This window comes from Salvelinus sp. IW2-2015, linkage group LG27, assembly GCF_002910315.2.
Source record: "Salvelinus sp. IW2-2015 linkage group LG27, ASM291031v2, whole genome shotgun sequence".
NCBI lineage: Eukaryota > Metazoa > Chordata > Actinopteri > Salmoniformes > Salmonidae > Salvelinus > Salvelinus sp. IW2-2015.
Window position 1 is genome coordinate 15,010,226 of NC_036867.1, and position 72,089 is coordinate 15,082,314.

Consider the following 72,089-nt stretch of genomic DNA (forward strand, 5'->3'; position numbering starts at 1 on the left):
RTGGTCCCACTTAAAACGAAGTACAACCTGTAAAGGATTTATACAGCATACATAAGGCTTCATAAGCACTACATAAATGCTTAACAAATCATTTATAGGCGTATGTAATACTCTAGAAATGGTGCATAAACATAAACAGTGTGTTATGTAACATTTTGTAATTCACCCTGTATGCAACATTCACAAGGATGATTTGTGAAATGTTTATGTAGTGCTTATGAAGCCTTTATGTATGCTATATAAAGCAAAGGAAAGATTCAGCCATTTGCAATGTTATATTGTTTTTGCGCATCTCTGAGCGATGTCCTATTGATTCACAGGGTTATTTCATGTTTTTATGTGTATCTGAGCTATTGCCGTAAAAGCCGGCAGAAACCCAGCCGGTATGACGTAGCGCTGCGATAAAGCAGCTCTCAATACACTGGAAGTTAGCAGGAATACAACTTTCAGGTCGCGAAAACGTCTATCATACATGTCAGATTTCAATACTGGCCGATGTCATAACGCGGGAGGGTTGTCTCCTCTCGAATTAGCCATTGGTCATATTTTTGCAATATTCCTCCCTTGAGAAGTGTGTAATTTAACAGTGTCTTGCACATTTCTCCTATTTGTCTGCCTCTTCAGTCCAAGGTGCATTGCATGGTGCCGTTGCATGGCCATTGCGAATGTCAGACTCCACTCTGTGAGGCACATTGATCTGCAGGCTGAACATGGTGAAATTGTAGACTCCTAAATTGATAGTGCAGTTTGTGTAAGTGATTTTAAAGCTAATTAGCTACACATGCTGATATTGACTTATTATTGTGTGTAGCTACCTAGCTAGCTAGCGAGCCCATAGAGAGTGCAATGCATTGCGGTTTTTGTGGTCGACTTGAGCTGCAACGGATTTTCACAAGTTGCTACCAACCTTATTATAACGACAAAATAAAAAGTTTGTTCGCAAAAAATGATTGTTCCCACATACTGTATGTGTTATTTAACACTGTAAATTATAGGAATTAGGGGGTTTGGGTGGATTTATCCTTTAATAAGTTGCCATTTGTTTTAAATGGTACCCTATATCCCATAACCKACACACAGAAAGAGACACACACGCATGCACACATGCACACATAATTAGATGAAAGAGCAAACCTTTCAGAGACTCAGACTGGCAGTTTTGCATAAGTAAGAGAGCTGTCCATGTGTTTTGTAAGGGCTCTGGGCGTATGTTGAGGTGAAGACTGTTCTCCAGATGACACTGAAGAGAACAGTCTGACACCTGCAGTGGTTGGGCCCTCCAGGGACAGAGTTGAGAAACAGTACCTGATTGTTCCCATGGGTTAAACTTAAGTAACATATGCTGTATCCCAAATGGCACTCTATTCCTTATATAGTGCACTACTTTGGACCGGAGCCTGTCAAAAGTAGTGCACTAGGGAATAAGGGTGCCATTTGGGATGCAGACTGGTGGGTGCCCCCCGATATCTGAGAGAAGGCTGCAAATGAGTAAAGATACAGTATGTAGACTAACCAAGGGAAAGAACGTAAATGAGTTGATCTTTGTGCAGATGTTCTTCAGATCTCATTCATTGGTCCACCTGCCCCAGACTCAGAAAGAGAACTGTCATATCAGCGTCATCAGTCAGTGAACGAACCAACTGAACATCATTATGTTGGGTGAGAATAGTAACCTGCTGAGCCCAATAAGAACCCAATGAATGAAACACACAGGGGTGCCACATCCAGTGAGCGGTAATTATGGAGTAGTGCCAGTGCTATGAAACTATTGTACCTCCAGGAGTATCTCTATACTGGTGCATTGGCAGCCATCCCAGGTAGAGAGAGAACTAATGAGCAGGCCTTTGGATGGGGGCCATGTTTTGACAGTGAGGGATGGGGACCGCCATGCAGCAGCTGTGGGTTTCTGTCACAGGATGGATAAGTGAGGGGGGGGGGGTCGGTAAGGGGTTCAACGGGGCCACAGAGCCTTGTCAGAGGGTGAACGGCTTCCTGCTGGTGGGCTAGCAGGGAGATTTCCGACCATGTACTGAGAAGTAGAAGCCTATAGGCAGGATGTCCTGAGGTACCGGAAGCATGGATGTCTATGTGTGTGTTTCATTCACACTTAATCTAGTGGTAGCATGTAGCCCCACAAAGAGTATTGTTTTACATAGAAAAACATGGAATAGTTCAAAGAGAGGACTGAAGGACTACATAAAACAAATGTCATTTAAAAAGGATAAATTGCCACTAAAAAAGCTAAAACTGTAAAATCTTCTCCTGACTGATAGAAGTCCTTGACCTCATATGTTCTTTGACCAACCTCCCCATGCAACCTCTCTTGGAATGTGTCTCTCGGTGAGTCAGCGTACCCTGTACTGTCCACTTCCCCGTCTACGTCTGAGACCCCGGAGGGTCAGCTCTCTGGGCAGGGAGGACAGGAGGGCGGGCAGGGTGGCAGCTGTGGTGGTCCCAGGCCCAGAGCCATGGAGTTATTTCCAGGCAGCCAGGGCCCCGTAATGAGATACATACTTGTGTGTACCGCCGGAACACAGAGAAGCCCTTCTTGTACCCTGTGGCTCTGCAGGCTCTTCAGCCCTCCCCTCGCCATGGGCTAACAAAACCAACCATTCACAGCCATAGAGACCAGTATTCACTGTCACACTGCAGCACATGATCCACACCCACCCGCCGACTGCCTAAACAGCCCTATTTACGTATGTGGTGACAAATAAAACAGACATTTAATCTCAGAGGGCCCTCAGGAACAAACAATGACAATCAACTTTTTATTCAATTTGGATCATAACCTTTTCATGAGTGAGTTTCAAATATCTCTAACGGTTGCCCCAGAGCAAGTTTTTTAATGCGCGTGATGTCAGAATGCACTCACTGTTCCAAAATGTGTTACGCAACAGGACAGTTAACCCATGCTGCCCTCAAACCAAGGCACGATGCTTGCTAATTATCTATAGGCTATGTTTCAACTTGTCCATTTAAAATTATTTTCTAACAAGTTTTCTTTTCTAACAACAGTTTGAATTCAGGTGTGTTCCGCCTCCTCATTAATTCACATAGAAGTAGCCCATTTCACTGTTGCGGACAATTTATGTTTGAGGCTTTACTGAGCCGGACAACCTTCTCTCTTTGATGAGAGCCTAAGCACAAACTTTTTCCTCCCTGGCACATTTTCTGTCTGGCGCCCGCATTGCCTTCATTACTAATAATAACTTTGGACATGTGTGTGTTCCTATCAAAGTAAGTGCCTTATTAGGTTATCATTATAATTTCTGGATATCGTTTTTGTTGGTTCTACTGTAACACACTGTATGTACAGTATGTATGGACTGCCAGGTCGCAGTTGTAAATGAGAACTTGTTCTCAACTAGCCTACCTGGTTAAATTAAGGTGAAATAAAATTTTKAAACAAAATCGAGCATAATGCATTTACTGTTTTATTGACGTTTTCAAGTACTTGTGACAAATCATGCATTCCGATTCTTGCATAGATTGTAATGGACACATATGATGTGTTTAAAATACTTTTTTGAAGGTTATACTGATTATGATGACTTAATGCTAAGCTAATTGCCAGCTATGTGTGGCACCATGTTTGTTGACAATATGTTTCTGTGAAAAAACAGTGTGGCCATCTCAAACGCTGATTGTTGCATCAGTCGTAACTGGACGTTCTAAATAAGTGTTCTAATCACACCGGTTTGAGCATACACTACACAGACCACTGTAGAATGATCACACCCATGTGTTCGTAGTGTCAAAGGGATAAAAAGCTTTACTGAGCTTTTTGGGAAACCTAATGTGGTTATTTCCCCAGAGTCATTCGACAGGAAGTGACTCATCAGATGTTTAATTATCCAATTATCTGATTGGGTAGACAAAGACAGGATATGAGGTCCCATTTACACCTCCCTTTAAGATCTGAACATCCCACACTTTTCTGAACAGAAAGGATACACCCGGTAAACCTTGTTGGTGTGTGTGTCCAATTTGTTTGAGTGCAGCGGCTCCTCTTTGGATAAACCTATCATTTGTGGATGCACATGATTCTACACTGCTCCTCCAATCAAAAGGCAGCATTATTAAATGAGAGACGGCGCAACACGCTGCAAATTATAAACCTTTACCCGATTGTGGTTCCTCTGAGAAAGAAAGAGGTTGAGGATTCAGTTGTTCTGGGGCTAAAGTCACAAGGAATTCTGTTTCTCAGATCTCTCTCTCTCTTTGACAATGACACCACAGCTATGTCAGAAACACGCAGAAAGAATCGGAGGTAGGACTGAGCTCTGCACACACTGGTCGGCTCCACAGTGTCTCAGACTTCCAAAGTCTAATTACAACTATCCCTAAGACATCTCAATTCACAATGGATAAGTGAATCAACAATTTTGGAATGACGGCAGCCATTATTAGATCAAAAGTGCTGCGTCATCTAGCAAAATGTTGGTATCGCGAATCTGTCCACGTGTCAACACATAAAACAAAGGGACCAAAATACTGTATATTGTTGACATATTTATGGTTTTAACAATTGTGTCACTGCTGCCCTACATTTGAAATCAAATCACCATATTGTAAATAGAGCAGACGCTTGGTATCAATCATTGGTTTCAAAATGCATTTAACATTGTATACTCATTGATGTTACATTAATATAAACTGCAAAGTTATGTCCAGGAAGAACCAAATCACTGTGTCCTTACTAATGGTTGCATTTTGGGTACTGTAGTTCAGGGCATTCCTTTTTATCACCCGATACTCATTACAAAGTTAATGAAGTTGAGCATGCTGAGRATCGGTGCCAACTGCAAAGACCAAAATGGACCGAGTTGTTTTTTACAAGTTCACCAATGTGCTTTTCAGCCTGCCATAACACGCTGGAAGCTAAACGGTTTTATGTTCAGCTGCCGAGTAAAAGCCTCCGATGGATAAACCTCAAACAGTTTGATCATTAATAATTCTGATTATCAACTCGCTCTGCTTTCCATTTGCAATTCAAATAACCCGTGTACAAAGACAGTGAGCACAAAAGGAGGCTGAAGAAGGTAGAGCTGGAAGGGGGGGGGGGGGAGGGGGGGTGGCACAGAGAGAGGGATCCTCCACCACCCCTTCCCAATTAACATCCAAAATGCTGACACCCCTCCAGAGTTCTCCGAGCACCCAGTCCACATGGGAGCCGAGCTCAACCAAAACTCAGCACAAATGGCTCCCAAATACTCTCATGTGCATAACAGATCATGTGTGGTATTTGTGTGTACATTTGTGCACATTTTGTACACATATATATTTTCATCAGAAAAGGGAAACATGACATTATAGGCACTACCCCCCCCCCCCCCCCCCCCCACCCACCCACCCAGTGTGCATTAGCATGTCTATATGGGCTATTGCCAAAACTATAGTTGGTGTTATCAAGAATGAAGCTGACAATTTGCTTTAAAAAACGATCCATGTATCTTTCTCAGAATAAGAGATAAAGTCAAGTCTGAAGTAGGACACTAATATATCAACCAGTTTGAGATCAACTCTCTATCCTATCACATGTTCTACACAAGTATGCTCAAATACTGATGGTTTTTCTATGGTTGAACATATTGCTCTTTGAAAACTTGACTGAAGGCAGAAGAGGAAACCGTCTCTATTTTAAGAGCAGGTAGCTGCATTCTGCGAAAGCGTATGTGATGTGTTGACAACATTATAACTAGAAATACCAGTGTGGTGATAACCCTGAAGATGTCAACACATATATATCCATCCACAACTTCATGTCTCTCTACCAGTCAAAACTGAGCGGATTTTACATGAAGGTTCTATGTAGCAAAGCTTAACCACAATAGAAGCAGATAGTCTTTGTAGTCATCATGACATTTCTTGAAATGTTTGCTCCTTCCAAGTATTACAACACAAGGCTATAATTTGCCATTCAAAATGTGGTTCTTTGAAGGCACCTTTTTCTTGCATTCCAATATTATTAACAACATAACTGAACCTTCAAAAGAAGACAGAAAGTCTGTCTTTTACTGACTCCAGAATTCAACGGTTACGTTTGAACGCCGACTTGAGTGATGTTGGTTTGCTTAACTAACATTCCCACGTCCTGGATATCTTGTCTCTGTAGACATCCGCGTTGCCTCCCACAATGTTTAAATGCTCCGGCTTAACAGCATCTGTACGTAATAGAATGTCAGTTTGGCATAGAGGAACTACATCACTTCCTACAGCACTACTACAGTCCACTTGAATAAAATATATTGAACAAAAATATAAACTCAACATGCAACAATTTCAAAGAATTGACTGAGTTACAGTTCATATATGGAAATCAGTCAGTTTAAATTAATTAAATGGGTGACATGTCTGGTGAGTATGCAGGCCATAGAAAAACGGGGACATTTTCAGATTCCAGGAATTGTGTACAGATCCTTGCAACATAGGGCCATGCATTATCATGCTGAAACGTGAGATGATGGCAGCGGATGAATGACCTTACAATGGCGTTCAGGATCTCGTCACAATATCTCTGTGCATTCAAATTGCCATTGATAAAATGCAATTGTGTTCGCTGTCCGTAGCTTAAGCCTGCCCATACCACAACCCCACCACACCATGGGGCACTCTGTTTCACAATGTTGACATCAGCAAACCGCTCGCACGCAAGACACCATACACGTGGTCTGCAGTTGTGAGGCCAGCTGGACATCCTGACAAATTCTCTAAAACAATGTTGGAGGCGGCTTATGGTAGCGAAATTAACATTAAATTCTCTGGCAACAGCTCTSGTGGACATTCCTGCAGTCAGCATGTTTTGTGTGACAGAACAGCCCATTTTAGAGTGGCCTTTTATTGTCCCCAGCACAAGGTGCACCGGTGTAATGATCATGATGTTTAATCAGTTTCTTGATATGGCACACCTGTCAGGTGGATGGATTATCTTGGCAAAAGAGAAATGCTCACTAACAGGGATGTAAACAAATGTGTGCACAAAACTTGAGAGAACATTTCTGGGATGTTTTATTTCAGCTCATGAAACCAACACTTTACATGTTGCGTTTATATTTTTGTTCAGTGTACAAAATAGTATAGTAACTAGCAAGATGGAGATCACAGAGGTTATTTTTAATGAGTGCATACCGAAAGTGACTAGTTTGCATCAACTACCTTTACTACAGTAAAACCACTGCAAAGGTTTTGCCTGCAAACTTTGGTTTCGAATCACAATGATCTGGCATATCTGCCTCGTGATTTGTTGGGAGAGTTGTCTGTCTGAAGAGGACCCACCCCGGAATACATTTTTTTACCCCTTTATCAAAGTTGCCAAAAGACTCTATCATTGAAACCAGACCATAGTCACTGTTGCTTAGGGTCAGGTTTTCGAGAGTACTTGACAACTGCCTCGGTCCTGGGGAGGGAACACAAGGACAAAACTCCATGGGCAAACAAGCAAGTGTGATCTCCAGCGGCTTCATTCGTACGTTTATCCTGACAACCCTTTCACAATACAAATAAATACAATGACAGAAAACCTATGTTTTCTGTCTTTCTAACCATTTTCCCTTTCTCCTGACTAGGCATCTGTATAAACATTGAGGCATTGAGGAAATTGTCATGCCCACATGAAGAGCTCATTCATGGGTATGAGAGCACCTTGGTCAGCCTCTTCCAAGTCAGGGCTGAGGGTAGCCTCATCAATGAATCATCCAGCCAATAGCTGTCTTTGTTTTAATGTATAGATGGAGAGGTCGTGAGATACACACCAGGACATTGGTGGCTGTGCTAGCTAGTAGCTAGCACGGTTTGAAACATGTTTCTTGACACTATCATCTTTTATTACAGAAACTCATCAAATGGAAACTGAGTTGAGGGGGAAAAAAATAGTTGGCTTAAGTGTTGATGCATATCAGAGCTGTCAGTAGATCTGACAGGGTGATTGACCAGGGGGAATCCCTGGGGCCAGGGGGAATCCCTGGGCTGTAGCTCATGGCCCTTAATATACATACACAGTGGATGAACTCCCCCTAACAATGAGTCAACCTCCACAAATGCAACTTTTTTTTATATTTAATATATAATATTTGTCTCAATACACAGAACATTTCCATCATTCTCCCCCCTGTGTATTGTGATTAATAACAAGTCTGACGTTTTCTTTGAAATAAAAAATGCCTTGTTTGTATCAGTTTTGTTTCACACATTTCCACCGGCAAGGTCTTTTCTTTTCACTCCAGATTATAACAACATTGGTGTTCAGATCCTTTGGTGACAAGGAAACAACCAGGCAGACTGATTTTGAAAACAAGCATTTATGGTCACTTCCACCTCACCTGGGTGTTTTTTAAATTCATTTTTTTATTAACCCATCCACCACCAGCCCTTTTCGGAGGACATATCTTTTTTGTTTTTACAGATTTTCTGCTACATATACATACATTTTACATACACATTTTACATACATGCTTTTTTTTTTTATATACAGTAATCACAATAATACATTACTGAACTCAAGCTCTTTAATCCCACCCCCTAGCCACTCTCAGCCCATCCCACCTATCACCATAGACCACCCTCGTTAGGTTTCCATGTGCCATATATTTTTATATTGTGCTGTGATGTTTCACATACATTTTCTAATCCCATAGTATCCACAGATTGTGAGCTAACGATTACAACCTTTCCTACGAGTATTATTATATTATTGATTGATTGACTATGGCTTTCCAAATCGCCCATCACTGCTATTTGTAAGGTTCATTTTAAATGAATGTTGGGATGTTTTAACCATTCCTGAACCTTTGGCCAGAAACAAGCTACATAGGGGCAATAACAGAATAAATGATCTAGTGATTCTGTCTCTTCGCAGCAAAATGAGATTATTGTATGCCCCATATATATAGTATGCTGTTTGCATAATAATTTCAATTGAAAAACTCTTTGTATGTTCATATTCCATGTGCCATGGAATCAGTACGTCGAAAATCACTTCCCTTTTGTTTTACAACCTGTTTGGCGCAGCTGTCAACATGTTTATCGCCAAATGAAACTGGTATATTTTTCTATTTATGCCCATCCTTTTCAGCCAATTTGTATCTTTAATATTTGGCAGACAAAAAATGTTCCTACCTTCTCCCTCTTCCACTTGACTCCTCCATTTTTGTGGTAATGCTGCAGTTAGTTGTAAGTTTGGATCTTTTCTGGAGGATAAATCTGAAATTGTAACCAGCTTTGTATGGCTTGTTAAAGAAAGGCCGATACTTTAAACAAAATTACATTTTGTTTAAAAGGAAAGGAGAAGTTGTAATCTGAATAAATGCACAAATAAAAAATTTGAACAAAGGATGAACCTTTCTTAATAATCTACTGGAGAACCATTTTGGGTTTAAGTATAACTTATGTACGGGTGAAGCTTTTAGTGAGATGTTTAATGCTTTAATATTTAACAATAACACCTGGGTGTTAAACATCCTGAAACATGCCAAATTGACCCCATTATCAGCTTACAGGAAAACCTTTGATTGGTGACATTGACGGGCCAACTGATAAAACCAAAGATCTGAAAAAGCCTTGGAAAGGTCAAGGGTCCATTAAAAGTCTAAAATAGAGGGCTGTGTAGTAAAATAGAGGGCTGTGTAGTYAAATAGAGGGCTGTGTTGATCAAACCATACTGTCATTTGGACATTCTCACTTGAGTAGGAAATGGCAGCAGTTCAACAGGCAACGCTAGTCAGTTGATGAAAAGTGACTCACTGAAAGCACAGTGACGTGCTGGAAGTGGGGAGGTATACAGTGCTGAATGCCTCCTGCCTGCTCACTAAGTGTAACTTAACAGTATAGTGTGTGTGTGAGCAATGCTAACATTTCTAAAGCTCAGTTATCGTAGCCTTGTGAGCCTCGAAGCCAAGAAGACCAAATGTCTGATTAAAGACCACCGTTTGAATTTACATTGGAACTTTTACTATGTTTTACCATTGCAAGTGTTATTCTAAGGAACCTTCCTAACCCAAACAAAGTGATGGGTTTAAATGAAATAAAAGAGCCAGGCTGAGAATGGAGGCCAGTGATCCATGCTTCCTGGAGAGTGAGTTCCCACATGTGGGCGGATCAGCGAGGTCGGAGGGAGCGAGTATCAGCCTGCATTAGGGTTTGAATCGGGAGCGGGCATACCTCACACACACACGCACGCACACACACCACACCACACACACACACACACACACACACACACACACCACACACACACACACACACACACACACACACACACACACACACACACACACACACACACACACACACACACACACACACAGGACACCTAAAACGGGCAATGGCTGCACGATTTACACATAAAATTGGAATAGGTTGCATGGCATGGCATACACACATTGATATTAATAGTGTATCATGCAAACAGCAGCCAAGCCAGCTACAACCTGATCCATAAAATAAAGAGATTAAATGAGGGACGTTCTGAGCGGCCAATTTAATTGAGGATTAGCTGATAAGGACACAAAATGCTTAATAGGTATGTTCTATTTATATCACTGTACAGGGTCCTCACTATCCTCACTGTCCTCACTGCAGGGTGAAGACTCATCTATCTATTGTTGGTGAAGAATCAGTGATGGTAGAGACTGGTAAACGCCTGATTTGTACCTTCTGTAAGTACACAATGCAAGAACGCATTTCGCTAAGCAAAATGACGACCCTGCCAAGTAGTGTCACGTTACAAATTGTGTTGCTGCACACGTATGCTACATTTTGTTTAGCGTAGTGCATACTTGCATTGCGTATGTGTGTAAGGTATAAATTAGGCGTAAGACAATTTGATTAAGTGAGCCATAAGTACTGTGATTAATTATACACTACTGTACTATTTATCACACTTTTACGACACTGAGTGGATAAAACATTAGGAACACCTTCCTAATATTGAGTTGCACCCCTTTTGATCTCAGAACAGCCTCAATTGGGCATGGACATGATCTCAGAACAGCCTCATCAGGGCATGGACATGATCTCAGAACAGCCTCATCAGGGCATGGACATGATCTCAGAACAGCCTCATCAGGGCATGGACATGATCTCAGAACAGCCTCATCAGGGCATGGACATGATCTCAGAACARCCTCAACAAGGTGTCGAAATCGTTCCACAGGGATGCTGGCCCATGTTGTCTCCTATGTTTCCCACAGTTGTGTCAAGTTAGCTGGATGTCCTTTGGATGGTGGACCATTCTTGATACACACAGGAAACTATTGAGCATGAAAACCCCAGGAGCATTGCAGTTGACACACTCAAACCGGCGCCTGGCACCTACTACCATACCCCGTTCAAAGGCACTTAAATCTTTTGTCTTGCCCATTCACCCGCTGAATGGCACACACACACACACAATCCATGTCTCAGTTGTCTCAAGGCTTAAAAATCATACTTCTTTAACCTGTTTCCTCCCCTTCATCAACATTGATTTGAAGTGGTATTAACAAGTGACATCAATAAGGGATCATTCTTTTCACCTGGATTCACCTGGTCAGTCAGTCTATGTCATGGCAGCACTACCTGTCTCTCCCATCAAGAATTACCCCATGGATCTTAACTAATGCACATGGTTACATCGAGAAGAGGAAAAATGGGAGGATTTTAATGTTCCTTTAACAATGTTTAATGATCATAATTGTCTTCCACTAATGCAATTGTACATTGTCGGTTTTCTGCAAGACCAAGGCCAATACCTTGACATTACCCACAGTGTTTTAACCGCTCTGCTCTCATTGGGTAAACATCAGTTTGTTTAGATTCAAATGACTAAGATGTTGCAAGAAAAAAACTCTGCTCCCAGAAAGTTAGGGCACCTTAACTGTAAACCGATACCGCGGCTTACATTTATACGTTTGTGAAACTACAAAGGAATGAGTAATGTGGTTTAACAGAAGCGTAATTGGTACAACGTGTCAACATAGAATCATTATGAAGACATTGTCCACTCAGAATGTGATTTCTCAAGAATTCATAAGCCAACTGTTGATAGAGGAAAAAAGTATAATTTTATGCGTTAGCAATGAAAGAGAGCATWCATTAAAACAACCTACACTACATGGTGCTCGTCGAACATCTCATTACAAAATCAAGGGCTTTAATATGGAGTTGGTCCCCCTTTTGCTGCTATAACAGCCTCCACTCTTCTGGGAAGGCTTTCCAGTAGATGTTGGAACATTTCTGTGGAGACTTGCTTTCTTTCAGCCACAAGAGCATTAGTGAGGTCGGGCACTGATGTTGGGCGATTAGGCCTGGCTCGCAGTCAGCATTCCAGTTCATTCCAAAGGTGTTCGACGGAGTTGAGGTTGGGGTTCTGTGCAGGCCAGTTAAGTTGTTACACACCGATGTCGACCAACCATTTCTATATATGGACCTCGCTTTGTGCACGAGGGCATTGTCATGGTGAAACAGGAAAGGGCCTTCCCTAAATTGTTGCCACAAAGTTGAAAGCACAGAATTGTCCAGAATGACATTGTATGCTGTAGCCTTAAGATTTCCCTTCACTGGAACTAAGGGGCCTAGTCCGAACCATGAAAAACAGCCCCAGACCATTATTCCTCCTCCACCAAACTTTACAGTTGACACTATGCATTGGGGCAGGGAGTGTTCTCCTGGCATCCGCCAAACCCAGATTTGTCTGTCGGACTGCTAGATGGTGAAGCATGATTCATCACTCCAGAGAACACGTTTCCACTGGCGGCGAGCTTTACATAACTCCAGCTGACGCTTGGCATTACGCATGGTGATCTTAGGCTTGTGTGCAGCTGCTCGGCCAATGAAAGCCATTTCATAAAGTTCCCGACAAAAGTTATTGTGCTGACGTTGCTTCCAGAGGCAGTTCGAATCTCGGTAGTGAGTGTTGAAACCGAGGACAGACTACTTTTACGCGCTACGTGCTTCAGCACTCAGCGGCCCCGTTCTGAGAGCTTGTGTGGCCTACCACTTTGCAGCTGAGCCGTTGTTGATCCTAGACTTTCCACTTCACAATAACAGCACTTACAGTTGACTCGGGCAGCTCTAGCAGGGCAGACATTTTACGAACTGACGTGTTGGGAAGGTGGCATCCTATGACGGTGCCACATTGAGCTCTTCAATCACTGAGCTCTTCAGTATGGCCATTCTACTGCCAATGTACAGTATGTCTATGGAGATTCCATGGCTGTGTGCTCGATTTTATACACCTGTCAGCAATGGGTGTGGCTGAAATAGCCAAATCAACTAATTTGAAGTGGTATCCACATACTTGTGTATCTATTTCCCACTCTTTGTTTTCTAATTATAATTGTACAGAGAAACCATGTTAACAGTTATAGCAAGGCATTTTAACAGTTATATCAAGGCACAAGGTGAGACCCAGATGCAGACACAGGAGGCAGATGGTTGAAGTCTTACAGTGTTTATTAATCCAAAGGGGTAGGCAAGAGAATGGTCGTAGACAGGCAAAAAGGTCAAAACCAGATCAGAGTCCAATAGGTACCGAAGGGCAGGCAGGCAGAATCAAGGTCAGGGCAGGCAGAATGATCACGCAGGCAGGAAAGTAGTCCAGAGTCAGGCAGGGGTCAGAACTGGGAAGACTAGAAAAAGAGAATAGAAAAAGAGTACGGGAAAAACACACTGGTTGACTTGACTAACATACAAGACAAACTGGCACAGAGAGACAGGAAACACAGGGATAAATACACTGGGGAAAATAAGCGACACCTGCAGGAGGTGGAGACAATCACAGGAACAGGTGAAACAGATCAGGGCGTGAGAAGTTATGCACGGTGTCATTACAAAAGTGCCATTATAAGCCCAATTAAACAAATCCCAGGCTGTTGGTAAGCACTGCAGCTCTTCTCCATGTTCTATGTCATGGTCTGACCAAGTGCAATTTGTGAATGAACTCTCTTCCATTTATGGTGTGTAAGTTCTAGTCCTCAGGCTATGAGGAACTGAACTCAGAGGTTTTGGTTTCCGCTTTAGGAAGTGTTTTAGCTTAGCAAATGTCTCAGATGGTGGTGAATGACAAGTAGTGTAACTTCTCTTATCAATACAAAATACTGTATACAGTGTGCTGCTCAATGAATTTCAATGGAATATCAACAATAATATATATTTAAAACAATTGGGGGGGGGGGGGGTTGAAATCTCAGATAAATATTTGATCTTGAATTACAAGGTTGCCATTCAATCTGGGATCCATATCACTTGTAGTGAAACCTTTGGATTGTTGCCCGAGACATTGACTAGTACTTATACTGTACTCAAAGTTTAGCAGTCGAGTCCCTCACAACCCTCAACTTCAATAGACAGATAATGTAAGAATTAGACTGAGAAAATTGTTTTGATGTTTCAGACACGTTTCAGACACATTAATACAATTTCTCTCCATACAACACATCATGTCTCTATTTTGGGAAAATGTGGAGCTTTTTTGAGGAAGCCAACATTTATTACAGAAGCAGTTTAGTAGATTCTACTGATTGATAGTGAAACTAGCCACATAGTGAGAAGCTATGCTGTCGATGAAGCATTCTCATTGTAGACCCACATTTGAATTCGACTGAAAGAAGTGCTGAATGTGAAATAAGTCATGCTGAGGCTGAGGATGTCCTAATATGGACACGGTACCTTTAGGAGTGGCTTCACAACAGAATACTGGGTCACGGTCAAGAGGTATTACGACCAGTGGTTGAAGTGTCTGACCTCAGGTGTGGACTGGTCAGCGGAGCCGACGACAAAAAAAAAGGACTGGCGCTAGGGAGGTGTGAATGAGACTGCATGTTTCACACCTCCCAGTGTAAATGCAAACAATGCTGKTGCTGCCCAGCGAGGAGAAAGGGATTTAGCCAGTGGCAGATTGCTCAATGGGAGCGCAGACCGCTGGCGCTGGTGAACAAACAGWGGGCCACATCAAAAGGCAGTGAGCGTGATCAGAGAGAGAGGCAGACAGCCCAGCCTTTTCCTGCCTGGGCGATAAAGCTTTATTTAATCCATAATGTCACTATTGCTGATAAAGAGCTGAATTTAAAACACTACATGGTCATACATTGAGAGATTGATTGTTGGCAAGAAAGTTTTGTTCTTTCATCCTCCCCGAAAGAGGTATTGACCTAACATCAAAGAGTGGACTATCACTTAGCTGGATTAAAACTCCTCACAACTCTTATGTGACTTCTAATTGGTGCTTTTTTTTGTGAAGAGAGGGTTTACACTGCGTAACATCTACTTTTACAGTACATTTTGTCATTGTTAACTACCATTTTTATGAACATTTACATTGTTGTACATATAATCACCACTTAATGCATACATATTAAACTTCTGGTCTGAATACCAATGTTTTACATAAAGTTCCCTTGTGTACCTGTTTACTAACACAGTTCTATTATTGTAGTAACATGTTGTTACACAGTTATTAAGTGATTCAAATAAAATGACATTGAAATGAACAGCAGGATATCTTGTGGTTTGGGCTGTTTACGTTCTTTCTCACCTGCTGCACTCAATTTCCCCACTGTGAGGGAAAACATAGGGAGTTCTCATAGGGGAGTTCTCTGTAAGTTAACAACCTTTTCCTTTAACGTTGTGTTGCCGGGGTGAGTAACAGACATGACCCTGATTTGACCCATGTAACTCAAATAGTGACAATGACCCTGCCCTGTAGGCCTTGCTTTAATGGCTGAAATCAAGATAACCAAGACATTATCACATGTATTGAAATTCAGTCAGCTTCCACTACGGCTAAGTTACAGATAATGTAGGAATATACTCTACATGTATTTGTGAATAGTGTGAACACTAATATGCTTCACAGTGTGAAACTGTTGTTATCAAATGTATGGATATTCAGTCACATGCCACTGCAGATCATGAACAGCTAATGTATGGTAATGTATGAGTATAGAAACAGTGTTAACACAAATATGCCTTTCAGTGTGAGAGCTGATCCCCTCTCCTCTTTTGCTGTCGTAATTAGCTCCCTATACTGCACGTGTATGTTAAGCCAACCCATCGAAACAGGTTAGGCAACAATAGAACATGATTCCATTCACAGAGATTGTGAAGTCATGGGAAGGAAAAGTGAGAACTGTAAAGATAGAACTCCTATTCGGCTTTGGTTTGTACCACAAACATGTAGACATAGACAAAATGTTATTGGAAAAAGTACTTATATCTTCACTTTCAGTTGACATAAAGATCCTTCCAGTAAGAGCTCAAATGAATCCGTGCCATAGGGAGGTGATTTCTCAATCACTAATCGTCAGAATCTCCCTCGATGAGTCCTAAACTCATCAAATAGACTGTGTGGGTAGAATATCTTCAGCTGCTATACAGTACAGGTTACAGTAACACCTTAATAAGACCAAGAGCAGCAATGCCGCAACACAGCATGCACAAACCATCTTGTGGCATGTGAATTATGGTGTGTGGATAAGTTGTGTATGCAGTATGTCAGTGTAGGTTTGAGTCCTGTGTGTGGCAAGGCATCTGCCTGTGTGGAATGTGAGAATGTGTGTGTGTGTGTTCAATTGGCTGTGGCCACCTCCGATGATACGGGACTTTGGTGGGAAAGTCAGTCATCCTTTTCCATACTTGGTGTCAGGTTGTCCAGGGTCCCATCGTCAGTGTGTGGGCATCCCAGTTCATTCATTACCTAGATCCTGTACCTCTAGATGCTATCACCACACCAGCACAGTGTTTCTGAGTGGGAGGAAATGGATGACAGGACATTCCAGTCCCCCTGTGGAGGGAAGGAGTGGGAGGATGGAGTTGACAGCGGGTTTCATTTTAATGAGATCTCTGTTTGTTTAACTCTCTCACTTTCTTTCGGATCCAATTGAACTTAAAAGTTAAGAGAGTGAGAGAGAGAGCACAATGAAACAAAATGAGGTGTCTAATCTAGACATCTTCTGTGGTCCTGTGGCTTCCTGTACAAAGGCAACATCTATTGTTGGGGAATGTACAGTACCTTAGTGAAAGTTATATAATGGAGATTAAGGAGTGGGTGGGGTGGAATTAAAATAATCCATTTTGTGAGTCATTTTTGAATCATGTTTGAACAAGCTAGTGTCTGCAATGTAATCTGTAAATGACTGGTATAAAAATCCCTGTAACTGTATAGAAAGATGTTGTTTAACTCTCGTGTTTTAAGAGAATGTGCACAGGTGAGGGTATGTTTTGTATGTGTTGTATGTTAGTGTGACACCTTTGTATGTAAGTGCATGTGGTCTATCAAGTCTATCTACACTCTTAGAAAAAAGGGTTCCAAAAGTGTTCTTCGGGTGTCCCAATAGGAGAACCCTTTTTGGTTCCAGGTAGAACCCTTTTTGTTTCCATGTAGACTCTTCTGTGAAAAGAGTTCTACATGGAATCCAAAAGGGTTCTATTCTACCTGGAACCAAAAAAGTATTATTCAAAGGGTTCTCCTATGGGGACATCCGAAGAACCCTTTCAGGTTCTAGATAGCACCTTTTTTTCTAAGAGTGTAGAAGGTAGTTACACAGAAAATCCAGGTTCAGTGTCAGTGTTTGGTTTAGTGTAAAGAATGAACGCTGACTGCCTGTAAGAAACAAACAGTCAAATGAACTTCTGCCAAAGTGAGAGATTTATTCAGACTTTCTGATTGACAAAGACGGATTAGTACAGATGGATGGAACGTGACAGCTACTGACACTGGCCAGTCACAGGAGTACAAAGCATTCAGGACACAGGCAATAAAAAGTGGAAAATACAGGCAATAAAAAGTGGAAAATACAGGCAATAAAAAGTGGAAAATACAGGCAGCAGGAGCATGGCCTCAACATATTTCAGCCTAGACCAGGGTTTCCCAAGCTCAGTCCTCTGGACACCAAAGGGTGCACGTTTTGTTTTTTACACTACCACGACACAGTTGATTCAAATAATCAACTAATCATCAAGCTTTGAATCAGCTGTGTAGTGTTAGGGGAAAACCCAAAACATGCAAGAAGACTGAGCTTGGGAAACGCTGGCCTATACTGTACCATTGTCAGTCAAACACAGACAAACAGATACACAGAGATACATACACAGACATGCAGGCACACACACACACAGAGACAGAGATGCGTGCACGTGCACGCACACACACGTACGTACATGTACATACATGGGACTGACCTCAGTCCCCATAAAACAATACATTGCACAACTTATCATATCCTCTTTTACATCCCAGTGTTCCGTTCCACTGAGAACTGACTTGTGTTTAATTATGTTAAGCGTAATAGATGTGAATATGACATCATTTAATAGACCCAATGGGTTTTGCAGGCCTGCCTGTTAGGGAATTATACATGTTTTATGTAGTAGTGCATGGTCTATTGCTTCCCCTTTCCCCAAGACTATGATAATGAAGCACTTTCTGTATAGTACACACATATGCACACCCCAGTTCGCTTCGGTAGGTGAGACTTTGTATATGGACTGTCCCTTTCACTAGAATAAGGTTGTGGTAAGTGGATTTGGTAGTACATGATATTTGTGACATTAGGTACTTCCCGGTCACAGTACAGTTCACAGTGTACCGTTTCAGGGTGGGTCTTCAACATCAGCATGACTAAGAAAAGAGGAAGTGAGCAGTATGTAACAACACAAAGCTACTTATTTCTTTCATGTATTTTATTTCAATTCTGACCCTCATAAAACCCCTGGGCCTGAATTCATAAAGTGTCACTGTGTGGAAGTGCTGATATAGGATCAGGTCCCCCTTGTCCATGTGATCGTATTTATTATGATCTAAAAGGAACAACGGATCCTAGATCAGCAATCATACACTGAGACGCTTTATGAATACGAGCCCCGGTTAGAAAGCCAATAAGCAACGGGTTGTAAACTGAGTGGCGAGAGAGGAAGGAAAGGTGATGACCACTGTTTAAATATTCCCTAGGGACGTCCCTCAAACCCTGTCTAGACCTGGGGTCAGGTTCCTGACGAGGTGTGAAGTGAAATCACCTCTGATAATGTGTTAATGAGGGGATTTGTGGTACGTATGTGAGAGTGTGTCTGTATTAATGTCTGAGTTCTTTTAGTTGACTTTATTCATAGGTACACTCTCTAGGGCTGGTTTCCTATCATACAGCAGACTATTGACACAATATAAGGGACAGACATGACAACATAAAATCACGTATTGACCATAAACAAATCCCTTTTCACCTTTTCATAACTTCCATCCAGGTGACTTGATTTTCATGATAAATCTGCTGATCCTGGTTGATTGACAGCTGAGTAGAGCAGAGCGAGAAGGGTCTTCAACAGTCTTCCTGCAAACACAGAGAAAAATTAACTCATCAAAGGCAATAAAGCAAGAGTGAAAGTATTACCCTCCTTACTTATATGAGTGTGCATGCTAAAGCTGCTCTCAATCTAAGGTTAACCGTTTACCAGAAGAACTGTCTGGGTGTTTCATGCTTGGCCCTAGTTTCATATTGATTTATGAATCACTCCTCGGCTGTGTTTAGGGTGTGTTTACARGCGCAGCCCATATCTGATATTTTTGACAAATCACATCAGATATTTTCACATCAGATCTTTTTCAGATCTAAATGGTCAAAATACCAATTAGTGAAAAAATATCAGACTTGGGCAGCCTGTCTAAACCAACAGTGCTTGACTTGGGCACGAGTTCCAGCACCTACATTTTAGGTGCAGGACTACCGGCACCTAAAATGTTCTCTGCTTGAGCTCCTGTTCTTCTTATAGAACATTATCAAAAGTATTGTGGAGCTGTTGCACCTAAATATAAACAATACTGGCACCCAAAATGAGTACCGACACCTATTTCATTCCAAGTCAAGCACTGTAAACCAATGACTGTTTATATGAATGGACAAAGCCATTGACCACGTGACACCATTCATTCCTATGTCACTAGCGCATTGAAGCCAAATTAGGTCGGTTAAGACGGGGTCTCATGGAGACATATCATGCACAGTTTGAGCTACTCCAGGAAGTGACATTGCAGCCTAGCTCAGTGCTGCCCCCTCTCATTAGGTAACTCAAGTTGAAGGCCGACCGGGGTACTGCAGGCTGCCATTAGCAACTTAATTATCCTTATAACTTAATTTGTGGGCAATTTTAAAATAATCAGTTCAAGGACATACATCTGGTGTAGAATAAATTATTGGTACCATGATTGTCTTCAAAACATTTTTTTTGCTTACACTAAAATTTACTGCGAAGAATGTCATTTTTTAATTCACTATAATGGGGATCCTGTTTTCTGCTAATAATGCCTGCAGTACCGTGGTCATCCTTGAACTTCCATGGCTTCAATGAGAGTGGGCAGATTTGATCCCCTGGTCTAAAAGCAGCCCTCTTAAAGCAGAACTGTGGTTGCGTTAACACAGGCAGCCACATTCTGATCTTTTTTCCACTAATTGGTCTTTTGACCAATCACAGGTGCCAGTACTTTTTCAAAAGACCAATGACTGATATATATCAGTCTAAACACAGCATTAGTGACTTAAAGGCCAAAGGGTGTACACACTTTTAGSGTGCGTCCCAAATGGCACCCCATTTCCTTTATACTGCACTACTTTCGATCCATGCAACAGTTCAAACATATTAGCCTTTGACAGGTCTGCACAGTAAAATGCAAATGATTAGCCAGAGCAGCTAGTTCTACAGCTCTGGGTGGTCATAAACTCAGAATGTGCTGCTCCAATGACAAGCGTGTTCTTGCATACATGGGGTTAGGAGAGTTGAGACAAATCAAGGCATTGAGGAGACAAAAAGACAATACAATGTAACGCGCTTTCTGTTCTTTTAAATTGCTTAATTTACGCTACACCTAATGTTGCCTAGCTGAAGGGAACATCACTTTTGGAATGCCTATGAGGAACATGTCATATCTTGACAGCGGTGAGACTCACACCGTTGTTGAGGAACATGTCATATCTTGACAATGGTGAGACTCACACCGTTGGTTCACTATTGTTTGTTCAGGTATTGGGAAACAAGGTTTTCTAACAAATAAAACAATGTTCTTGGTTATTGTTCACCCTCTCAATCATATTTTTCAAGAAATAGGCCAACTCTTTGCAGAATGGAATCCATATCACGCATTCTCTGTGGATGACATCATCAGTCTCAAGGACATCTCTTTATTACCCCATGCTATAATTTTTTTTTGAGGATTATGACACAATATTCTGGGAATGAACTTAAAAAGTACATATGAACATTTAATATCAGGATTCAGTATCCACTTCGTTGTTAGGAACATTTTGCTAATGTTGAGTGCAATATAACAGCACGTCTTTGGTTTCGAGTGGTGGATGTTAATGTGGCTTGATAATGTGGCTTGTTAATGTGGCCGGTACACACGGTGTCTCCCCAGGGTTACGATATACAGTAGTCATATCAAGTAGGCTCAACAAACCCTTCACTCACAGCAAGACTCCCTCCACAAATTGTATTTTCACTCATATTCATTGACTCCATTATTGTCCTGCATGTAGGGCACTTTACGCCTACCCTCAGGGGAGTGACTGCTTGGGCAGCTGTCTGATTGTAAAAATATGGCAGCTACACCTCAGTGTGAGTGTATTTCTGGAGGGTGACAAAGTATTGAAAGGAATGTGTGTGAGTAWGGGGAGTGGTCGTCGTTTTAAAACTGGACCAAACTGGTATTGTGCCCTGTCCCCACTCACGTGATGATTGCACCCTATTTCTGTCAGGGTGGTATCTATGAGTGACCTGGCTAAACTAGCACAGAGGTGAAGTCTCCAGTCACATGTAGATGCAGCAACGAAGCATACGTATTGAGCACGCAACAGGGAAGCGATTGTGCACCCACATACCCTCGCACATAATGTAGTCTGTAGTGTGTTACTTATCACCTACACTGTAGATACTGTACACACAGACTGCACACAGGAAGTATAAAACGTTAAAGAATAACTACACTGCAACTGCTTAATTAATGTTTAAAGCATCAAAGGAGCTTTCCCGCCAAGGTGACAGAGTGCCTTTCCTTTACTATGCCATGCTTCAGTGGSAACAGGGAATCCGATTTTGACTTGGTGGTGTTGATTCAAGCAGGTCACCTGATAACAATGGTGTTAAAAGGCTGCCCTGAGGAGGAAGGCTTTGGCTGCAGCCCACACACTTTTTTTATGGAGCAGAACAGTGAAGTCAAAGGAGCATTTCTACCTCTTCTAGCAGATCACATACTTCTTTTTTACAGCCCACCTATTGGGAAATCTGATTCTTGCTGTACGGATTCATTCTTCACTGATTCAGATAAGCATGCCATGAAGGCGGGCATTGTATCATAAAACTTTCTCACAATTCCAATACTGAGTGACAAATGGCCCTATATRGGAGAGAAAATACATTTCCTGGTCCCACTCTAGTTGTCTCCTCTCAGAGAGTGGGGCGGCCGAGAGAGGATTCACGGTGATCTGCTTTCAACTAGTTCCCTGAAAGCCATGTCAGCCCCCTCGAGTGATCAGTTACTGAAAGCGTCAAACTCCAGCCAGGTGCTTCATATCTCAGCTGAAACATGACACCAACGGAATGTGCAACCGTATCTATGTCCCCGCCCGTCCAGCAGCGCCACACCATCCATCCGTGATCTGGTGCCCGTCAGTCATCGACAACAAGCTCTTTACTCATAAGAGCAGATTAACACCCTGGGGAGGGAGCCCTTCAACTCCCCTCCTCCCTCCCCCTACAGCGGAAATTATCTTCAGGTTATGACTTGGTTGATGACAGCTTAGAGGACCTCACCGACTGAGTAACCACTTTGGTCAACCTGTTAAACCACTATAAAGCAGTTAACATGGAACGACTAAATCAATGCACAGCACACAGGAAGACACTACATTATATATTCACATTTTAGTAATTTAGTAGACACTATTATCCAGTGCAATTTACAGTTAGTGCATTCATCTAACAATAGCTAGGTGGGACAACCACATATTTCAGTTATAGTAAGCACATTTGTCCTTAATAAAGTAGCAAACAGCAAAGTCAGTTCTAGTAGGGGGTAAAAAAGTTAAGTGCGCATGTTAGATTACGGGAGAAGGGCATGCGGATGCTGCGGGATTATTTAAGATACTATTTGAAGAGTTAAGGTTTCAGATGTTTTCGGAAAATGGGCAGGGACTCTGCTGTCCTAGCTTCAGGGGGAAGCTGGTTCCACCATTGCGGTGCCAGGACAGAGAAAAGCTTTGAGTTGGCTGAGCAGTAGCTGCCCTCCTGTAGGGTTGGGATGGCCAAGAAACCAGAGGTGGCAGAACGGAGTACTCGGGTTGGGGTTTAGGGTTTGAGCATAGCCTGAAGGTATGGAGGGGCAGTTCCTCTTGCTGCTCCGTAGGCAAGTACCATTGTCTTGTAATGGATGCGAGCTTCGTCTGGAAGCCAGTGGAGGAGCGMGGTGCCATGGGAGAACTTAGGAAGGTTGAACACCAGGCGGGCTGTGGCGCTCAGGATAAATTGCAGGGATTAGATGGCACAAGCAGGGAGCCCAGCCAACAGCGAGTTGAAGTAGTCCAGATGGGAGATAAAAAGTACCTGGATCAGGACCTGCACCGCTTCCTGTGCAATGTAGGGGCGTACTTTACGGATGTTGTAGCGAATGAAGCTGCGGGAGCGAGTCACTGCTTTGATGTTTGTAGAGAACAGGGTGTTGTCCAGGGTCACGCAAGGTTCTTTGCACTCTGGAAGGGGGGCACTGGAGTTGTCAACCGTGATTGAGAGGTCTTGGAGCTGGCAGGCCTTCCCTGGGAGGAAGAGCAGTTCTGACTTGAGGTGGTGGGCTGACATTCAAGCTGAGATATCTGACAGGCACGCAGGGATGCGTGTCACCACCTGGGTGTTAGAAGGGGGGAAGGAGAAAAGTAGTTGTGTGTCATCTGCATAGCAATGATAGGAGAGATCATGTGAGGATAAGATGGAGCCGAGTGACTGTATAGAGAGAAGAGGGCCTAGAACCGAGCTCTCTGGAAAACCAGTTGTGAGAGTATGTGGTGCAGACATAGAAAGAAAATGGTGTAAAGAAATGAATCGAAGGCAGTCGTCGGGAGGTTGATGTCACCCAGTACAATGAGCGGTGAGTCATCGTCAGTAAATGTGCTTATGAAGGTGTCAAGCGCATTGAGGAACTCTAAGGGCATCTGGCAGGCGATAGATGACAATGCTGAGCTTGAGTGGACAAGTGACAGCATGGAATTCAAATGAGGAAATGGACAGGTGAATGAGGGAGAAAAGAGAAAATCACACTTAGGAGAAATGAGTAGCCCCGTGCCACCACCGCGACATCCAAATGCTCTCAGACTATAAGAGGACAACTAGTCAGATGCAGAGATAGCCGGTGGAGTAGCAGTGTTATCTGGGGTGATCCATGTCTCCGTCAGGGCCAAAAACTCTAGAATGAAGGGCAGCATAGGCTGAGATGAAGTCGGCGTTCTTGACTGCAGAGCGGCAGTTCCAAACGCTGCCGGAGACCAGGAATTCCACATGTTGTGCGCGGAGGGTACATTCAATTAGAAGGGTTGCAGCCAAGGGGTGGGGAACGTCTGTAAAGCCTACAGGGAGAGGAGCGAACAGGTTTAGAAAACACACACATACACTACATGACCAAAAGTCGAACATCTCATTCCAAAATCATGGGCATTAATCTGGAGTTGGTCCCCCCTTTGCTGCTATAACAGCCTCCACTCTTCTGGGAAGGCTTTCCACTAGATGTTGGAACATTGCTGCGGGGACTTGCTTCCAGGCTCTGTGCAGGCCAGTCAAGTTCTTCCACACCGAGCTCAACAAACCATTTCTGTATGGACCACGCTTTGTGTCATGCTGAAAAAGGAAAGGGCTGTCGCAACACTGTTGCCACAAAGTTGGAATCACAGAATCATGTAGAATGTCATTGTATGCTGTAGCGTTAAGATTTCCCTTCAATGGAACTAAGGGGCCTAGCCTGAACCATGAAAAACAACCCCAGACTTTACAGTTGGCACTATGCATTGGGGCAGTTAGCACTCTCCTGGAATCCCCCAAACCCAGATTCGTCCCTTGGACTGACAGATGGTAAAGCTTCACTCCAGCCGACGCTTGGCATTGCGTATATGGCGATCTTAGGTTTGTGTGCGGCTGCTCGGCCACGGAAACCCATTTCATGAAGCTCCTGCAAACAGTTGTGCTGACGTTGCTTCCAGAGGCAGATTGGAACTTGGTAGTGAGTGTTGCAACCGAGGACAGACGATTTTCAGCACTCGGTTGTCCCGTTCTGTGAGCTTGTATGGCCTACCACTTCACAGCTGAGCTTCTAGACGTTTCCACTTCACTTGACAATAACAGCGCTTACAGTTGACCAGGGTAGCTCTATCAGGGCAGAAATTTGACAAACTGGCTTGTTGGAAAGATGGCATTTAACCTATGACGGGGCCACGTTGAAAGTCACTGAGCCTTTCAGTATGGGCCAGTCCACTGCCAATGTTTGTCTATGGAGATTGCATGGCTGTGTGGTCGACTTTATACACCTGTCAGCAACGGGTGTAGCTGAAATAGCCGAATCCACTAATTTGAAGGGGTGTCCACATACTTCTGTCTGTATAGTGCAGTTGACAATGCTACAAAAGAGCAAAATGAGACCATCAGAAAATAACCAGCTATGATACTCAAGTGAGAGGGTGGTGTGGCACCTTCCTCTCTTTCCTTCCTCAAATAACTCGACTGAACGGTCTTAGTTTTGCAGGCGAGACCACCAATGACAGGGGAGACTGAAGTACTAACACTAATTGCTAATTGCCTAGCAGAGGTGAAGAGCACACCTCCCTGTACTAATTGCTGATTGCCTAGGAGAGGAGAAACCACATCACCTCCAATACAGCCACTGATTACCAAAACTAGACCACATATGAGCAATAATATCAGTCAACTTGAGCTAAAGATTGAACAGAATATCCATATTTTTTATGGATGTGATCTGACGTCATATTGACCCCCTGTCCCCCCGGATACCCCAGGAGACCCCCGGAGGCAGCAGGGGAACCTCATCACTTAATGGGCTGTGTGATGTGGCTTTTCCTCTGGAGAGTTGAGGGCCAGGTCTTCCTGAAGAGCTCAGGCCTCATTAGTAGTCTCTATTCTAGGGATTACCCACTGACATGCTGGCCAACAGCTGCTCCAGTACAGCCTGGGGGGAGAGAGAGAGAGGGCCAGGAAAGAGAGCTGGAAGGGGTGAAGGGAGTCGCAAGACCCCCTTATGTGGATTTCCTAAAACCATAAGACAACCAGCCAGGACTGTTTCCCTGAATTTGCTGCCAATAATACCGGGAATAAATTGGTCCAATGTGTTCAGGCCACTCTGTGTAATGAGTCAGTGTGGCTAATGTTGTCCCTCACAGCTGCTTGCCTCGTAAAAGCATGAGTCCTTCTTCTGATGCCAAAGCCCACACAGCTACAGCACCGACAGAGGTAGCACGGTAGTCTCTTAGCATGTGATTTACATGATTGCATTGCACAAATGGGCGTATACCTGCATGTGGCTTTGTTTACGCTGGGCAACCCAACTGTGTTCAGTCAGTATTGTATCTTAAACTATAGTCATCGGAAATAGCGTTACAACTTGTCTATGATTGGATACACGTATGCAGCTTTTCTTGTCTCACAACCAGTTGCCCTAGAAGACTATAACAAGACACTGAGGTTGCATTTACACAGGCAGCCCAAATCTGATCTTTTGCCCAATTATCGGCAAAATATCTGATTAGTCAATTAGTGGCAAAAGATCAGAATTCAGCTGCCTGTGTAAACGCAGCATAAGACAGTGAAATACAGCAGTCACCAATGGGTGGTAAACTAGAGCTCCACAATAATTAACATCCAAGCAAAACTATATCCATGTTATATTCCTAATTTGTGATGGTCTAAACACCAACAGAACTAGATAAGAACCTCACTAACAGCTGATGGGGGGAGCCATATCAAATTAGGGCATTATCAACTTTCAGGGCCTGAGTCGTTTTCATCAATGTCTTTTACATGAGGAGCCAGCGAGGACATCCCAGGCAGCTGCTGTGGCCATCCTATAGAAGACAGAGTTTAAGGTTGTCTCTCTACAGCTGAGGGCTATAAATTCAGGGCGTAAAACATGAAGGACAGACAGCCACCCTACTCAACAGCTGCAGATCTAGAATGAATGGAGAAGGGTTTTTCTTCTAAAGAGATACAAAGATACGGAGAAGAGGAAGAAAGGAGCATTTAGTGTATAGAAACGTTCTGATGCTAAATCAGGCTCGTTGTTGGTGCACAATGTGTGTCTGTGTATGTTCCATTGACACATTTACGTACCATGATTCTACGGTTAATACGATTTCCAAAGTATATTTTCGGGCTTAGAAAAATAATGCTAGACAAGACAGAATATTCTAGGGTCCGGTAACTCTTTACTGTTATGTGGATTATTCATGCCATTTTATAAGTCTATGGAGCTGGAGACGCCACAGAGAATCAATGACAGAGGGATATATATCAGAATCTGATGGACACTACCCATGTCTATTTAATTAGAGTCATATAGAGAGCTAATAATACTGTAATACAGAGTTCACGGTGTACCCAGAGAGGTGATTACATCACAGCCCTTATCGTCTATACAAGACCAATTGTTCTGCAGTTCGACCCAAAGGCTATATTCTATATTCTCTGCATCTCTCTGTGATTAGGCTATGCTTCTTTCATCCACTTCCAGTCTTTAAGCATGTGTCCCACGCAAATTAAATAAATGGACAGCCAGCCTTACATTAGCATTCTACAAGAGACCGCTTCCTTCCTGACAAATGAATAACCCTATTGTCATTCTGGAGGAATCCGGGTCTTTCCGTTTCTCTCCTCCTAATGTGTACTTCCTCTGGAATGAGAGATTGTTAGTCAGAAGCACAACTGTCACTGAGGCACAAGGGATGACATAATTGTCGGCACTGCACTGATATCATCCACTTAAACTCACTGACATACTGTATGCTGCGTCCACTTCATGGAAAACTTAAATGAAACATCTCGGTTTCCTTTTTAACCGCATAGGCTAGGAAAATACCCCTCAGGTGGTCCACGTTCCAAACCACAAGCATTTCCAAGAATGCTTTTATGGAAAATGTAGGGAATATTTCCGTGAGAAACTGCATTTAAGCCTGGTACGATTAAGCGTATAACCGCGTAACCAAAGATTATGGATGAAGACCGTCATGAAAATACAATAACTGTCACAACAAACATTTTAATAAATATATGTATACAGTACCAGTCAAAAGTTTGGACACACCTACTAATTTCTTTATTTTTACACATTTCTACATTGTAGAATAATAGTGAAGACATCAAAACTAGAAATTTCACAAATTAACTTTTAACAAGGCACACCTGTTAATTGAAATGGTTTCCAGGTGACTACCTCATGAAGCTGGTTGAGAGAATGCCAACAGTGTGCAAAGCTGTCAAAGACAAAGGGTGGCTACTTTGAAGAATTTCAAATATAAAATATATTTTGATTTGTTTTGAACTGTATATAGATATACAGTTCAAGTCAGAAGTTTACATACACCTTAGGCAAATACATATAAATCTTAGTTCTTCACAATTCCTGACATTTAATCCTAGTAAAAATTCCGTCTTAGGTCAGTATATTTTAAATTGTTTAACTTGAGTCAAACGTTTCGGGTAGCTTTCCACAAGCTTCCCATAATAAGTTGGGTGAATTTTGGCCCATTCCTCCTGACAGAGCTGGTGTAACTGAGTCAGGTTGTAGGCCTCCTTGCTAGCAAACACTTTTTCAGTTCTGCCCACAAATTTTCTATTGGATTGAGGTCAGGGCTTTGTGATGGCCACTCCAATACCTTGACTTGAATGTACTTAAGCCATTTTGTCACAGCTTTGGAAGTATGCTTGGGGTCATTGTCCATTTGGAAGACCCATTTGCGACCAAGCTTTAACTTCCTGACTGATGTCTTCAGATGTTGCTTCAATATATCCACATAATTTTCTCTCCTCATGATGCCATCTATTTTGTGAAGTGCACCAGTCCCTCCTGCAGCAAAGCACCCCGACAACATGATGCTGCCACCCCCGTGCTTCACGGTTGAAATTGTGTTCTTCGGCTTGCAAGCCTCCCCCTTTCTCCTCCAAACATAACGATGGTCATTATGGCCAAACAGTTCTATTTTTGTTTCATCAGACCAGAGGACATTTCTCCAAAAAGTACATTGTCCCCATGTGCAGTTGCAAACCGTAGTCTGGCTTTTTTTCTGGCAGTTTTGGAGCAGTGGCTACTTCCTTGCTGAGCGGCTTTTCAGGTTATGTCGATATAGGACTCGTTTTACTGTGGATATTGATACTTTTGTACCTGTTTCCTCCAGCATCTTCACAAGGTCATTTGCTGTTGTTCTGTGATTGATTGGCGCTTTTCGCACCAAAGTACGTTCATCTCTAGGACACAGAACGCGTCTCCTTCCTCAGCGGTATGACGGCTGCGTGGTCTCATGGTGTTTATACTTGCGTACTATTGTTTGTACAGATGAACGTGGTACCTTCGGGCATTTTGAAATTGCTTCCAAAGATGAACCAGACTTGTGGAGGTCTACCATTTTTTTCTGAGGTTTTGGTTGATTTCTTTTGATTTTCCCATGATGTCAAGAAAAGAGGCACTGAGTTTGAAGGTAGAACTTGAAATACATCCACAGGTGCACCTCCAATTGACTCTAATGATGTCAATTAGCCTATCAGAAGCTTCTAAAACCATGACATCATTTTCTGGAATTTTCCAAGTTGTTTAAAGGCACAGTCAAAATAGTGTATATAAAATTCTGACCCACTGGAATTGTGATACAGTGAATTATAAGTGAAATAATCTGTCTGTAAACAATTGTTGGAAACATTACTTGTGTCATGCACAAAGTAGATGTCCTAACTGACTTGCCAAAACTATAGTTTGTTAACAAGAAATTTGTGGAGTGGTTGAAAAATTCGTTTTAATGACTCCAACCTAAGTGTATGTAAACTTCTGACTTCAACTGTAAATATATGTATATAGTACCAGTCAAAAGTTTGGACACACCTACTCATTCAAGGGATTTTCTTTATTTTTACTATTTATATATACAGTGCATTCCGAAAYTATTCAGACCTCTTGACTTTTTCCAAATTTTGTTACGTTACATCCTTATTATAAAATGGATTAAATAACACATTTTCCTCATCAATCTACACACAATACCCCATAATGACTGTGGCGAAAACATGCTTTTCAAAATCTTTGTAAATTTAAAACAAAAATCAGAAATGCCTTATTTACAAAAGTATTCAGACACTTTGCTACAAGACTCGAAATTGAGCTTAGGTGCATCCTGTTTCCATTGATCATCATTGAGATGTTTCTAAAACTTGTTTGGAGTCCACCTGTTGTAAATTCAATTTATTGGACATGATTTGGAAAGGCACAAACCTGCCTATATAAGGTTCCACATGTCACACCCTGGCCTTAGTATTCTTTGTTTTCTTTATTATTTTAGTTAGGTCAGGGTGTGACATGGGGAATGTCTGTGTCTATGTGTAGTGTTTGTGTCAGCACTATTGGTAGATATAGCTTCACGGTCGTCAGTTTGTTATTTTGTTAGTTTGTGTCTAGTGTTTGTTTCGTGTGGTTTTTCCTGTCTTCTAAATAAAAGAAGATGTATTTTGCACACGCCGCGCCTTGGTCCTCTCTCTCTCCCATAGACGATCGTGACACCACAGTTGAGCATTGAAGGTCCCCAAGAACCCAGTGGCCTCCATCATTCTTAAATGGAAGAAGTTTGGAACCACCAAGACTCTTCCTAGAGCTGGTTGCCCAACAAAACTGAGCAATCGGGGGAGAAGGGCCTTGGTCAGGGAGGTGACCAAGAACCCGATGGTCACGCCTCCCGGGTGGCGCAGTGGTCTAAGGCACTGCATCGCGGTGCTAGCTGTGCCACCAGAGACTCTGGGTTCGAGCCCAGGCTCTGTCGCAACCGGGKGGTCCATGGGGCGACGCACAATTGGCCTAGCATCGTCCYGGTTAGGGAGGGTTTGGGCCGGTAGGGATATCCTTGTCTCATCGCGCACTAGCGACTCCTGTGGCGGGCCGGGCGCAGTGCACGCTGACCAGGTCGCTAGGCGTATGGTGTTTCCTCCGACACATTGGTTCGACTGGCTTCCGGGTTGGATGCGTGCTGTGTTAAGAAGCAGTGCGGCTTGGTTGGGTTGTGTTTCGGAGGACGCATGGCTCTCGACCTTCGTCTCTCCCGAGCCCGTACGGGAGTTGTAGCGATGAGACAAGACAGTAACGACTAACAATTGGATACCACGAAATTGGGGAGAAAAAGGGGGTAAAAAAATTGAAGAACAAAAAAGAACCTGATGGTCACTCTTTAGTTCCTCTGTGGAGATGGGAGAACTCTGCAGCTTTCCACCAATCAGGCCTTTATGGTAGAGTGGCTAGATGGAAACCACTCCACAGTAAAAGGCATATGACAGCCCGCTTGGAGTTGCCAAAAGAAACCTAAAGACTCTCAGACCATGAGAAACAAAATTCTCTGGTCTGATGAAACCATAATTTAACTTTTTGGCCTGAATGCCAAGCGTCACATCTGTAGGAAACATGGCACCATCCCTACGGTGAAGCATGGTGGTTGCAACATCATGCCGTGGCGATGTTTTTCAGCGGCAGGGACTGGGAGACTAGTCAGGATTGAGGCAAAGATGAACAGAGCAAAGTACAGAGAGATCCTTGATGAAAACCTGCTCCAGAGCGCTCAGGACCCCAGACTGTGGTGAAGGTTCCCCTTCCAACAGGACAACGACTCTAAGCACAGAGCCAAGACAACACAGGAGTGGCTTCAGGACAAGTCTCTGAATGTCCTTGAGTAACCCAGTCAGAGCCCGGACTAGAATCCGATTGAACATCTCTGAAGAGACCTGAAAATATCTGTGCAGCGACGCTCCCCATCCAACCTAACAGAACTTGAGAGGTTCTGAAGAGAAGAATGGGAGAAACTCCCCAAATACAGGTGTGCCAAGCTTGTAGCGTCATAACCAAGAAGACTTGAGGCTTTAATCGCTGCCAAAGGTGCTTTAACAAAGTACTGAGTAAAGAGTCTGAATACACTTCTTATGACTGGCAGCATGGAGCAAGCAGCGGTGTTAGAACTCTGAGATTAGGCTGAAAATATGTTAGCATTGTCAGAAATGCTACAAAAAGGTAGCACATAGTTGGTTCTGGGGCGGCAGGTAGCCTGGCAGGTAGGCGCGTTGGGCCAGAAACCGAAAGGTTTCTGGATCGAATCCCTGAGCTGACAAGGTAAAAATCAGTTGTTCTGCCCCTGAGCAAGGCAGTTAACCCACTGTTCCACAGGCGCTGATGACGTAGATGTCGATTAAGGCAACCCACCACACCTCTTTGATTCAGAGAGGTTGGGTTAAATGCGGAAGATGCATTCAGTTGTACATCTGACTAGGTATCCCCATTACCCTTTCTAAACGGACATAATATGAGCACTTGAGAGCGATAAATGTAATAAAGACTATTGCCCCTAGAAGCGTATGCAGTCCAAAAGGTGGCAAGTCAAATGGTCACTTTATAGACTCTTTAGTCTCGTTCTTATCCGATGCCTAGATATTGAGCTAGTTCTGGGTCCAAAAATGTGAAAAATGTGGTTCTCGGTAACAGACGGATGGCTCATGACGAGAGATTGGTGTCACATTGGCTTAGATATGATGGTAGGGAGATTTGAATTGAACACTGAGCTTCAACCAATACTGCGCTATAAAAAAATACAAAAAAATGGGGAACGAACAGCTGACTGAAGACAGGACGGCCGGGCATTTGTGCAGTTGAGTGCATTTCTGTGGTAACATGGACTCTGAACAACAAGATTAAACTTTGTTGCTCCTTGCTGAAACAAGCAAGGTGTTGTAGCAAACAAGTCTTTGGTTGCCTAGGCAACACCCCCCACAATGCAGCAGCAGCAGCACACATAGAAATAGAATTAATAGAACGGGCTTGGAACCTCTAACCCTGGCAATTTGACTGGTAAACTAATGGGTACACTTGCAATGGCTGCCTGGTATAGTGATGCAATAATTTTCATGGTAATGTAGAATGTTCATTCAAATTATGTTAACTGATGTGGCTCATGTGGCAATGGAATGTATTTTTTGTAATGTTAGTTGAGTTGAATCAACAAATTACAGTACATATTGAAAGCTACACTTCCTGCTTTTACTTCCTGCTTTGCTCACATGTTTACACTGGCAATGCCCACCAGTCTACCCATTATGCCATAATTTACTTGAATGGGGATACTCGTTCTATTCATTCTATTCCTAGGGCAGCACATGCAGTCAGGAGCAGAGGATAGGAGATGTGCGTCAATCTTTGCTTTTCGAATGGTTATTATGGAGGCCGCGGTCATACGCCTGGCCAATTACCGGCATCCAAAATTCCATGACCGTCACAGCCTTACTTGCGTTGTCTTTGAAGTTGATTAGTTATGCATAGCTGTTCCAGACAGCTGTGACATTTCCCACAGTTCATTTGTTATGATTAACGGGCAGTCGGTTCAATGATCCTTCTGCTGTTGTAGATAATCAAGATGTTTTTCTGATCTTATCATCTCTACTAATTTTGTAATTCCAAAACAGATTCTCAGGCCATGCTACTCTGGTACATCATGATAAATGTTGCATGATATAAATGATATTATTGCAGTAAATGATATCGTCTCAGGGTAGGAGCTAATATTCGGTGTGCAGGCCAGGGAATGACAAGTCAGTGAAATAGAAGTGGCTTAGCATAATACAAGTTTGATTGATCTAATGTGAGTCCTCTGCTACTTGGATTTTCATTTGAACCTTCAGGTTGCCTAACTAATAAACCATTCAAAAATGTACAACAGATCATAGAAATGATTGAAATGGTCCAGACAGGCCTATCCGCATCAAATGTCCATGATGATTAATTCAAATATCCTAAACTTTAAACTTGGGATCAGGCTGGTGCCCAAAATGTATCACACATGTTGAGTGAGGACTAACGCATTCATTTCAGTCAGTTTAGTTCGCCCAGTCCTCCTAATGAGCCCTCCCCAGCTAGCTAGTTTATGCTTGTGGCTAGAAACTTCCGCGAGAATTTGAAACTTGTCTGCCAAAGTTGGGACTTGGGACTGTTCAGAATCATTCTGTTTCTATCGGACTAGAAAAGCAACAAATGTGCATTAGCTGCCTGTCACCCTGGCTTGATATTAGCTACACTATCTAGCTACTTCCCTCTATGTTACTGTAGGACAGCAGTGCCCCGTGTTGTTGTGTTGCCGGCTTGCATCGCAAACTCTCCCCATTGAGCAGCAGTAGACTGTATCACGTGAGATCCAGATGGTTATCAATATTACAAGTTATTTCTCGTATAGGTTGCTATCCTACTATAAATATAATACAGTGGGAAGCACCTCGATACAACACCGTTGCAATGGCCATTTACACCGGCTTGACGTTACCTTAGATAATTGGCATGTCACGTGACATCCATCGGCCATCGAGATAATCAACACTTTCTTTTACAAGTTTCAACTAGCGCATGCTGTTGCCAGCTAGCCAGCAGAAACTAGCTAGTTGGAAAGGGCTCATCAGGGCGACTGACTGAACTGACTGAACCAAATCCATTCGTCTCCACTCGACTCTCAGCTGCGCGACATACGTCATCAATTTGGGCACCAGGCGTGTCCGTATAGCCTCTCCCCAACTGATTAACGTCAGGAAGTTCTTAGGTTCAACAGGGGTCATGTGACCTGAAAGTTCAGCTGGACATCTGGACAGTGGACACCCAACAGTATCTGAAGGCTACGGCTCGTGTCTAAATGCGCACCGGGGCAGGACTTTTCAATGTCACGTCAAGGCACATTCCACGACATCAAGCTGTGTGATGCTTCCTACAGGTGTGATTTTAGTCCTTCTAAATGTTGATATTGATCTGGTAGATTGGAGTTTAAACTATAGCGAGAGCTCTGTAGTTGGTCCTGTGTGTGTCCTCTATTCAACATGCAACACAAAAGGCATGTGCTTGTGATTAATTACTGCCTCTGCCATAATGAGGCCATCGCCAGTTAGGGAGCAAATTACTTCTCCAGTTTACAGAGCCCTGGATTTTGCTTTGTTCTCCTATTAACACTCAGATGTGGCCATTCATTTCAGACTCCGTTATCTGAGCTTAGATATAATGCAGTGTTTATTGGGAAGCCGGAGAATGTCTTCCATTCACTTGTACATGCCACCTTTGAACTCGCTTAAACATGTAAGGCTAAATATTTACACGTGGGACCCTGCTTGTTTAACATTGCAGACACACTTGCGCCGTAGAGTAAATTAATGAAAAAGGTTTAGACAAAACACCTTCAGGCATGTGATGGCTGCCAGGCCACTTTGCGGTGCTGGCCTCCCCAGGTTCAACCTCCTTTTGAGGGCATGTGGACTTGGGAACCAGGGGGCTAGCAGGGGGCTCGCTGGAGGGCCAGAACACTGCTGACTTTGCTGTCTCTCTCTGTCTCTCCATAGAGAAGAGATCAACGCATTTAGAGTTGGCTCAGGCTCTATGAGATTACGCAGAGGTGTAGAGCATCATGTGAGGGCATTACGAACAAAGAACCTTTACCATCTGATCAGTACCCAGCATTTTGCTGCTTGAATGAGACTGACAAAAGCGCAGAGTATTGTGGCGGGTCGCTACAGTACAGGGTGAGATGGACAGATTGCAGCTGTAGTCGGATGGTGGTAGGGTTTCATGTCATATCCGATGCTTTCATTGCTCCATAAAGTGACACTCTGTCTCACTTATTCTCCCTGAGTTCAGGGTAAAAGTGCTCTCTCTAAGCCTTGCTGTCAACACATCATGGAGAGAAAATGTACTCATAGTCAGTTTATTGTAGAATCTCATCGCTTCACACGTAGTATTCTTAATGGGGTGGAACATCATAGAACCATGACTTTACTGTTGCCATCTCAATAAAGTTAGAGAGAGAGAGAGAGAGAGAGAGAGAGAGAGAGAGAGAGAGATGAGACGAGAGAGAGAGAGAGAGAGAGAGCCAGAGCAGAGCAGCGAGAGAGAGAGAGAGACAGAGAGAGGAGAGGAGAGAGAGAGAGAGGAGGAGGAGAGAGAGAGCAGGCAGGAGAGAGAGAGAAGAGAGAGATGAGAGAGAGAGAGAGAGAGAGAGAGAGAGAGAGAGAGAGAGAGAGCCTTCTATTGACTCTCCTTCTTAATCCTTAATCATTTTACATGTGTTTGCAAATCTGTCTTATTCTCTCCCTCCAAGCGTCTGACTGTCTCTCATTCACAACTAATACAGATAAGAGCCTGTTTGAGTAGCTTCAGTATATGAGTCAGAGAGAGTTCATTCTACTAATGTAGGCCTATAGGTAAGTCAAAACTGTAACTCGGCCACTAAGGAACCTTCACTGTCTTCTTGGTAAGCAACTCCAGCGTAGATTTGGCCTTCTGTTTTAATTTTAAGAACCAGATATTCCTTTAGGATTTTGTCTGTGCTTAGCTCCATTCAGTTTCTTTTTAATCCTGAAAAACACCCCAGTCCTTAAAGATTAGGCCTACAAGCATACCCATAACATGATGCAGCCACCACAATACTTGAAAATATGAAGAGTGCCACTCAGTAATGTGTTGTATTGGATTTGGCCCAAACAGAAATGTTTTTATTCGGGGGAAAAAGTGAATTACTTTGCAACATTTTTTGTAGTATTACTTTAGTTCCTTGTTGCAAACTGGATGCATGTTCTAGAATATTTTTATTCTGTACAAGCTTCCTTCTTTTCACTCTGTCATTTAGGTTAGTACTGTGGAGTAACTACAATGCTGTTAGTCCATCTTCAATTTTCTCCTATCACAGCCGTTAAACTGTAACTGTTTTAAACCATTGGCCTGATGGTGAAATACCTGAGCGGTTTCCTTCCTCTCCAGCAACTGAGTTAGGAAGGACACCTGTATCTTTGTAGTGACTAGGTGTATTGATACACCATCCAAAGTGGAATAAATAACTTCCCCATGCTCAAAGGGATATTCAATGGTGCCCTTCTTTGTGAGGCATTGGAAAACCTCCCTGGTCTTTGTGATTGAAGCTGTGTTTGAAATTCACTGTTAGACTGAGGGACCTTACAGATAATTGTATGTGTGGCGTACATCGATAAGGTAGTATTTACTATGACTACACTATTATTGCAAACAGAATGAGTTTTCATGTTTTATTCATTTGTAAAAGATTCAAAAAACACAAATCCACTTTGACATTATGAGGTATTGTGAGCTGAGTTGAGCAGTTGGAAATCCCGCGGAAATCCCGCTCATTGCCCATGGAGCAGCGCTTCGCTCGGTGCTCCACGTCCTTCCAACCACTCCGCTAAAAAAACGCTCCGTGCTCATTGGAAAGAAAACTGACGCTTCAAATTCGCTCCATTCATTAAAATCTCAATTTAACCAGCACGCATCTATTTTTTCTGACTACCTGGACCTGCCATTTGGTTTTGAAGTACTGCAACCAAACCATATGATTTGAATGAAAAGTACTTGAAAGGTCAATGTAAGAAGCTCTCATCATTTCAAATAGGCTACATGTCATATTAAACAGCATATAAACACTCTAAATAYATCAGACAGGGAGACTAAGAAGGGAAATTAATTATTTAGGCTATATTATTTCTATTATTTCAAGGCTATAGCCTTTCAAAACAAATACAAAAACATTCTATACACACAAAAAGCTTATTTCTCTAAAATGTTGTGCAAAATTAGTGTTCATCCCTGTTAGTAAGCATTTCTCCTTTGCCAAAATAATCCATCCACCTGACAGGTGTGGCATATCAAGAAGCTGATTAAACAGCATGATCATTACACAGATGGACCTTGTGGTGGGGGCATTAAAAGGCCACTCTAAAATGTGCAGTTTTGTCACACATCACAATGCCACATGTCTCAAGTTTTGAGGGAGCGTGCAACTGGCAGGCTGACTGCAGGAATGCCCACCAGAGCTGTTGCCAGAGAAGTTAATGTTCATTTCTTCTCCAACGTCATTTTGGAGAATTTGGCAGGACGTCCTACTGGTCTCACAACCCCAGAACACGTGCAACCACGCCATCCCAGGACCCCCACATCCTGCTTCTTCACCTGCGGGATCGTCTGAGACCAGCCACCCGGGCAGCTGATGAAACTGTGGGTTTGCACAACCAAAGAATTTCTGACCAAACTGTCAAAAACCGTCTCAGGGAAGCTGATCTGCGTGCTCGTCGTCCTCACCAGGGTCTTGACCTGACTGCAGTTTGGCGTCGTAACCGACTTCAGTGTACAAATGTTCACCTTCGATGGCCACTGGCACTCTGGAAAAGTGTGCTCTTCGCGGATGAATCACGGTTTCAATTGTAGATGGCAGACAGGGTAGGGTGTATGGTGTCGTGTGGGCGATTGGTTTGCTGATGTCAATGTTGTGAACAGAGTGCTCCATGGTGGCTGTGGGGTTATGGTATGGGCAGGTTCAAGTTACGGACAACGAACCCAATTGCATTTTATCGATGGCAATTTTAATGCACAGAGATACCATGATGAGATCCTGAGGAACATGGTCTTGCCATTCATCTGCCGCCATCACCTCATGTTTCAGCATTATAATGCACAGCCCCTTGTTGCAAGGATCTGTGCACAATTCCTGAAAGCTGAAAATGTCCCAGTTCTTCCATGGCCTGCATACTCACCAGACATGTCACCCGTTGAGCATGTTTGGGATGCCCTGGATTGACGTGTTCCAGTTCCTGCCAATATCCAGAAACTTCGCACAACCAGTGAAGAGGAGTGGGACAACATTACACAGGCCACAATCAACAGCCTGATTAACTCTATGCAAAGGAGATGTGTTGCGCTGCATGAGGAAAATGGTGGTCACACCAGATACTGACTGATTWTCTAATTCCACGCCCCTACCTTTTTTTTAAGGTACAGTATCTGTAACCAACAGATACATATCTGTATTCCCAGTCATGTGAAATCCATAGATTAGGGCCTGATACATTTATTTCAATTGACTGATTTCCTTATACGAACTGTAACTCAGTAAAATCTTTGAAATTGTTGCATGTTGCGTTTATATTTTTGTTTAGTATAGAGATAAATACAAATGAAACGAAAATGCCTTATTAGTGCCATTGAATACATTTTTATAATATTTTTTTTCTTCGAAACACGAGTTTGGCCAGTCTGTGACGTCAGGCTTATGCGATGGTGCCTGGAGAGCAGGACAGCAGCGGAGAATATACTCTTTACGCTTGCTGAGCCACCGGGGATGCTAAACACCCTTTTGGCCATTCTTGCCAGGCTGGGCAGAGATGCAGAGTTGTTGTAAAAAAATATATATCGGTAGGCTAAACATTTTTAGGCTAAATAATAATAATTTAGTTGTGGACACCACATCACCGCACTCCCTCTCTTGCTCTTGGTACTCATCTTCGTAAGTCACCTTGATTTTGCACCTGTGTGTTTTATCAGTTTCTTTATGAAAATATTTAGCAAACTCCACGGCAGTAGCTAAAGCAAAGGGCTARAACAGCAGTACACACAAGTAGACTACAAATGCATGCTGGGTCGGGCATGCCCTGAGCTCGTGAAGTGAGTGCTACTGGAGCGCTACTGGATTGAACTCTGGCGAAGCAGTAGAAATAAAGCGCCATTGTCTTTCAGCCACAAAAGGTTTGTTTAAGTCGTTGTCATAATCAGTTTTTTCTGGAAGAGCACTCTGTAATCTGTGGGTGGCAGGTATTGTTTTCAAAGTGAATCAGCAGCAACTGAAAACGGCTCCGTTCCTGCTGCTGACTGATAGATTAGAGTACAACGACCAACCAATGGCTAGTCTCCAACAGGAAACTCATTAGCTACAGTGTGTCCATTCAATGAGTTCAGCAGAAAACAGCTGACCACGCGCCTGTACAACAATATTTGCTATACAAGAATCAAGCACTCCTGAAATCGGTTCGAATGGCCAAAATAATTGATTTCACTAATGTCCTTGACGAGTAGCTATTTGTCTTGACGAGTCAGCAGACATAGGCTACACGCTACAGTATGTGGATAAATGAAACAGATGCTTTTTAAACCATCTTGTTGAGTAGAGTTTGCCACCAAAATCTCAGACACACAATTGACTATCTGTGCAGGCAATGAACAGCTCCTGACCGYCACTGGCACTTGGATGGCTGAAGAATGGAGGGGCTTTACAGTCAGTCTGTCCGAGTCTGAAGAGCATTATGTCCAGTTATTAGATTTAATGCAGCACAGTTCTAGTGTGTTCGGGACGTGTGGGTATAATACATCTGTCTGCTAGACCCATGAAACTCATAAAATGACAAAGGTTGACTGATTTGTGATTGACCCGTTAGTAATGGTTCATATAGTAGAAACCCTTAGGTTCGAAGCACTACTTTCTCTGGAATTTAAAAAATGAACACAGAGAAACTTTCCTTTATGAAGGACCATTATGAAGGACCTTGGATGAAGCCGTGGCCCTGGGTAGCCCCTTCTTTGTGACCTCTGACCTCAAATATGTTTCCTTATATGAACAGAGAGAGATCAGTTAGGGACTCCAATGCTAGTTAATAAATGCATTCTAAAACTGTATAAAGTTTTAGAAGCTTGAAGGCTGAAATTTTAGGAGCAATCATTTCTGCTCAGGGACTGATGGGACATAATGTCCTAGATATGTCCACATATTGCCCTGTAGAGGGGGCCTGGAATCAGGGTATGTGGGTTTACTACATGATATATGGTAGTAGAGCTGAGAGTCTATGGGAGAGCCCCTTGAATGAGGCATATTTGAATGCCTCAGCAGTAGCACATCTACAAATACCCATGGGGTGACACCACCGCCAGATCTCAGTCTCACTCCCAGAGCACATTGCAGTGAGTACAATGGAGAAATACAAAGTTGTAACAATGTTTGCCGGGGAGAATAATGAATAGTGTGCCTAGTAACTTGGGACTGGTAGTTAAGCCACAGAGGTGACCTATGGGACAGGCTGTTATGCAGGGAAACCAGTGGGGCTCAGGAAGATTGAGGATGCTCAGCTGCCAAGAGGTGCAAACGACCCAGGGCCCCAGGGGGCCCATCTGTTGTGGGAAAATAAACGGTCAATGGGTGAAAAAAAGTTGGGTCAATGGTTGAGAAAAAGGCCTGCTCCTGTGCTCCTCTCCCCCTCAGGGAACATAGTAGACAGCTCCATAAATCACCTCCAGGATGAGCCTCCTGCCCCCAGGGTGACATGACAGTCAAGAGTACTTCACGCTTTCATTCCCTCCCCATTGCAACTCCATTACAGGGCAGAGGTGTGAGCTCACTGCTGTACTAACTGCAGTTGTTGTTCTGTTGTTTCTGGTGTTGTCACCTGTGTTTTCACAACTGCCCCCCAACAAAATGCAAAATCCAAAAGGTGAGACAGATGTGAAAAAGTGATTTTGTAGACCATTAAAGGGATAATCCACTTCCAGAAAAAAAAATCATGAAACTCCTGTCAATTTGGTGAAAGCCTATGTTCTATCAGTGGTAAAATAAAAATGTTCCCTATGAATTAACTTCTAAATGATATTTCTGTGAAATCAGGAAATTGTGTAGGAACGAGTCATACAGTTGAAGTCCGAAGTTTACATACGCCTTAGCCAAATACATTTAAACTCAGTTTTTCACAATTCCTGACATTTAATCCTAGTAAAAATTCCCTGTCTTAGGTCAGTTAGGATCACCACTTTATTTTAAGAATGTGACATGTCAGAATCATAGTAGAGAGAATGATTTATTTCAGCTTTTATTTATTTCATCACATTCCCAGTGGGTCAGAAGTTTACATACACTCAATTAGTATTTGGTAGCATTGCCTTTAAATTGTTTAACTTGAGTCAAACATTTCGGGTAGCCTTCCACAAGCTTCCACAATTAATTGGGTGAATTTTGGCCCATTCCTCCTGACAGAGGTTTGTAGGCCTCCTTGCTCGCACACGCATTTTCAGTTCTGCCCACAAATCTTCTTTTGGATTGAAGTCAGGGCTTTGTGATGGTCAATCCAATACCTTGACTTTGTTGTCCTTAAGCCACTTTGCCACAACTTTGGAAGTATGCTTGGGGTCATTGTCCATTTGGAAGACCCATTTGCGACCAAGCTTTAACTTCCTGACTGATGTCTTTGGAAGTATGCTTGGAGTCATTGTCCATTTGGAAGACCCATTTGCGACCAAGCTTTAACTTCCTGACGGTAGGGGTGGTATACAGAAGATAGCCCTATTTGGTAAAAGACCAAGTCCATATTATGGCAAGAACAGCTCAAATAAGGAAAGAGAAATGACAGTCCAGCKTTACTTTAAGACATGAAGGTCAGTCAAACCTGGAAAATTTCAAGAACTTTAAAAGTTTCATCAAGCTCTCATGAGGACCGCCAAAGGAAAGTTACCTCTGCTGCAGAGGATAAGTTCATTAGTTAACTGCACCTAAGATTTTAGCCCAAATAAATGCTTCATAGAGTTCAAGTAACCGACACATCTCAACATCAACTGTTCAGAGGAGACTGCGTGAATCAGGACTTCAGGGTCAAATTTCTGCAAAGAAACCACTACTAAATAACACCAATAAGAAGAAAATACTTGCTTGAGCCAATAAACACAAGCAATGGACATTAGACTAGTAGAAATCTGTCTTTTGTTCTGATGAGTCCAAATTTGAGATTTTTGGTTCCAACCGCCATGTCTTTGTGAGATGCAGAGTAGGTGAACGGATGATCTCTGCATGTGTCGTTCCCACTGTGAAGCATGGAGGAGGAGTTGTGATGGTGTGGGGGTGCTTTTCTGGTGACACTGTCTGTGATTTATTTAAGGCACACTTAACCAGCATGGCTACCACAGCATTCTGCAGCGAGACGCCATCCCATCTGGTTTGCATTTAGTGGGATTATCATTTGTTTTTCAACTGGTCAATGACCCAACCCGCCTCCAGGCTGTGTAAGGGCTATTTGACCAAGAAGGAGAGGAATGGAGTGCTGCATTCAGATGACCTGGCCTCCACAATCACCCGACCTCAACCCAATTGAGATGGTTTGGGATTTGTTGGACCACAGAGTAAGGAAAATCACCCAACAAGTGCTCAGCATATGTGGGAACTCCTTCAAGACTGTTGGAAAAGCATTCCTCATGAAGCTGGTTGAGAGAATGTCAAGAGTGTGCAAAGCTGTCATCAAAGCAAATGGTGGCTACTTTGAAGAATCTAAAATTAGTTTCTCATTGAAAGATGGGAACCGGTAGAATTATAGATAGTTGAGCATCTCAAAAAGACCTCTCTGTCGTCTCTTTGAAATCCATACCACATACGCAGTGTCTTTGAGGAATCACATTAGCTCTCGTCAATGCATTTCTATCTGTAACATTCATAGTTCAAAGAAATATGYCATCTGAGTTGATACCCCGCTTAACCGTTTCCTTGTGGAAATGCTCCCATTATTTTGAGTTAATCGAGGAGAAAGGGAACAACATTTTAGTAAAATGCAAACTGCAAAGGCACTATTGTTCTCTTCATCCAGAAACACCACATCAAACCTGGAAAAGCATCTGGAAGTTGTGCACAAAGGCACAAAACTGGTAGCCAAAGTTTCATAAATGCGTGAAAGAGGAGAAATCTATACACATTATGATAGTAAAGAAAGATGCATAAATAGTATTTCCAAGTCATTTCCATATAAACAATTAAAATGACCGATAAATTCAAAACGGCAATAATGACTAAGATATTTTGCTAAGAATGTGAGAGTAGCGTGACTGTGCAAATCCAGCCCACAGCCTTTGTGACATACTATCTTTCGCAGAGTCTCTCCAATCTCCAATAAAATGAAATCATAATTTGATATTTTACATTTGTACTGTTAAAAATGTGATGGGAAACAAGTCTATTTTGCACTCTACAAATCCTCTATATAACACATATTGTACCAACCTCTCCACCACTTTCAACAAGACAGTCTAAAGGTTTTCTGTGCAGATAGGCACCGAAGCGTGACACAACTACCACATTAAGATAAGTTACATCCCTCTAGCCCAGTAATCGCACTATCTTCTCTGGGAGGGAGATGGGGGCAGTGGGGCACAGGAGAGGCATGAGGGAGACAGATAGGAAGAGGGACCACTTTAACAGTATGATTCAGCAGACAGAGGTATCACTTCCCCCAGATGGCAGGCTATCTCCTATTGCTTTACATAGAGGTACATACAGTATGGGGGAGTACAAAAGCAATCAATCCCTCCCTAGGGATGGTCGGTCAGGGCTTCAGAGGGGAACAAGATCACTGTGTCCCCAGCTAACCATCAAAGCCAACAGGAGAGGGGGCTGAAGGGGGCTTAGGTCCATGAAGCACCATAAAAGTCGAACAACCGGAACAAGAGGGCAGATTGATACACTGTACCATGCATGCTTTCCCAGGGAACTTGTCATGGATTTCGACAACACAGGTTATTCTCCATGGCTCCATGCTCCAAATCCAACACGGAACACTCTGTCTGATGTGGTTCAAGGCCTGAGGGCTCCGAATACATCTACCCCTTTCCTTTCTAGAGTGGAAATATTACTCATCTTACTGAGAATAGGACCTGTCTAAAAACAGACCTCCAACCACTGGGATGACGAGTCGATGATGACCTGCGGTTAGTGGGGTACATTCCCTGCTGTTAAAAGAATGCTCTAAGGTGTAATGTTTTGATGGGGCATCCGTGGAAGAAATGTGCCAGGAGAAGTTGATCACCCAGGGATCATACCTCAGCTGAGTTCACCTCTGCTCAGCAAGCCTGCATCCATCCACGCAGACAGCTGGAGGTTTGAGTGACAGGTCAAGGCTCCATACACAGGCTACATTTAGAGTGGTTGACGTGCGAGGGGACACGCTCTGACACCTGGCGACGCTGCGCTGGTGTATATTCTGACAGTAACTGACACTGTACTGCTCCTCGGAGCCAACTGCTGTCCCACTTGCCCTGCAGCCCCTAAAATAACGCAGTAGCCCAACTGTGCCAGGCAGTGAGAACAGAGGAACTACAGAAAGAGATTTCCACCTGGCTGTCTGAATGGAAACTCTAACTCAAAGTTTTACACGAAACATGCATTGATATCAAAGAGAGATTTGAGTGACAATTCAAGATACACTCCCGTATCTAAAATTAGATTCCTCCCTGTATGAATTCTATTCATGACTAGACCACTACAGCATGACAATCTCTAAGGAGATCTGAAGATGGCTAGGTTAGGGTTTGAGATTAAGAGATTAAGATGAGGTTTTATTTATTTATTTTATTTATTTAACCTTTATTTAACTACGCAAGTCAGTTAAGAACAAATTCTTATTTACAATGATGGCCTACCCAAAGGCAAAATGCCTCTTGCGTGGACGGGGGCTGGGTTAAAAATAAATATATATAAATATAGTYCAAAACACACATCACGACAAGAGAGACAACACTACATAAAGAGAGACCTAAGGCAGCAACACATTACAACACAGCATGGTAGCAACACAACATGACAACAACATGGTAGCAACACAAAACATGGTACAAACATTATTGGGCACAGACAACAGCACAAAGGGCAAGAAGGTAGAGACAACAATACATCACGCAAAGCAGCCACAACTGTCAGTAAGAGTATCCATGATTAAGACTTTTAATGAAGAGATTGAGATAAAACTATCCAGTTTGAGTGTTTGTTGCAGCTCGTTCCCGTCGCTAGCTGCAGCGAACTGAAAAGAGGAGCGACCCAGGGATGTGTGTGCTTTGGGGACCTTTAACAGAATGTGACTGGCAGAATTTGTGTTGCATGTGGAGGATGAGGGCTGCAGTAGATATCTCAGATAGGTGGGAGTGAGGCKTAAGAGGGTTTTATAAATAAGCATCAACCAGTGGGTCTTGCGACGGGTACACAGAGATGACCAGTTTACAGAGGAGTATAGAGTGCAGTGATGTGTCCTATAAGGAGCATTGGTGTCAAATCTGATGGCCAAATGGTAAAGAACATCTAGCTGCACGAGAGCACCCTTACCTGCCAATCTATAAATTATGTCTCCGTAATCTAGCATGGGTAGGATGGTCATCTGAATCAGGGTTAGTTTGGCAGCTGGGGTGAAAGAGGAGCGATTATGATAGAGTAAACCAAGTCTAGATTTATCTTTAGCCTGCAGCTTTGATATTTGCTGAGAGAAGGACAGTGTACTGTCTAGCCAAGTACTTGTATGAGGTGATTACCTCAAGCTCTAAATCCTCAGATGTAGTTAATCACACCTGTGGGGGAGAGGGGCATTCTTCTTACCAAACCACATGACCTTTGTTTTGGAGGTGTTCAGAACAAGGTTAAGGGTAGAGAAAGCTTGTTGGACACTAAGAAAGCTTTGTTCTTGAGCATTTAACACAAAATGTGGGGAGAGGCCAGCTGGATACAAGACTGTATCATCTTCATATAAATGGATGAGAGAGCTTCCTACTGCCTGAGCTATGTTGTTGATGTAAATTGGGAAGAGCGTGGGGCCTAGGATCGAGCCTTGGGGTACTCTCTTGGTGACAGGCAGTGGCTGAGACAGCAGGTAGTTAGCAAACCAGGCCAAAGACCCTCAGACACACAATACTCCTTAGTCGGCCCATGTCTACCGTATCAAAAGCTTTGACCAATCAATAAAATAACAGCACAACATTACTTAGAATCAATGGCAATGGTAACATCATTGAGGACCTTTAAGGTTGCAGTGACACATCCATAACCTGAGCGGAAACCAGATTGCATACCAAAGAGAATACTATAGACATCAAAGAAAGCCAGTCAGTTGATTATTGACAAGTTATTCCAACACTTATGATAAACAGGGCAAAATAGAAATAGGCTATAACAGTTAGGATCAGCTTGATCTCGCCGTTTAAATAAAGGACGAACCGTGACTGCCTTCAAACAATGGGAATCTGCCCAGAAAGGAGAGACTGGTTAAAAGGTCGGGATAGGCTTGGCGATGATAGGGGCAGCAACCTTAAAGAAAAAGGGTCATAAACCATCTGACTCAGTGACTGCCTGCAGAGAGAAACTTTGTAGCGGGGCAGGGAAAAAAGAGGGTGAAACATCGGGGATAGTTGTATTAGAACGGGTGGGAGATGAGGAAATTTTGGACGGGCAAGGATGCATGGCTGAGTCAAATAGGAATCCTGACTTAATGAAGTGGTGATTAAAGAGCTCAGCCATGTTGCTTATTGTCAGTAACAACCACATAACATTAGGAGGAGGGTTTATTTCTCCAGTCTTAACTGTTTTCCAGAAGTATTGGGGTTAGACCACAGAGAGAGAACTGCTCCTTAAAGTAATTACTTTGGCTTTCCGGATAGCCTGAGTGCACTTATTTCTCATTTGCCGAACGAGAGTCATCAGCCTGAGTATGCGTGTGCCAAGCCTTTCGCCAGTCAAATGCAATTCTTGAGGTGGGGAATGTAACTCTGGCAAGATCATGGTCAAGCAGGGGCTGAACCTGTTTTTAATTCTCAATTTTCTTTATGGGGATTTGTTAACAATACCATTGAAAATAATAAAAAAAGAAGGTAACAACCGTCTACGACGAGGGGGATCAAGCGTGATTCTATACCATTTCAAGGCCAGTACATAAAGGAAGGCTTTCTCATGAATTTATTTAGCAAGCGTCTATGACAAATCAGGACAGGTCGTTCACTGAGCAGCATTACACACACAGGCTGTAAAAAACAGTGATCACTAAGGTCATTACAGAAAACACCAGAGTGATACCTATCAGGATTATTTGTGAGGATAACATTGAGGAGAGTAGCCTTTTCTGGGTGTTTGGAGTCATACCTTGTGGGATTGGTAATAGTCTGAGAAAGATTTATGGAGTCCCATTGCTTTAGGACTTGGTCAAGTGGTTAAGCATGTCCCAGTTTAGGTCACCTAGCAGGACAAATTCAGACTTAGTGTAAGGGGCTAGGAGAGAGCTTAGAGGCCGGTGCTGATTGGGGACAATAGCACCCAGCAACAGTCAACAAAGAGCTATTTGAAAGTGTAATGCTTAAAACCAGCCAATCAAATTGTTTGGGGACAGACTTGGTGGAGACAACCGAGCACTGAAGGTGATCCTTGGTAAAGATTGCCACTCCCCCACCTTTGGAAGATCTGTCTTGKCGAAAAAAGTTATAACCAGAAACGTTAACATCAGTATTCAAAACACTCTTCCTTATCCACGTCTCAGTAATGACCAACACATCTGGATTGGAGCTGTGAACCCACACTTTCAATTGATCCATTTTAGGTAATAAGCTTCTAGTGTTTAAGTGCAGAAAACCCAGGCTTTTACGAGAGCAGAAATCAGTGAAGCAGATATCAAAGTCAGAATTGGGGCTAGCAACAGTAGATGGGCCAGGGTGTACATGCACATTTGCAGATATCATCAACAGTAATACAATCAGGGCACGGCAGAGGACAGGGAGAGCTCTTCAGTGTTGATTTATGACATCTGAATGTACATTAGATGGCAACAAGATCATATTGTACAGCAATTTCATCAGGTAACACGAATACAAAGCTGGTGAGAGGTGGTTAGAATAGGACGGGAGGCCAAAAGTTTGTGTAATCAATAGAGAGTCAGAGTTCCGAATGTGGGAACAAACATAGTCTGTCCCACGGTTGGGTAAAGAAAGTTCGTAGTCAACAAAGCATGCAGGAGTCATGAGGCAAAATGCACAAGAAAAAAATAAAATATATAATGACTTGGGGCTAGCCATTGTAAGTTCAGAGTCACTCGCCCCAACAGTGCGTGTGTGCTGGAGGCGAGCGAAAGCTCGGGAGAGAGGGGGGGAGTGTGGTGGGGGTACCTGTACCAGACAAGGGGAGACAGGCCAGGGCAGATGGTGAACAGAACAGGGTTAGGGGTTAGGGAAAGTAGGATTTTGAATGGGAGTAAATTGTTTGGTCCCGACAAAGATCGTAAAACAAACGTGTGTGTGTGTGTGTGTGTGTGTGTGTGAGAGTGAGTGTCTGTGTGTGTGCATTTACCTTCTGTGTGTGCAATAACCTACTGCAATGTCTGTCAATCAGGCTAATTAATCCTGTGACACAGACCGACAGCAGACTGACCCAAGACCCCTGATGAGCAGGTGATGGAGAGAGTTGGCGCAGATCCTGAAAGGTAGTCATTAATATTTCATTTATGTTGTTTTAACTCTCCTTAAAGTGCACCGTGAACAGGCTCCACATGGAGTAGGGCGAAAGTTGCCCCTAGATGCTGATCTTGGGTCAGTTTAGCATTTTCCCCACAAATGGTTAAGGTTAGGATTGGTGAGGGGAAGCTGATCCTAGATCTGTACCTAGGGATAGCGCGGCCCTCACTAGGCAGCACACGTGATCCCTAGGCTGTCAGACTGTCTAGCTGATAGGTTTGGTTTTCATTTCCAACAGCATGTGTTAGATGGGAAAGGCTGTTAAAATAACACCAATTAGCACTAAATGGTTCATAATTAGTTAATGACAGTCTATTACATTTATTAATCACCTCTTAGGTAAATTAAAAGAAGTTCCCAGCTAACAACAAACATTCCCATAACTTTAGAGAACGTTCTATTAAGAGTCATATTGGACAGTGGAGATATCCCTTATATTCTGAGAAAATGCAAACCATTTTTTCAGTGTACATGTTTGGTGGGACGTTGATGGAATATTCTACTAACCCTCAGAAAACTGGACACAATGTTCTTCCAACGTCCCATGAAACGTGTCTAGAACATGAATATCTTATTCTGAGAACATGGCAACCATGCTCTGTGTATGTTTGGTGTAATGTTAACCCTTTGACACGTTCAATCACGTATTTGTGATCGTTGTTGAGTGGTCCTTGCAGCGTACAATCTCAAACACGTGATTGGAACAGTAGCAACAGAACGTATGACGCAACAAACGCGTCTAAACATCATTGTTGTTTAAACAGCATCTAAATATTTTTTTGTACTGATGGAAAATAAAGGTCTTAAACTTTATTCCTCAATTTGACCGTTTATTGTAAAAGATAAATGCAAACTTCATCATCCAAGCATCACACGGAACACATCCACAGCCAAACWCATTCCATAAATCAGTCTAAATATCAGGTTGCGCTGACAAAAAACAAAACATAAGTTAGCGACCTAACAGCTAGACTAGTTTACAATGTACCACATCTCTGGTGAGCACAAGAGACTAATGTAATGTTGTTAGAAAATAAATGCGTGTCAGCTAAGCTAACAGCAGCTACATTCTTTATAATGGCAGCCATGTTTGTTTACGTTTGACAAGCGAAAACTCCCAAATCCAGAATGTCATCATAAGACGCAAATAAACAAAGTCAACGATMGCTACGCTCATTGCCTGAAAAATATGGGGGAAGGTATGGTAGGGGGATATGATGCAGGAAATACTAATATAATGGGGGATTTATCAATAAATGGGGGCAAACACAAGAGAAGGTTATACGTTAAAAACAAATAAACCCCCTGGAAAGGGGGTCTGAGCTGGCAACCCTGAGGTACCAAAGTTACAATCTGATGTCGCGTTCAAGACAACTGGCAATTCGGGAGAAACTATTTTAACGGTCATCCAACTCTGAATTCCAACTCGGGAACTCAGGCCTCTTTCTAGAGCTCCGACTTTCCGACCTGAAGATCATTGGCGTCATGATTCAGAATGCATGATTTGTCACCAGTACTTGAAAACATGAAACGACAACATGATATACAGAAAATACGCCACTTACTTTGATAGTAATGAACATGTCCAAAGTCCAATTTGTAAGACAAACAACTATGAAGGCAATGCGGGAGCCAGCCAGAAAATGTGCTGTGGGAAAACGTTTGTGCAAGGCCTGTTCTGACTAGAGATGCACAATGTCTTRATACTTGATCTGGGAAAACARTAGGGAAGTGCTTGGGCTCACTTGAAGAGAGAAGTTTGTTCGCTCAGTAAAACCTCAAACATWAATTGTCCGCAAGAGTGAAATGGGCTACTTCGTATGCGAATTAACGAGGAGGTGGAACACACCTCAATTCAAACTGTTGTTAGAAAATAAAACTTGTTGGAAAATAATTTGAAATTGACAAGTTGAAACATGGACTATTGATAATTAGCAGTCAGCGTGCCTTGGTTTGAGGGCAGCGTGGGTAACTATCCTGTTGCGTAACAATCACATTTAGGCCTATGTTTTGTGTTAACCCTCCCAAGTCCTGCATCGGTGCAAATGTCAGTTTAAACGTTGTTGGTTGTGTTTTAACGTCATTGTTGTTGTACTGCAATTCATTAGAGCTGGAGAACTATATTTATTTTCATGGATCAGCTCCTTAGTCTAATAGTGGCAGCAGCAGCACATGTATTACTGTATGTGGGTCAGTCAAACAGTGTGAATCACTGTGCTGCTTTCTCTTGTAGCTGGAGGTAAACTGACAGCAAAATCAAACACATTGTTCAGAACATGACTCATCACGTCTGCAGAACCTGGGAAGTAGAGCAAAGATCACACTTCTGATGTTAGCCGCTTTTCTCTGCCTGCCTGCCAGCTAAGGTCCTTACTTTCTCTCTGTAATTCCATGTTTGTTTCGTGTGTGTGTGTGTGTGTGTGTGTGTGTGTGTGTGTGTGTGTGTGTGTGTGTGTGTGTGTGTGTGTGTGTGTGTGTGTGTGTGTGTGTGTGTGTGTGTGTGTGTGTGTGCGGGTGACTCCCTGGGGACATACGAAAACAGAGAGGAAGTTGTGATCTCTCAACTTTGTTGGCGTGAGAGGCAGGGGGAGGAGCTTGGTGTGTGTGTAAACCATAGAGGAAGAGGCGAAGAGAGTGGTTTCACTGCTAAAATCTGTCTAAAATAAGGCCAATGCGTTTCTATGAGCTTATTTGGACCTAAACTTGTCACCTGCCGCCCGCCTTCGGGACAACGACTCCCATTGTTAGGGCGGAGACGTGCATCTTGTCATTATATACAGATCTCTGGTGTAAATGGGAAGGTGCACACAGAGGAGCGCTGGAGATGAGACCAATAATACAACATGAGATGAACTACAATGACCATAATCCATTGCGCCTGTTCTTTTCCGGCTCGGGCAGAGATGGATCCACTTTTACGCCTGCTACGTTAGGTTGGATACACACAGACTGCATACGCCGCCACATGAGAGAGGAATGTACACAGCACAAAAACGAGAGAGCGGGATAGAGACAGTTCGTGAAAGTATCTACTTTGAAAACTCGTAAAATGATTGTCAGACAGCTCTGCAGCATACTTAGGCAGGCTAGCCTAGCTAAATAGGAGGACTAAAGACAGTACAGTATGGGGAGAACAGAGATAACGTTAGATGGTGGTCTGGCTGGCTGGCTGGTACTGCCTGAGCAGAGATGAGATGATGACTTTAAGGAATTAAATATTACAAATTCATGGAATATTTTAAATGTTTTGGCAATTGAATGTTCACAATTGTTGTCTTTGGAATATCCATTAAAAAGCTCTAATCATTTTAATGTAAATATTTCAGAATGTATTTCATGTTGAAAAAAATCATCAAAACCGAAATCGAAAAAAACGTGATATCTTTTTAAATAATCGAACGAAAACAGAACCGACCTCAAAAATCAATAATCGCTCAGCACTACCACTGGCATTCTTCTCGCTCTCTCCCTCCCTCCTCTCCTGGCCCTGTCTATCCCTTTAAACTCAACACAGTGCTCTTTTGACTCACAAACCCCAGCACAAATAAGGCTGTGCGCAATATGCATCTATGGCAGAGAGGAAAATCTCAGAGGAGAATTAGTTCTAATCCAGCCAACACAGCATGCTAGGCATCATTGGAATAAAAACACATGACAATGCTCTCTCCATTCTACTCTCTCTGCATTGACACCCAGCACATCCAAATACAAAAAGGTTCGACAGATTCCAGCCATTCAGCAGCTTTTTATCTGCGTTCCATCTGAACATGGATTGACCGACGGGGCCTGAAAAGTCAGGGTGTGACAAAAGGCTTTTCAGGCTGACTTTCTATGAGGTCACTGTGGCCCTTTTTCTGAATACAACCACTCTGCGAGCGAGGCGACAAAAAAAGTTGTCTGGTACCTCCGTGTTTCCATACTGTAGGCAGCATTCTGCTTCAACTATATAAATGCTAGGCTGTAGCGTCTTACTAAATCTTGCCTATAGAGAGGAAAGAGACGTTTCACTTCCTGTATTGTCATAGTTAAGCCTATAAGTATGGTGATTTACTTAGTTGAATGCATCGACTGTAAGTTGCTCTGGATAAGAGTGTGCTAATAATAGTCCTAATAGTCTGCTAGCTAAATGATTCAAATGTAAACGTAAAATGTGATCTTATCTCCAAGGTTATGCAGTAGCACACCATTCTGTATGGAAATGTTCTTGTGGGGCCAGTGTATCACATTCATGTTGTATCACTTCTGCATTTCCAACTTCTCTTTCTCCCTCCCCTATTCAGTTAAATACATAGAGATCCTATCTAACTCCTAATTCTATGGTTAAATATTCCTGAAACGTGCCTGAAGCTAGCCAGTGACTTCATTCAGCAGGGGGAGTAGCATTACATAACAGACAGACAGGCCTGTGACCASCCCACAGCTCTGCTCTATGTTTTTAATCATTCCAAGGAACTCAGGGAACTCTCTGGAGGCGCTCTACTATGAAAAACTCCCTCATTTGAGCCTAAGAAAACACGGAAATTCAACCAATTAGAGGCCAAGTCACAGTGAACCAAAACCTCCTCGACGTGAGTGTGTGTTTTTCATTTGATTTCAAACTGCAAATAGGATTGAATTATATTGTAGATGGCATCTGCCATGGTCACGTTACCTGTGATTGAAGAGATTGACCTCTACCTCATAAAAACGGTCCCTCAAATAAACAAATGCAATAAATGAATAACATTCACAAAGTACATTTTGTGGTGAAAAAAATATGCTCGAAAGGAAGTTAGTTCTTATCAATCACAACATTCATTTCTGATTAGCTGTTTACTGGAGGATGGCAGGGTGGAGATTTTGGGAAACCCCTTATTAGACGGTAACCACATCCATATCACTTCTAAAGTTTGGTGCTTTCTGCTTTACATGTTGTGCTGAATACTGAACAGGGCAACTAACTACCCTTTTTTGATTCCACAACTTTATTTCTTACTGTGCCTCTCATAACCCATCTCTCACACTGAAAACATTGTGCAGGGAAGCACTTGGCAGGCAGACCCAGGTCCCGGCTGCCAAAGAAAACACAGACAGGCTGCCGTCTAATGGATAGAGAGAATGAGAGCGCAAGGGAGGGAGGGGAGAGAGAGGGAGAACGAGTGAGAGAGAGAGACAGAGAGTGAATGAGAGAGAGAGAGAGAGAGAGAGCTACACATAAGTGGACCCGAGTAGAAAAGTGATGATGTCATCAGAAAGTGACGTTATTGTAAAGCGGGGCGTAGGGTTGGCTGCTCTTCACATAGCCAGCCCACTGTAGGGGAGGACTAGCTGTGTGCTTAATCTACTCCAGCTCCTCTCTGCTGCAAAAAAACACATTCTTACAGGCCGAATTACATAACGTCAGATGGTCCCCCATGTAGTCCTGCCTCCCAACATGTGCTGTCTGCTTGCACATAGTGAGGTAGTGCATTGGTTTCATACCAGACTCTTTCATAACAACTCATCCTGTGCTGTGCACTCTACTCTTACCTATATCTTTACCTATCATATTCGAAGGCCTTGCTCCCCTATTTCATATATTGCACTACTTTTGACCAGGGCTATAGGGCCCTGGTCAAAAGTAGTTCACTGTATAGGGAATAMGGTGCCATATGGGATGCAAACTAAAACAAAAACATTATGCACTGATAACATGTAAAATCTGTTTGATTGGCTCTGAGGGTTTAAAGGGGACCAATGCGTCATCCCCTATAATGAGCATGTGTATCAGAGGGAGTGAACCTGCTGATCTGTGCGCAAGAGAAAGGCAGAAGTAACAGGCTATTTGCAAGAGGAATAAGAACACCACGATCCTCTAATAATTGATAATTCTCAGTGTGTCTATAGCTCAGTATGCCTATTTGCTCATTCCCAGAGAAAGCCACAAGGTTTTCTGTCGTCAGTCATATTACCGGGAGGCAAGGCCCTCATCATAAGTGACAGACCATCACAGACTAAAAGCCAAATGAGCACCACTACCTGGATGTTTCTGGATCCGTTTTCCATAAAGGGACAGTGTGTTATCTTGTTACCATGCAAACCAGCACAAACATACCATAAAGTGACAACAAACGTACTGACCATTGACTTGTACGGGTGCCAATGTCCCAGAAGTATGACACATGACCCCCCAGTGTCTTTGCGCCTATGAAACCTGACCACGGGGGGACAATGACCTTGTATTCTGTAAACGAGTGTACACACACACACACACACACACACACACACACACACACACACACACACACACACACACACACACACACACACACACACACACACACACGTGCAGACGGAGCCATGTGCGCCTATCACAAAGTGCTAAAAGGAGGGTGTGTGCATCTGAATCATCAACCATCATATCGACGTCCTTGTAAATGTGCAGCCAGGGCTGAATGAATATCAGCACATATGCTCAGGAAAATGTGATATGGTGTATAATCACTTCGATCTAGAATCGAAACGCTGCACATGCCCTTGATGGCCAAGTACTATAATAAGACTATAAACGGCTCCACCATCAAATCTAAACCCTTGACATCTTTTAATAAAAAAAAGGATGTGCTGAATATAATATATATTGCTATAATAGGACATAGTCCCCCTTTGTTTATTTCTCTGCGTCGATATCAGACAGACAATGGATTGCTCTTATAGGCTACTGTATAAAGTATCACATCCAATATGGCTGCCTACCCTCTGGAATCTGTTGTTTTGCAACATAAAAAGGACACAACTAGAAGTGAAACAATGCAACTGAGTGCATCATCCTTCACAAATATGACAAACATGGCATATAGCAAAAGGGAATTAGTTAAATGTATTCATGCATTAATGAATGTTGGGCTGGTGGAGAAGGTGTTTGATGTTAGGAAATGATTATAAAACAAATAGAGTATAATAAATATGAAACGTAATAACATTATCATCAACAACAGGATTGCAAAACATCCAGTGTATCTTAAAATGCATTTACTGTAGGTTATTTGCAAGAAAAGCTTTCAACAGTAGAGTATTTGCAAGAAAATCTTCCAACATAATACTATATTTATAAATGGGATCAATTGAGATGAAACAGTTCTGTGGACAACAATATTATATAGATGAGCCATTTGATATTGGACGAAATAAACATCCTGCCCATGATAAGTGATACAAAAATGTGACACCATGTTAAAAAAACAACATAAAATGATAATCTGGAAGCTCACCAAATAAAAAATAACTTTTAACATGAAAAATATGTATTACAGGTTCCATTTGATTAAAAACATTACTGCAGTTAGATTAGATTATTAGAATGCTATGCACTGAAAGGATTTTGATTGAACATTAACACATACATCGACATAAAGCGATGTATACCCGATATGGATAGTATAGAGAGAGCTCTTACCCGTTCTCTGACTCTATTTTGCGCATTATTATTTATATTCCATTTCGGATGAATAGGTGCGTGTCTTTCAAGCACAAATCTCGACCTCCTTTCCATGTGCTCGCAGCCACGCGCTCCATGAAGGGCTGCATACAGTCAGATACAGTGGGTGACGTCACGATAAGTCAGCTCGAGCCACAGAGGAGCTGCAAAGTCTAGAGATGATGATAATATCACGTCCACATCGGCGTATCGACGTGCAGCACGCATGATTTATTGGGCTCGTGCTATAAATAAGGCAGATGCTGTCGGTGTAATTCATATTTATGCAAATGCATGCAATAATAAATAGCCACTACATACTGCCAATACTTGCAGCCTGATGGTAATGTGGATGTACCATTCAGCACTTGTCATGTGTCTTGTCTATTTATTCAAATTAGTATTATTGGGAGTGGCAGGTGGGCTTCTCCATTACAACCTGATGAAAAGGCAACAGTTTTATGCAACAGCCTACACTGCAGTATAGGGCACTCAACCCATACAGGGAAGGTATAGCTCAGGGATCATCAACTAGATTTAGCCGCAGACCGATTTTTTTCTTGAGCGGATTGTCTGGGGCCAGGACATAATTACAAATAATTTGTAGACTGCAAATTGTCCGCAAGAAGCCCACACAGATATAATATTTGGCTAAAACATCATCATTTCAAACCTTTGTTATATTTGTATACGATCACGTGTCTCTCTATTATGCGTGGGAATAGTTGGGAAAATATTTCCAAAATTAAAACCACTTGGAGCTCATTTTATGGTGTTTTTAACAGTATTTTATGTCCAACATTGAAAATGCTTAGAAAACTTGAGGGGTCCAAAAAAAACACCCGGGACCAAATTCATTCCGCGGGCTGCCAGTTGGGGAACCCTGATATATTTTATGATATAGGGTTGGCATCMTTGTAAAACAGTCCCTTTGCAAATAGCTACTGACGCAACAGGTTACTAGACAGACAGATATAGGACATGTGAAAGTGTCCTGTCAAGGTCTCATGTACATACCCCTTGACTTATTCCACATTTTATTATGTTACAGCCTGAATTCAAAATGGATTAAATAGATGTTTTTCCTCATCCATCTACACACAATAGCCCATAGTGACAAAGTGAAAACATGTTTTTAGAAATATTTGCACATTTATTGAAAATGAAATATAGAAATATATCTAATTTACATAATTATTCACACTCCTGAGTCAAAACATGTTAGAATTACCTTTGGCAGCGATTACAGCTGTGAGTCTTTCTGGGTAAGTGTCTAAGAGCTTTTGCACACCTGGATTGTACAATATTTTCACATTATCCACTTAAAAGAATTCTTCAAGCTCTGTCAAGTTGGTTGTTGATCATTGCTAGACAGCCATTTTCATGTCTTGCCATAGATTTTCAAGTCAAAACTGTAACTAAGCCACTCAGGAACATTCAATGTCGTCTTGGTAAGTAACTCCAGTGTATATTTGGCCTTGTGATTATTATTGTCCTGCTGAAAGGTTCATTTACATATTGGAAAGCAGACTGAACCAGCTTTTCCTCTAGGATTTTGCCTGTGCTTAGCTCTATTCCATTTCTTTGTATCCCCAAAAAACTCCCTAGTCCTTGCCGATTAAAAGCATACCCATAACATGATGCAGCTACCACCATGCTAGAAAATATGAAGAGTGGTACTCAGTGATGTGTTTTTGGATTTGCCCCAAACATAACGCTTTGTATTAAGGACATAACGTTAATTTCTTTGCCACATTTTTTTGCAGTTTTACTTTAGTGCCTTATTGCAAAAAGGATGCATGTTTAGGTATATTTTTATTCTGTGCAGGCTTCCTTCCTGTTCACTCTGTCAATTAGGTTAGTATTGTGGATTAACTACAAGGTTGTTGATCCATCGTCAGTTTTCTCCAATATCAGCCATTAAACTTTGTAACTGTTTTAAAGTCCCCACTGGCCTCATGGTGAAATCCCTGTGCAGTTTCCTTCCTCTCCGGCAATTTAGTTAGGAAGAACACCTGTATCTTTGTAGTGACTCGGTGTATTGATACAGCATCCAAAGTGTAATTAATAACTTCATGCTAAAATGGATATTCAATGTTTTATTTCAATGCTTTGTTTTATTTTGAGCCATCTACCAATAGGTGCCCTTCTTTGCAAGGCATTGGAAAACCTCCCTGGTCTTTGTGGTTGAATCTGTATTTGAAATTCATTTCTCGACTGAGGGACCTTACAGATAGTTGTGTATGGTAGCAGAGATAAAGTACAGTACCAGTCAAAAGTTTGGACACACCTACTCATTCAAGGGTTTTTCTTAATTTTACTATTTTCTACATTGTAGAATAATAGTGAACACATCAACACTATGAAATAACCCATATGGAATCATGTAGTAACCAAAAAAGTGTTAAACAAATCAAAATATATTTTATATTTGAGATTCTTCAAAGTAGCCACCCTTTGCCTTGATGACAGCTTTGCACACTATTGGCATTCTCTCAACCAGCTTCATGAGGTAGTCACCTGGAATGCCTTTCAATTAACAGGTATGCATTGTTAAAGTTAATTTGTGGAATTTCTTTCCTTCTTAATGTGTTTGCACCTATCAGTTGTTTTGTGTCAAGGTAGGGTTGGTACACAGAAGATAGCCCTATTTGGTAAAATACCAAGTCCATATTATGGCAAGAACAGCTCAAATAAGCAAAGAGAAATGACAGTCCATCATTACTTCAAGACATGAAGGCTAGACAATCCGGAAAATTTCAAGAACTTCTTCAAGTGCAGTTACAAAAACCATCAAGCGCTATGATGAAACTGGCTCTCATGAGGACTGCCACAGGCAAGGAAGACCCAGAGTTACCTCTGCTGCAGAGGATAAGTTCATTAGAGTTACAAGCCTCAGAAATTGCAGCCCAAATAAATGCTTCATGGAGTTCAAGGAACAGATACATCTCAACATCAACTGTTCAGAGGAGAATGCGTGAATCAGCCCTTCATGGTCGAATTGCTGCAAAGAAACCACTACTAAAGGACACCAATAAGAAGAAGAGACTTGATTGGGCCAAGAAACAAGAGCAATGGACATTAGACCGTTAGAAATCTGTCCTTTGGTCTGATGAGTCCAAATGTGATATTTTTGGTTCCAACCGCCATGTCTTTGTGAGACGCAGAGTAGGTGAGCTGATGATCTCTGCATGTGTGGTTCCCACCTTGAAGCATGGAGGAGGTGTGATTGTGCTTTGCTAGTGACACTGTCTGTGATCAATTTAGAATTCAAGGCKCACTTAACCAGCATGGGTACCACAGCATTCTGCTGCTATACGCCATCCCATCTGGTTTGCGCTTAGTGGGACTATCATTCGTTTTTCAACAGCACATTTACCCAAAACACACCTCCAGGCTGTGTAAGGGCTATTTGACCAAGAAGGAGGTTTGGTATGAGTTGGTCAGCAGAGTGCGGGAAAGGAGCAAACAAGTGCTCAGCATATGTGGGAACTCCTTCAAGACTGTTGGAAAACCATTCCTCATGAAGCTGGTTGAGAGAATGCCAAAAGTGTGCAAAGCTGTCATCAAGGAAAAGGGTGTCTACTTTGAAGAATCTAAAATACAACACATATTTTGATTAGTTTAACACTTTTTTGGTTACTAGATGATTCCATATGTGTTATTTCATAGTTTTTGATGTCTTCACTATTATTCTACAATGTAGAAAATAGTAAAAATAAAGAAAGACCCTTGAATGAGTAGGTGTGTCCAAACTTTTGACTGGTACTGTAGTCCTTCAAAAATCATGTTAAACACTATTATTGCACAAAGAGTGAGTCCAAGCAACTTATGTTAAGCACATTTTTACTCCTGAACTTTTTTAGGCTTGCCATAACAAAGGGTTTGAAAACTTACTGACTGACATTTCAGCTTTTCATTTTTTATTAATTTGTAAACAATTCTAAAAACGTAATTCCACTTTGACATTATGGGGTATTGTGTGTAGGCCAGTGACACAAAACCTTACTTAAATACATTTTAAATGCATGTGTGTCCATATGTTACACAGGGCCAGTGGAATGGATATAGGAATGACAACTCATATGATGGTCATTGGTGATGAAAGAACTAAGGATAGTAAAGATTAATTCCTGCAAGAATTAAGAGAATGCTGTGGATGTCACTAAAAGTCAATGTATGCTTAATCCAAAAATGTGGACGGAATCTCCATATGGAGGTTGTGATGCAATTGTGACGCCTCCGGAGGCATGCAGAGGCCAAACTGGGCTCCGTACAGCATCTCCGATCACCTCCCAAATTTTGAAACAATGCGGAGGGCTCCGTATAGCACTGCATTGACATGATTGGTCAACGGTAGGTAGGGGCGGGAGGTCCTGCATAAACAATTCCTTCCCAACAGCAATGCGCTGCTCTGCGAAACGCAAGAAGTATGAATGACCTGATTTCGGCAGATGCCATATCACCGTAAATGCTGCACGGCCAATGCAGATTTTGGATTGACCATGCAGGGCCTTTTTGGCTACACTTCATAATTTAATCAGTTATAGTGATTATCTGTCATCTGCAATATGGCTACGGCATACCAGCTAAATCAACTGCATCTTGTGATTAGTCGTGTACTGAAATATAGAAAAATGGAATTGTGATGAAAGCGGCCAATCCTGAAGATACAACCATTACCAGTGAGTGACAGCAAGAAAAATGGTGTGTTGAAGATAATTTTGGCAACCCAGAACAAAATCTCACGTAACGTTTTCGGTCACAAGAGACTAGTCGAAGATGATTTCAGGCCTATCTTGTAAACTTCAGAGGTCAGCAGGTTCAAGGCTTTAGTTAATGAAGTGGGTTGCATCCCAATTCTCCACCCCAATTCTGTACTACTTCTTACATGGATTTAACAAATGGTTGAAAACTCCCTCCAGCCAATGCTTACAACATTCCTATGCTTTTGAATCCATAACAGGAAGTGTGCAAGTGCACAATTCTAAAAGGGTGGAGAATCATGACAGCCCAGGTCCTTTTTCAGCTTACCTTGGTTTTCTTCCATCTGGACCATGCAGGTTAAGACATCACTAATTCTTGCAAGGACTACACTAATCTAATATAGAAATAAGGCATAAAATACCAAATTGCCTTCAATAAGAAACTGGTTCACCCTAAATGTATTTTACCCGTGACTCTTAAAATGTCTGTTGGTTTTGCTAGTCACCTCTGGATAGAAATAGTTTATATATTTTTTGTCAAATTCCTGACACATGTGAATGTGTAGGCAAATAAAGGTGATTCCGATTCCGTTGGTCTTTTATAAATTAAGACTTCAAAGAGAATAGTGGTGCAACCTGTGTCCCATTTAACAGTTTGACACCACCTGCACCTTATAATAGGTTCATCTATTTTATAGGAGTGTATTTATGCTGTCATCAAGTGTTAATGCAAACAGAGCTCATTCAAGTGTCTCCATAAGTAAAACAGACCGAGGCGTGTTCAAAAAGAAATGCATTTATATTTCAAATGAACCTAGGAACATAATATGGAAAACCATACAGTGAAAACAAGTGTCAGAACTTCCAGACAATTGTGATCCAAAAATACATTTCAAGAAATATGCAGTAATTATATACAAAACATAAAAATTCATATTTTAGATCAGGCATGCAACATGTGTAGCCCTATTTTTTWTTWTATTTTATTAATAAAAATAAACTTTAAATATTTTACTGCCCATAACTTCAATTGAGGCAGTTTAACATTGAAATCAGACAGCATCCCCCCCCACCCCCCAAAACATACTTTCGCATTTCAATATCAACTATACACACCAAGTCTTAACTTGCATAAAAATGTGGAACCCAATAAGTCAATGCCGCTTTGAGCTCAAACATGAGTTCTGCAGTTGTGCCAGCTTCTGTTTCAAATGTTCACTTTTCCTCCTTAGTTGCTCTTTGAGGTTGACTAGTCTCTGCTCATCTGTCTGCATGCTGTAAATGCACTCTGTAGCCTTCTTRAGGATGACCACTTTGGCTGCCTTCTCATTGTTGGCCACATCCGGTATCTCGTCCCGTAGAGCGAAAAAGCTCAGCTTGAGCTCGTTCCTCCGCTGGCGCTCCAGTACATTATGAGTCCTTCTTTTGTCGTAGTCCTCCGTGTCCGACGTCCGGGGACTTGAGCATTTGCGGTTGCTGCTGATCTGCTTGAGGACCCGGCTGCTGCTGCTCTCCAGCCTCAGCCTTTTGACAGCTGGCTGCTCGTGCCGTGTGGAGGGGTGGGCGGCGTAGTTGTGCTGGTGGGTGGAGACATGGCACCTCTTCAGCACAAGGGGACTGTGATGTCTGGTCTCTGACGTGCTGGGGTCGGACCGCTTCACCGCTTGCCTCTTCTCCACAGTCACGACATCTATCTCCTCCTCGTCCTCCTCATCATCATCATCTTCCTCATCTTCTGCAATGATATTAAATAAAACTATTCAGCATTTACATTCTTTTTGAGGAGAAACAGTAACCACAAATCAGCCACATACAACACATCATGCCCTAGTCAGGAAAAAAAAAATCACTGCATTCCACCCCACCCCCTTTTCCACATCAGCTGATTTCTCAACATTGCAGCCTGAAACCCTCCCCCTCAACACAGACTAGTCCGTAGGCATATTCGACAGCATCATAAATCGAGGGAATGCATTTTGCTCAAATAAAAACTGCCATTACACAAAACGGTCATGTCATAAATCCTAAATAGCAAGAAATTATAAAACTGCTATTCAGCTTACCGGAGTCACTACCACTGCTGCTGCTGCTACCACTGTTGGGTGGGGTGTCCAATGCCAAATCGGTGGGTTGTGCCACCTTACTTGGTTTGGGAGTCTCAGTTATTGGGTAGGGGAAGACCACTGAGGGATCAATGCATTCTGATGCGGAAGTGTTCGGATCCTGCAAGTAGTTTGCGTTCAACCGAGTAGGACACTCTGCGTTGTCGCCAACAGCTGAATCTTTCCTAGCAGCCTGGAGCGAAGCGAGTCTTTCAGACACCACTTTCTCCAACTTGGCTGTAGCAGAGAAGCCGCTCCACATACAGTCCTGAATGATGATTGACTTGAGGAAGGTTTGGGAGTAGTCGGCATCGCAGATGAAACTCTGGTTTACAACATCGTCCCCGAGAAACTCGGTCACCATTTCTAGTTGGTCAGCAGTCGATGGGAAAATACTAGACAGTGATGGTCGGCTCGGGGAGAGTGGAGGAGTGGGGAGCAACTCAAATTTCTTCCAGATGTCCTCGCTTGGAGCCGGTGGCTGAAGCTGTCCTGGCTGCTGGTGATAGAAATCCTCATCTTCGTTGTCAACATAAAAATATGGCTGGATAGAATCATAGTCGTAGTCGTAGTTTTTACTCGCCAAACTTGAATTCAGCGGCATGGTGGCTCTTTTCTGAGTGAAAAAGATGGTTGAGGTAAATTAGTTGGTTAAAAAAACMAATTCTAATGCATTGCATGCAAACTGATATTGGTGCATGCACATAAAATGCCACAGTTCATAAAAGCTCTGTCAGACAGTTAGCAAGCATGCAAAACCAAACAGCAGCAGCTGATACAAGTACTAAGTAGTTAGTCGGTGTGTGGTGCCCAGGTCATTTAAACCGAGCAGACATCGCAAAAATACAGAGGCTAGTAAAAGTGCATTTATTATATAAGACATCTGCAAACATGTAACATATCTTAAAGTTCACGAAATCTTTACCAGATAGATACCAAGCAAGTCTACTTAGCCAACGGTCATCTACACGGAGAATGCAATGTCATCAACACCTTCCTTACCTTAATTTTGAAAACAAAGTGGAGAGTACTTCACTCCGAGATGTCGAAGTCGAAAACGCGAAAAATGCAGCTTGTAAGAAGTATTCCAACAAGATAGTTACGTTAATCCCTGCCAGCGTGTGTGGCAGTGAGATGTTGTTTTCCTAGTAAAATGATTGCTGGCTGAGAAGCATTCATAAAGCGCTCATGCTTGGTCCGCGATGTAGAAAGATGCGTTGCCTATCAATTGCTGCATGAGAATCACAGCTGAGTATTCCGCGGGGTTCAATAAAAAGGTTGTTGTGCTCTACATTCGACGTATCCCTCCGCCACAATTTTCCCGCCAAACACCTATTGCATTTTTAAGTAAATAATGAAGAGTACCGTGTTGACTCTATCGATGATAATTATCGTTACAATCTTCAATATATGTTCGAATTCACATAATTCAGTCATCGGAATTTATTTCAGGAGATCCTCATTCAACTGGAACTATTTGTTGCGGAAGGAGAATTAAGTGGGAGGAGTTTCAAAAGTGCATTATTCCACAGTGCATTCATTACACACAAAATCAGAAGTAGATGAGAAGTAAAAGAGTGCTTATTGGAAATTGGATACATGCATAAAAGTACAGATTGTACTGCCCACTGCTGACCTAAAATTTGGCATTTACAATTTTATGGAGTTATTTAGCATACTTACCTTGCCAAAGTTGAGCTAAATCTGATGCGAGAATGAGAAGATGCACGACCAGTTCACGTGCACAACACTTCAAAGCCTGTCATCAAATATATCAAAATAAATGTTTCAAACAGGGTTTTCAGTAGGCCTACATGTTTCCCCCTGTTAATTCCCAAAAGTAAGGGTGACTATAGAGGGGATGAAATATTTTGCCTGTGGTGTATTCATTACCTTTTGCAACAAAACCGTTTGCCGTTTAGGAAGGAAATGGGGGGGGGGGGGGGGCTACCTGAATTTGTCAAATATGAACTATTTTTCGTTGCAAAACGTTTTCCAAGACCAAACGTTTTGCAACATAATCGGCATAATGGATACACCCTTAATTGACAAGACATGCAACATACAGCAAGAAGACATGCTTGTTTAGGTAGGCTACTGCTGCAGGTGAACCCAGTTGATAATTTCTGATATGTGTTGGGCATGAGCTTTGCCTTTGGCCACACCAAGGTTAATATAATCAGTAGTGAGGAGATAAGATGTTGGCTTCTAACAGGCCAGTTATAAATGTACTGCTAAGTTTCGTTTTAAAAAATGAGCACCGACACAAATAGGCTAATAAGCACATTGAAGGAGAAGAACGACATTGGAATGTCCTCAATGAAAACAGGCGGTTGTTCGATTGACATGGCACTGTAGCCTACCTCTTATCCATGCAGCTTCGCTACTGCCATGCTGCGGTCAAACAGACGTGGTAGTGATGTGCTAGATATGAGAATGGTTCCGTTAAATTGATAGAACGCACCATTGGTGCGTACTGTGAGAAATAAATTGTACGGTTGTAGAGCACCCCCTGGCATCTAAAATTCGACAGTGCAACATCAGAACAGGTGGTGTTTTAGATTTTATTTTATGAATATAGAGACAAATGGTCTTAAAACACGATTTTAAAAAGGTGTTTATGATGAAAATCGATAAACAATGCATGGAAGATAGGGGCTATCTAATAAATGCAGGTGGAGTCAGGGCCAGTTGATGCTACTGGATTTGGATTCTTTTAAATTCCGATTTAATAAAATGTGTATACAGACAATGTATACAATCAGTCATGTCCATTGATAATGCAGGTGGTATACAATATATTTGACAGAATATTTTTCAATATTCATAAATGAATGTGCTTTTATTTTTATTAAATCAAAATACTATTCTAATATTACAGAGCAAGCCGTGCTTTGTAGCACCTACGGATACAACATTATGGACTCTTAAAGGAAGCCCAGGTAAGGCCAAAATGTAATAAATATGGCAACTATTATTAATTACTTCTCAATTATGCTTTTAGATAAACAATTCTAATAAATGTCAACAATCCTTGCTCCAAAGGACCATTAAATGACTTCCTTTTGTGAGAAAAAAAAAAGTTTGGTCCTGGTTTCATATGGAATCACTCATATCATTCAGCTTGGGACCTAGTCCTTGCAGAAGTAAACATAGCTCGTTACATAGGTTCCAACTACCCAGGGGCCCACACAGACTCTTTTTTAACTCACTGCCACTGATTCAACAGTTGTTTAGGGCCATTTCACAACTCAGTGGCCTTGTGGTTAGTGTTAGCCCTGAGATTAGAATGCTTGGGACTGCCCTTACTGAGTTCTTGTCCTTGGGATACAATGTTGTAAGTTTACAAGTATATTATTGCACCAATTTCCTATTTAGGTTCCTGACATATTCATTTTGCTGGGGTTTTTTCTCTCCAAAGGCAACCATTTTTTTACTGCACAACCCCCATAAAAAGTTGTGGTGGAGGATACTGTCAAAACATTTTATGTAGGCTAGTAGTGTGTTTTAAAGTTTATTCAGCTGACTAACTTCATCCTCCTGAGACCGAGCAACAACAAAAAAAAGGTTTTGGATTATGATAAAACATGTTTTTACATCATAAGTGTTGGGGTGAAATATTTATTTATTTTTTATTGAATGTGCACTGAATTTGCCATTTGGACTCGGTTGAGGGTACATATGAAAAATCAAACATTACAGTAAATGGGGACAATAGAAAAAAACATATCCTGATGTCCACTACAGAGGACATTTATTAACAAGCTCTTATTTAAAGTTTAAAACAATATTACACTGGTCTGCAAACTCACCAAACTATCCCTGAGATATTTACCTATTAGAAACAATTTGAATATCAAACTCACAAAAATGATCATACACAATTACACACACTTACCATAAAATGTGCTAATTATGATGGTAATTGTGATGGTAGCCATTTTGAAGAACCAGAAAAAAAACATTGGGTACGTTCGAGTGGATCACTTGTCAAGTCAGTGACCATCATTGGTCACATCTTTCAAAGTGTGTTGCATTATGGTTATAAAAATTGTCCGACTTAAGCCTACATGTCGAATGAACGTTACAAAAAATCCTGTGATCAAATGTCATGAAGTTTTGACTGCAAGTTTCTGCAATTGCTCTTCACCAACTTCATCCTGCAGCCAGAAAAGAAAAAAAAAAAAAAATGGCAACACTGCCATGTTGATCTGAGCCTTGCTGTTGGAAAACCACATTAGTGTCCGACTTTCGACACGCAGGTTGAAATATCAAAACTAACTCTGAACCAACTATATTAATTTGGGGACAGGTCGAAAAGCATTAAACATTTAATGGCAATTTAGCTAGCTGTTGCTAGCTAATTTGTCCTGGGATATAAACATTGGGTTGTTATTTTACCTGAAATGCACAAGGTCCTCTACTCCTACAATGAATCCACAGTTAAAAGGGTAAACTGAGTTTGTTTCTAGTAATCTCTCCTCCTTCAGGCTGCTTCTTCTTCGGACTTTATATGGCGGTTGGAAACCAACTTTAAGGTACATTAACACTACTAACTGGATTGGAGTGTGGACCTCAGTGTGGACCTCTTTCAATCACCCACGTGGGTATTTTCTCCTAAAAAACTATTAGGTAATGGGAGAAGCGCGACTTGCAGTGAGTCAAGTATCACAAATAGAACAGAGTTCTATTTTTATGCTGACCAGACCGGACACGTCACAAAATAAATGTACACATACATGTTATTTAATCATTGCACCCAAACTGCTTGCGCGTGCCAGCGAGTGTCTGCGTGGCCAGCGCTAAAATAGAACTTGATTATTTTTGTGCAAGTCCTGCCTATTTTCCTGCAAGTCCTGTCTCTCCAATCTCCTCATTGGCTTTTAGGAGCATATACTCACGTGGGGAATTGAAAAATAAACTGAGGTCCACACTCTGGTCAGATGTGGCATTTCAGGTAAAATAACCTCCCAATGTTTATATACCAGGACAAATTAGCTAGCAACAGCAAGTTAGCGAGCTAAATTTGCCATAAAATGTTTGTTTTTCAACCTGTCCCCAAATTAATATAATTGGTTCAGAGTTTGTTTTGATATGTCAACKTGGGTGTCCTGACTGTGTCTGGTGTGGGGGGACAAAAATCAACCTACGCGCGTGTCCGGTTTGGTCAGCATGTACCACATCTGTGTGCATGTTGATTTTGTTCACCCACACCAGAATCAATCTGTCAGGCCTGCTCCTGCTCCTCCTCTTTTGCACTCGAGGGCGCCAGGCTGCCCATCATTACACACACCTGTCACCATCATTATGCGCATCAGCGCTCGCTGGACTCCATTACCTTGTTGATTGCCCCTCCTATATCTGTCTGTTCCTTGGTTAGATCCCGGTGTCGGCATTATTGTCGTTTTTGTTTTCCCCTGTCCGTATTCTGTTCCTGTCCGTGTTTCATTAAAATGTTTGCTCCCTGTACTTGCTTCTCGTCTCCAGCGTCTGTCCTCACACGATCAGGACATGCAGGTTGAAATATCAAAACAAACTCTGAACCAATTATATTAGGTTGGGGACAAGTCAAAAAACATGAAACATTTAAGGCAGGTTAGCTAGCTAGCTTGCTGTTGCTAGGTAATTTGTCCTGGTATATAAACATTGGGTTGTTATTTTAACTGAAATGCATAAGGTCCTCTACTCCGACAATTAATGCACAGATATTCGGTTTACCGGTTTTAGTTTCTCGTCATCTCTCCTCCTTCCTTCAGGCTTCTTTTTCTTCTTTGGACTTTATATAGACAGTATTACTACAACTGACCGGAGTGTGGACCTAAGTTCATCTTTCAATCACCTACGTGGGTATATGCTCCTAAAACCAATGAGGAGTTGAGTGAGGCCGGACTTGCAGTGAGTTGAGCTCACATAGAGAAACAATTTCTATTTTAGCGCCTGGCCACGCAGATGCTTGCTGAGGCGCGCGAGCAGTGTGGGTGCAATGATTGAACAACATGTAGGTGTACATGTATTTTGAGACACTCGCGCACGCGACGCCAGCGGCGTGTTCAGCATGTTACCGTTCAAACGCGCTCATCATCAAGGTGACACCCTCACACATGTAGAGTCATTGAAAAGCCGAGAATGTTCTGTCCTCTCAAACGGACATGACCTAAAACAGTGGCATGAATGGCCTTAGCGATACGGACCAAAAACTAAAGTCCATTAGAGAGGACAACAATTAATTGCTGGAGGATATAGTTTTTGAAAAGTCGTATACATAGACCTACAAACTGCCCACCTAAGAATAGAATGAATGACGTCAGGAGTCGGCAGAGGGAGGGGGCTTTAATGTGCCGACCCACGTGTGGCGCGATTTGGTTGTGTGTGTCGTGAACAACATTAGCGTGAACAACAACAGTAGAATTGGCGGTTCGCATTCAAAATAAAAGTCCCCCATTGAGCCTGCCGCAAATTMATAAAAATTGTGGAATCATGACAGAATTGGATTAGATCATGCTAAACAAGTTTGGAATGTTGTTATATAAATTCAACTTCCAGCGTTTACTGTGAACACTGAAGCTGTACCCACTTTAAGTTACAGTTTTAACAGTGGCCATTTGATCATAATGTAGGCCTACCAGAGTGGCTTACCATCAAACACAATGGAGAAAATGCATCCCATAACATTTTAACATGGAAGTAGCTGTTCTACAGCTCTACAGTAGCAGCCAATGTGTGGTGTTCATTGTAGGCCTACATTCCATTACGGTTTACACTTTTGAAGAAAAAAGATGCAGGGCATGCATTAACCTGAGATAAACAAGGAGACAAGGAGGAGACTGAAAATGTTGTTGTGTTGRTTGATGCAAGAAACCATTTTACAAAATAAAATGCATTATTATTCCCATACCATTATTACAGAGATTCAGACAGATTATGCTACCCTCTGCCTATTGGCTACTTAGCTTATTCAAGCCTGTCTCAAATTACAACACTGCCCCTTTAAGACATAAAAAAGCTCTTCAGCTGACTCAATTTTCACAGATGTACATGTTTTGTGCTCTTGTAGGAAGCAATCACTCCCTTGTTGCTTACTACAAATGATATATAACTGGGCTAATAACTCACTAACTAGCAAAGGATATGAACTAAATGGCTACATGCAGCTCTCGCTTTGATTTCAAAACAAGTGCATCTCCTCACGACCACTCATGCTGTAAACACAGTGCAGTTCAAAGTAAATGGCATAGATCCATATATGGCAATTGTCTATTTGCATATAGCTCTACTGCATCTCTGATTGTTTATGCCACACTGGTCTGTGTAAAGTTTGGGCTGAGTAGTATTTGTATTTATTATGGATCCCCATTAGCTGCTGCACTCTTCCTGGGGTCTGGCAAAATTAACGCAGTTATACAATTTTAAAAACATTACAATACATTCATAACAGATTTCACAAGTCAGTAAGTGTGTGCCATCAGGCCCCTACTCCACATATCTACAACACAAGATCCATGTGTACGTGTGTGTATAGTGCATATGTTATCATGTGTGTGTATGTGTGCCTATGTTTGTGTTGCTTCAAAGTCCCCGCTGTTCCATAAATGGTATTTTATCTGTTTTTTCAATCTGATTCTACTGCTTGCATCAGTTACCTGATGTGGAATAGAGTTCCATTTAGTCATGGCCTATGTAGTACTGTGCACCTRCCATAGTCTGTTCTGGACTTGGGGACTGTGAAGAGACCTCTGGTGGCATGTCTTGTGGGGTATGCATAGGTGTCTGAGCTGTGTGCTAGTCGTTTAAACAGACAACTCGGTGCTTTCAACATGTCAATACCTCTCACAAARACAAGTAGTGATGAAGTCAAGCTCTCTTCCCCTTTGAGCCAGGAGAGATTGACATGCATATTATTAATATTTGCTCTCTGTTTACATCCAAGGGCCAGCCGTGCTGCCCTGTTCTGAGCCAGTTGCAATTTTCCAAAGTCCCTCTTTGTGGTACCTGACTACACGACTGAACAGTAGTCCAGGTGCGACAAAACTAGAGCCTGTAGGACCTGCCTTGTTGATAGTGCTGTTAAGAAGGTAGAGCAGGGTTTTATTATGGATAGACTTCTCCCCATCTTAGCTACTATCAATATGTTTTGACCATGGCAGTTTACAATCCAGGGTTACTCCAAGCAGTTTAGTCACCTAAACCTGCTCAATTTCCACCTTATTTCTTACAAGATTTAGTTGAGGTTTAGGGTTTAGTGAATGGTTTGTCCCAACTACAATGCTTTTAGAAATATTTAGGACTAACTTATTCCTTGCCACCCATTCTGAAAACTAACTGCAGCTCTTTGTTAAATGTTGCAATCATTTCAGTTGCTGTAGTAGCTGACGTGTATAGTGTTGAGTCATCCATATACATAGACATACTGGCTTTCCTCAAAGCCAGTGGCATGTTGTTAGTAAAGATTGAAAAAAGTAATGTGCCTAGACAGCTGCCCCAGTTATTTCCTGATTCTACCTGGATTATGTTAGAGAGGCTTCCATTAAAGAACACCC

At 42.3% G+C, this 72,089-nt stretch overlaps 1 protein-coding gene and 1 long non-coding RNA gene across 2 annotated transcripts in view; both read right to left on the reverse strand.

The window, feature by feature from the left end:
- Positions 1–13,413: 13,413 nt before the first annotated feature.
- Positions 13,414–56,925, reverse strand: LOC111953931 (uncharacterized). The gene is made up of 3 exons (XR_002875925.2): positions 56,724–56,925; positions 19,195–19,301; positions 13,414–16,759 (listed from the first exon to the last, which is right to left on the reverse strand). It is a non-coding gene; the product is annotated as an uncharacterized lncRNA (long non-coding RNA).
- A 5,305-nt stretch (positions 56,926–62,230) lies between these two features.
- The window catches only part of LOC111953622 (transcriptional regulator Myc), a 15,959-nt gene continuing 6,100 nt past the window's right edge, over positions 62,231–72,089 (reverse strand). Inside the window, exons 2-3 of the mRNA XM_070435419.1 lie at positions 63,514–64,168; positions 62,231–63,185 (exon numbers count right to left, since the gene is read on the reverse strand). Coding sequence (XP_070291520.1) covers positions 62,605–63,185; positions 63,514–64,168 — 1,236 coding nt within the window. The 3' untranslated portion in view covers positions 62,231–62,604. The remainder of the gene's footprint in view (positions 63,186–63,513; positions 64,169–72,089) is intronic.